The following is a 72,089-nucleotide window of genomic DNA, read 5'->3' on the forward strand; positions in this document are numbered from 1 at the left end:
GTGTAATTGTGTGACTTTGGCATTTGAAATGGTTAGCTTGGATTTACCACAGTCAGTACGGCAGTGACGGACCGTACAGACACACACACGCACACGCTTCCCCCCCGCTCAAAGCCAGAGGCCTTTACAGTAAAAGAGCAGTCACAAGTTTGAATTCAAGCCTGATTTACTGCCCCATTTTATTGAAATTCTGTACATGAGCAGGGAGGAAAGCAATATATTTGCCAATCCTCCAGCTAAATGGGTCTCACCACTAAACATTGTTGAATATCCCGGGGTTATGGGGCCATGTTTTGTCATATTATACCTCTTTGCCTCAAAAGCCATCACAGTAAATCTGGCCGGGAAGTCGTATTAAACGGCGCAGTACATGTCTTCTGAGACAGAGGCTGAGTGCAATCCTGGCACTCTGAGTGTACTCTGCAGTCTTAACGTGAAGAAGTGCAGCTGCTCTTTTGGCCCTGTAAAAATACTTAAATGAGCAGATTATTATGGAGAGAGCGGATACTGCTCCTCTTACCTTACACTGTAGAACACAGCTTCCTTTTTTTGTCTCTCTATGTTGCAACTCTTTTAACACAATCAATTTAACTGTTACAATCCATTTGAATTTAGGAGTAGCGTCCTGTTTTGATAAAGACAGTTAACATGAGTTTTGGATAGATGCCTTCTCGCTGTGAAAACACCACTTCTCCTTTTCAATTTCACTTATTGGTTTTAGATATACTGAGTCTTAAGACTGTACCACTGTTTGCCTATTTCTAACGCTCAACTACAAATTATGTTTCTGTACCTTTATAATATTTTTGCTATTGTTCCAGCCAACCATTGGTCTCCATTTATTTATGTCTAATATGAAACATCAAGTCTGTATACGATTTTAATTACCTAACAAAGAAAGAAGGAAGTTTGACAAAAATGATTGCAGACTTGATGGTCTTTGTGATGGATTAAACAACTCAAGCAAAATTCAAAACTCTGTATTTATGTCATAGTTTAAGGAAATGAATGAAAACCAATGGCTACCTGGATTTAAATAAAGGACATTGCCTTTCGTAAAACAAAGCAGCATGGTTTGCAAAAGGGGTTACATGATTTACAGCGTTAAACTACATGTAATTAAACTAGTAGTCTAAGTAATATTTTGATTTCATATTCACATTCATATTTGCTTAGCAATTAAAATAGTAAAATTACTGTTTTTGTGTAGTTAAAGATTGAAACTACAAACAACTTTGGGACATAAAAGGACAGATTTTTAAAAAATGTTTTACCATGGCTTCTCTATTGTTATTAATTCTTGATTACTGCGATTATTAACTGTTAAGAGAAGTTGTTGCGTACTATTTTAGAAGTTATCGGGTTAACTGAATAATCCTGCTTGTTGCAAAACCCCCACCTGCCGTAGTTTCTGAAGGTTTACGATGATGATGGACATTATATACAAAACCAAAGCTGACAGTTAGTTATTTTTTAAAAAATCACACCCTCTACAGTCATCATGAATGGTAAAATTAAAGACCAAAACGGTTTTTGTACTAGGTTATAAACATGTTTATTTCTGCTGTAAAGTTGGGTATTTTTACACATCTGTGGGGATTGATTTTCCTCAAGTGGCCATTCGAGGAACTGCAGTTTTTGCCTCTTCCACATTGACCTCATTTTTCAGCCTCAGAGGTTGCTGCTGGACTAAAACCATGGTCCTTTAAAGGTGTCCTGCAGTTTGTTTTTTTTAAACAAACAGAGAATATATTAACATTATAAAAGCATCCAAAGTTGAAAATATCACCTGCTGGAGCTCACACAATGTAAAAAGAAACTAGTTGTTTTAAATAAAAAGCTAGCGTCCTGGCTGACTTAAAAATTTCATTTGACTGAATTTTAGGAGAAAAGCTGAGGTAATTTTTTAATGATTTAACTTGTCTTCTCAAATTCTCAATTTTTATTTTTGTTTGTTTTTTTCTCAGTGCACTTTTTCATGTATCACTACAGGGATCTGCACCTATGTTCACTGTGCAGATGCTAAATAATTCCCAACATGTAAAACAACAAGCTAAAGTAACTAAACTATATGATAACAATAGTGCCATTCTTGTTTTTCCCCTTTCATCATTTCACTCAGCTACATGGAATAACTGTCTAATTTCATACCTCCCAATCCAAATCTGTGAAAATCTCCCATCAACATGTGAGTTTATACACACAATAAATCAGTTAACAATCCCCTTTAACAATTGAACACATCTGTAGAATTAAAAGAAAAGAAAACAACAGACATCCAAACTAAAACCGCTCAGGGTTTTACTGTTTTCTTCACATAGCGTTTCTTATTCTCAGCTTTGAAATATAGTTGTGCCGTTTGTCTTCTGCGGTCTCTATCTCTGCGCATTTTTACTGCGGTGAAACCTCACGACGCTGGTAAATAACAGGCTTCACCTTTTCTTAGCGGGGCTCAGCATGACTGACTGCACTCCTAGTCTCTCTGAGAGTGTGTCCTCTGCTGTGAATCACTTGTGTTCAACACACAACTGCTCTCAGAAGCACACACACACACAGTCTGCTCGTCTTTCACCCGCGAGGAGAGAGCAGAGCAGAGACGATAATCTCTGAAACGTTGCCCTGCTGTCAAAGGTCAGCAGAGTTGAAAGGTCACCCTCCACATCATTTATAGGCTCTTAAATAAGCCAAGGCCTCATTCTGAGGCCAACTCTCCCTTTTCACGCAGTTATCAGATTCTGCAAGTTATCAATTATCTTCATGTCCATTTATTGAGGAATTACAGAGACAGTGACGGAGAAGAGAGCATTATGGCTTAAAGAAGAGATATAGGAGAGAGTCAGAGAGAAAAAAACAGCAAAAGAAAATTTACACCTGGTAATAACATGCGTCTTGGGTGATCTGATCACAAGTGGACAGATCTCATTTTTAATGCCACTCTGGATGGAATTTAAGACAAATTTTACAATAGCAACAAATTGAAGAAAAAAACAAACTGGCATTAATGACTTTGGGTTGGGGGCAATTTTGCCCGAATGTTTACTTCAACATAAAACATTACTTTTTGGTACTTTTTTTACCTGAATGCGTGGAAAACATGGTACATATTTTATCATCATCTTCATTCCTTGAAAAAAGCTTGTTCATTTTTCATTTGATTGGATGTTATAAATGTATATGAGTGCTGGTTCATCTATCGTGATCCTCTAAATTTGGTAAATTATTTTGAAAAAATAGATATTACCAATTATTTTGCGATTTTATGATGCAACGTCAGAAAAAAAGTGATTCTAATTATCCAGCTTTCAATGTCGTAGCATTTTTTTGACTTTTGTCAGATTTATTTAAGACATTTTAATACCTATTAAGGCTGTAGACATTGATGAATAAATTTAATGCCTCTGAAGCATTTTTAAGGCTCTGTGGGAACCCTGGTCTCACACTGACCTGGCATCAACATGCATCTCGGGTAATCTGATTACAGTTGGATAGCTCTAAATACAGGTGTAAACGGCTACTAAGACGCATTTCTGATCAAATCACTCAAACCAATTGCTGAGGTGATCTGGTACACAGATTTTAGTTGGACTTGGAGTTCTCCATTACTGTTAGAATTTGGCTGCATTTTTACAGCAATTTCACTGTAATAAATATTTGCACAAAATTATGGTAAACTACTGGCAGCTATAGTTGCCAGCATTCAAACATTATGTTGTAGTAGTTGTAGTTTCAAAAAGCTTTACATAACTGTTAAAATCTGGCAGTATTTTTACAGCAATTTCAATGTACCAAATTTTGTCCTAAAATTACAGTTTTTTACAGTACAATGTGAGGTTTATAGTGTAATATTGGCTCAAAAAAGCATAAAGATTTACAGTGTTTTACTGAATTTTTCAAAAAACGGTGCATTACTGTTGAAATTTTGCCGTATATTTACAGAAATTTATTAAGGTGCAGATCCTATTTATTTTGAAATGTTTGTTCGTGAAATTATTTGAAAGTTCTCGTTATGTTTAGTCAGACACTGTTGATAAATCACCCACTTTAGATTCATGTCCTGTATCTGTCATGTGGGTTGCACCACTGCCTGGTTGAGTCTATTCATTCCAAAGGGACAAGTGAACGAAAGTACAAATTAAGATTGTCCCTTAGTCCCAGAGTCACTCAAGTAAATATTGAACCCTTTTGTCACAAGACACAACGATTTCAAACATCCTGACACTGAAAGAGCATTTTTTCAGACAGACATATCAGGAGAAGATTAACTTTGTTTCAGACATGTCTGTTTTTGGAACAGAGTCTCCCAAGATTTGGCAACAGGTGGTGTCGGCTGATATCAGAAACTAAGCTAGCAGGTAAAAACGAGCAGCAAAATAGTTTTATAGTTTTATATTGTTTTTAATCCATCCACACAAAGTTTACTTCATTTCCAAACAAGGTGTGGTTATGTGGGGAGAGACAACCACGCTCACTTAGGAGACTGGAAGTGAATACCATTTCGTATTATTGGTGCAGCTTGTAATGAGGTGTCTTATTTTATACAGTATCTTTGGTTTAGTGCTACTTTTACCTCCCAAGTTTTCCCGCCTTTGCTGATGACATCTTGTGTTTTACCTTTTTTACTCACCTGTGTGTAGTAAGAAATCAGCTCTTGTGTATTTAAAGCCCAGAGTTTCCTCCGTTCAGTTGCCAGATTGTCATAGTCCCCATAGTGCGTTTGTGCTCTCCAGACTTTTCGATGTGTTTGATTACCTGGTTTTTGACTCTGCTTAATTTTTTGTGGGATTTCCCTGAATGGATTTTTTCTGCCTTCACATGTAAGATCACGTTGGTAAGGATTGGGATCTGAAAAACTGTTTATGATGTTTGGTGTTTTCATACTAAATTGTTATTTTTTACAACATAAGAAATACAATTACAATTCTAAGCTTAAAATGTATCATCCACAATTTTTCACAATCTCACATTTCCTGCAGATTACTTCCAATTATCTCATCATGATTAACTGGGACTCCAACAATACATCCTTCTTGAACAGTTGCACCACTTGCCAGACTGTTATTGGTCTGTGCCACTGATTCTCAACCTGAAGTGTAGAAAATTGAGACAAAAAAAAAAGATGTAATCTGACTCCGCGAGGCTGGTCCACGAGGAAAAATGTTACCTAAAAGGGCTCTGTGACCTAACGTGATTAAAGTCAGGGTCTACGCTATAAAAAAACTTTGTGAAGATGTGTCAGAGACACAGGCAGAAAAAGGATAAGCCAAAGAGAGGTAAAGATAGGATGAAGTGAGAGATAGAGGAGCCGCTCGGCTGTGCGATACTCTGCGGACCGTGTCTGTGACTGAATTATCCTCCACGGAGGACCACCGTGGCGGCAGACATACGTTTCTGATTTCCTGGGAAGGCTTTAACTTCTTATGGGTACATGGTCCTCCCACAGACCAACACTGTCACTGATGCCTATATATCTACAGGAATGTGAGTGTGAGTGTGTGTGTGTGTGTGTGTGTGTTTCTGCACATGCACACCGCTCCACAAGATGAAGCCATTTTGTTATTGATGGAGTTGGGGCCTAAAGCTCGGGTCACACAGACACCGACACAGAAATGCGCACACACAGACTACAGGAGGTGTTGGTGTGTGAGCCCCTCCCTCAGCGGGGAGCTTGCGGTCGGTATGATGGAGAACTCTTTTTCACTCCAGGAGTTCCTATAAACCTGTCAGGACTGTGATCGCTGTCTCTTTCTCTGCTTTTCTCTGTCTTGTCTCGAGACGCCAGCTTTGCATCTGTGAGTACATGTTACTTTTCAGATGTTTGAACAGTAAGAAGCCTCACATGAGATCTGAAGTCTCTCGTTCGGTCTCACACACACATGCACTCGTACGCTCTAAATCACAGGCCCAGAATGACCTGCCAAGCTCCATTATGCTACAAATGTATTTAGTTACCGGCCTTGAGCTGTCAGAGATTGGAAGCCTTTCAGTCCGTAACAACACTGTTGTGTTCTCCGTGTTTTGATGTTGAACCATAGCTTGAACCCAGATAACGGCTGCTAAGTTTGACCTTGTTTTCTTAGATTTTGTTTCAAATAGATGACACCTGTGAGGCTGGAACAATAAACAGAGGGCGTCCTGTAACATGTGATTTGTGTATGCTTGTGACTTTGAGAAATGTTTGTGAATTGAAGTAATCATTAATATGTTTAATTAGAGGAGAGCGTGAATACGAAAGGTGAACTCATTCAAACCTGATGTCCTGAGCAGGAGAGAAGGACCAGATTTAGTCAGCTATCTGAAATCCATCACGACAAAGCTGCTGCCTCTCCTCTCCTTTTCACACGTATAAAATGCTGCTTAGATTTACTGCACCAGTAATGGTTAGGTGCACAACTGCTGTATGTAACCAGACTATATTCTGTGTATAATCGGCTCCAGTATGAGAGTGTTGTTATTCAAAAACCTTAAGAGTTGAAATTCAAACCCTGCTGAGTTTGTCACCTCAGCATACTGGGTTAAATTACTTTGTGAAATTAGCATGTTTGTCATCAGTGGCGGACAGTAACAAAATACATTTACTTAAGTGCAGTTTTTGAGTATCTGTACTTTACTTGAGGTTTTTTTTAACTTATGACTTTTACTTTTACTCTTTTACTTATTACTTTTACTACATTTGAAAGGCAAATATTGTACTTTTGTCTCCACTACATTCCTATGAAGGCTCTCATTACTCGTTACATTTGCTGTGAAGTCAGTGGGTTGTTTTTTTCTACAATGCAAAACTGTGATTATTGAGTTCTGCGTGTGGTTTGTTTGTCAAAGTGGTGTTTTTGTACCTCTAGCTTATGCATGTGCTACTCAGGTTGGGCAGCTCAATGGTAACGGCAGGTTGAGAGACGAGGTATCGCTGTCAGTGCTTTCAGTGGGTTGTTTTAGTCATTAGGTTCTGTATATGTATTATGACAATATACAACAATGCATTGAGATAAATAAAAAAGAAAAAGCATTTTTTAAAGCAAGTACCCCTATACTTTAACTCAAGTAAAAATTTGACTCAGCAACTTTCACTTGTGTTGGAGCTATTTTTGACCAGGAGCATCCATACTTTGACTCAAATAAGAGAGTTGTATAATTTGCTCACCACTGCTTGTCACACCTCTCCCATTGTATCCATTACAGTTTATTTGTGTGAACAACCCACTAAATGTGTATTTCAGGTTGCGCTTCTTTGTTCTTAATCTTGTCATGCGTCTCTGACGGTGTCTGGGGCTGGTTTTGGTGCCATTAAACCTGACTTATGTGTTTTTACACTGATTACAATATGATCACTCGTGTGGTGCTAATGCCAAGTACACACGGGGTCACTGACGCTGTACATTCACAGAAAAAAAGAGAGCTCAAAGTGACGGCAGCCGTGATTAAAAATGGACAAGTAATCCCGCTGACTGGCCCATTAACCGCTCTGAAACGTCTCAGGTCTGTTTGTTTTGATAGTAAAGCATGCGGACACAGATGAATGTCTGTCTCTGTTATGATTCCATTAGAAGAGCCAGTGTCATTTTCCCACTCTCTTCAGCCTGTGGCCTCTGTGGTTTTTCATGAACTAGTCTGTCCACAGACCCACTGTCTACTAACCACAACAGGCTATTCCAACTGGGGGACATGTCTGGATGACCCCCTGGTATGCTCAAGGGGCGAGACCCAGGAGATACAGAGCAAATAAAAGGACAAAACAAGTACAACCAGAATGGAAATTCTACGATCTCACTAGAGGGTCATATTTTTTTGCCTTTACTTGCCACAGTTTCAGCCGAACAAGGTTAAAGACATAAATATAGAAATAACAGTGATGTAGGCCTGTTGAGACAATGCTGAAATTCCCTCTGTGTGTGAGACTCTCCAGTGCTGACCATATATTGGTCTGGTGACTGAGGTCTTGTGTTTTGAATCGTGGAATCAGTGAGGACAGTGTTAACTTCCTGTAACAATAACATTATTATTATTGCCCTGTTTGCTTATCTTATTTTAACAAATCCCATGGATTTGATTGTTTAAAAGTTGGTTTTTTGTTTGTTTATTCTGGGTCAGTGGTAGAGTGTTGTTTGCCCCACAGGACCGCCCACACATGGGGCCGAACAAAACTTCACCACTGACCCAAGATGCACCACGTGAGGCAATGCAGGAGAGAAAAGGGACAAGGTCGCAGAACCGTTACACCTGCCCGAAAATATCAATATCATTCTAAGTGGACGCTAAATTTAGAGAGTTTTCACCGCTTTACCTCACGTCACAGCCCTTTCCTTTGCCGCTATGTTTTCTCAACTGTTTAACATCCATATTCCAGAAGCCCAACTGTGCCATTCACTGAATTACACCGCTGGTCAGCTGCTATTTTTAAACATGAAATCATACAATCTGTGGTCCAAATTAGATGTTAGGATCTATGTTGGATGTGACGTCTAAATAAAACAGATTCTGATTGGCTGTTAGTATTTCTATCATTCATGAAATCGCTCTAGGAGTGATCCAAACAATGTTGTTTGCCACTTTCGTTGTTATAGTTGTAGTCTGAATTCTGTCATCCACTAAAGTTGGAACAATTTTTTGAAACTATCTTCAGTTAGTGTTTGATGTTACTTTGCAGCATGACATGTTACCTTCAGTTGAAAAAATGTAAAAGTGCATGTTTGTAGACTACATTCGATAAGAAAATAGAAAAAGTTACTATGTGCATGCTTACTGAAGGTGCAAAAGTAATTGCCCTGTTGGGTTTTTTGATCAATTCAAGACAATCTGATTATATTTAAGAATATTTGGCTTATTTCAAGAAGGGCTGCTTTTGCAGTGCATACAATGAATCCACAGTACTATGAAAATCCAGTTTACAGATGTGTATGAAGCCTCACATAAATGATAATTGTAAATTATATCTGCAGCATTGTGTGGAAAATATTGCTTCTTTTCAGGTATTGTGTTTGTGTTTTAAAGCCAAATTTAAACTCTATTTTGAGACTTAACATTCACATTCTGTCGACCAGCAATTTTTAGAAACGGCTCCAGTGGCTGATTTACTGATACACAAAGGTCAGCGCTTTGATTTACTCACTTCCTGTAATGGCTGTCTGTTATTTGTTCTCGTATTTTTTCCTCTATTAATGTTTTTTTCACAACTGGTAAATATTTTCCATTGTAGATAACTCATTTTCCCCTTTTAGTTGATTGATAACTATTCCTTTATGTAACTGTGTAGCTCTAAAATAATTTTAGAATTGCATGCAGGCTACGATTCTGTAAAACAAACAGATGGGTAGATAAAGGTCACAAGGTTGCTGTCATGTAGCTGCAGGTCCATTTTTTTCTGAGAATAGCCTTTTGATAACTAATTGATAAAATGATGGATAAAGTGTTTTTGCTTTCAAATAAGTATTTGGAGGGAGGTAATAATGCAAGTTGATGGTAATCTGTTAGTTGTTGATTGATGGCGTTCAGTCTAGGCCTTAATGGCCTGTCAGATGGAGGGAAAAATGGGGTCAAAGGTCATCGGATTCAGATCAGTGGAGCTCCTGCCCGTTGCCACTGTGGTCATCTCTCTCTCCGTGTCTCTGATAAAGACGAACAGTGTTTGTTTTTTTGTGTGGTTCTTCATGTCGGAAGTGAAGTCGGGCCGTCCTGCCAAGAGCAACATGTAGACTCGAAATAGAAGGTCCAGATTTGCAAGGGAGTCCTGATGGAAAGAAAACAGAAGATAGAGATGTTGAAAAAGGGTAGAAAAAGTAGAACAAGCTCTCACTGGGCTGCGTAGTCTCTCATTATTTTTCCTTTGGCTCAATTAAAATCTTCAATGCAATTTACTGCTCACTGAATGTAGCAAATACATTAAACTTTTCATCATCAAAGCTTTGTCACAGCACGAGATACAAGAGACTATAGCACCAAAGCACAGTGTTAAAATAATCTATTATTACACTTGATGACTGAGGCCATACCCCACCATCATCATTCCCTGTCAGCCCATTTGTTATTAAAGTGCTGGAATGTGTCTGGTACTTCATCATGGTGGGCAGTGTTGAGCGGTCACTCTGCAGCAGGAGGCCGCAAGACTGTGCTATGTCCTTACCCCCACTTTAACACACACATGCTGTAGCAAAAACACAGGTACACACATGCTTTCATCCACAGACTTTAGGAGATGCAGACACATGTATTGTTCTGTGAAGCGGCACACAAGTACACAGAGCAGGATGGCTAAGTCTGAGTGCAGAGCGGCGTTTGTGTGGAGGGGCACCATGGGTCTCAAATCCAGCTCATTCCACTTAATTTTACAAATACTCAAGAAATAGTATACAAGCAATATCAGTCCATTTTACTTTGAATTTGTTTTTGCTGCTCAGCTGCTTATCTTGCACCTACTTTAAATGAACTACAGTAGAACATAAAGAAACTAGATATACCATCAAGTGGTTGTATGCCTCCGTGCACCAGTCAAGTTGCACTTACAGTTTATATCTGTGTGTGAAAAGATGGATGCTTCACACATAGAAGATCTGTACTAACAGCCCAGTTTTAAGGTGGTTCTTGAGGGTTCTTGAGTTATGGCCAAAAACATGTTGTATGAGGTCACCTTCACCTTTGACCAACAGATTATAATCTGTTCATTCTTGAGTCCTAGTGGACGTTTGTGCCAAATTTTAGGAAACTCCCTTAAGGACATCTTCAGATATTGCACTCACGAAAATGAGACAGATGCAAGGTCACAGAGACCTTAACCTTTTAACACCAAATGCTTATTAGCTCATTGTTGGGTCCAAGTGAATGTTTGTGTCAAAATTTCCTTCAACATTTTTTTGAAACATTGTCTTTACAGGAATGGGACAAATGTAAAGGACTTGACCAGCAAAATCTAATCAGCTCATCCTTGAGTCTACTCAAACGAACGTGCAAAATTTAAAGAAATCCCCTCAAGTTGTTCTCCAGATATCACATTCACAAGAATGAGACAGACAAGGCCACACTTACCTTGAACTTTCACCTAAGACCACCAAAATTGAATCAGCTCATTCTTGGGTCAAAGTAGGCGTTCTTAAGACATTGCATTCACAAGGGGCTCGCCTTTCCATTATTGCTGCCATAACAAGCATACGTTACCTTTGATTGGAAATAATGACGGCAGGTTTGGTGGATGCGACAGAAATAAACCAGCTAATATTTTTAACATCTATCACTGTGCTTCTTGAATTGTTATTATGAGTGGAGAAGTCGCATAAAGTCACTCAGTGGAAGCATTTCGAAAATATTGCTTGAGTTTTGTGGAAATCTGTAATGGAAACCTGCCTAGTGACTGATGATGATGATGAAAAGAGAACAAGAATAATCAGATGACATCATGCACACCGTGAAAGACGACCAGCGATGTTTGTATAGATAACTAAATTTTGGTATGGGAATTTAGAGTGGGGGAATAACCTGCAGGACCAGGACTGGATTTTGCATTTTCTATTTCGCCCTAAAAGCATGTCTTTCACATGTAATGGTGAGTCCTGGTATCCTAAAACATTTTCCGAAGAAAGCAATGGCTCAACCTGAAAATTTGACTGAGCTGCTTGTAAGTGGAAATAAACTTGGATAGAAGTGACTATAACAGGATGTGTAAGCTGTAAACTTTACCAGACAATAATAAGTTAGAGCCTTTAAACACAGCAGTTGTTTAAACTAACCAGAATAATGAAACAACATAAATTTTGGTCAGAAGAGGTAAGGAGCAAAGCAAAGGACAAGGTATCAAAAGTTTACGAGATTAAACCTTTTTCAGAGGAAACCTTTTTTATGTGAGACAAGCCAAGAATGTAACTTTTTTTTCTCCTTTTTGTGAAACACTTTCAATTGACCAGACGATGAACCCGACACACGCACATACGCAGTCCTTCCCCTGTCTGATATCTGTTTCAGTGTTCCTCTCAGTTTTCTTGCCAGGAGGGTCATCCGCCTTGCTCTGACTCCCTGTTAGCTACTTTATTGTGCTGGTTGGCTGACTGACTCCGGCTTATTATGAGCAGGTGACACGGACAAGATGAAGATGGAGGGTAGCGTTAGATCACTGGAGCCTGAGAGTCAAGTAGTTAGTCCACGATGAAAGGGTGAGAGGAAAGTGCCTTTATGCTTATAATTTTCATTTATTCCCTATGGATGTGTGCATATTTCTTTATATATTGCAGGATTGTTTTGTGCATTTATTGGGTATGTTTTTTGATTGATACCTTCTCACATGTGTTTTATAAGTTAAAGTGGGAGTTCGTTAGCTTTGCATAAAGACTGTGAGGACGGGGAAACCAAAATGTTCTTATCCCAAGTCGTCACATATTGCCGCTTTGCAGAGGACTTCTGCGTCTACATATTATGCTCTAGTTATCCTCCAGCATCTGCTGTTGATGTTCTGGGAATGCCACTACAGTGATGTCAACAGAAGCATAAAGTGGGATTATGGGGCATGTGGTGATGTTTAGACAACACAAGTACATAGCAACCAAAGCTAGGACGTCAACAAAAGCTCATGCTGGCAAAAATGGATAGGATTAGGCAAAAGGTCACATGGTTAGGTGTTGAAAAAAACATCACATCCAGATGGGAAGTGAACACCAGACTCTTCCATGAAAGTCCGGGTTTGTTGGACCCATCCACATTTCAAAGCAGCAGTATTTTTTGAGTTTGGAATAATAATGGGCTGGCGAAACAAGTATGTTGGCATGACTATGCATCAGTGTGGAATTAAAACAATGCTAGATTAAGGCAGATATAGTTGATAAGGTGGATATCAGAGAGTAAATGAACATATTTCCCAAAATGTCAAGCCTTTTTTTTAATCACACTTATGTATCTCTTAATTTGCATTTATCTAAAGCTAGATCTTAATCTGTTATTCAAGTGTAATTCTGTTTTGTAACGTTTGAGATCTTTTTTTTTTTTTTTTTTAAATTTGCCATCATTTCTGTCTGTAATACATTTTTTCATCCCAAATTCATACAGCACAGTCTTGTAAAAGGTGAGATTAATGCAAGTTATAGAGAAGCATTACTGTCGTTCCATTTCATTAAGATTATCATTATAATTTTTGGGTTACTATGACAGCCTCAGCAGCACTCTTCATCACCACCCAGGCATCGGATCCTGCTGGAGCCTCGATTTGGTTACTTTCACTGTTCACACTTAGTTGCAGTTCACCTTCGTCTGGTCCTTTAACTTTTATCGCTTGTCAACTTCTCATGACTTAGAGCTGGTCGAATTAGATTTCTGTACTTTTGTTGCTTTTTATGTGGTTTAGGGCACAGACATCAGTCATCAGTACCTGTTTTACCACCTGAGCAAACTTGGGAATGGTCAAGCGTTGGCTGAATGCAGACAGAGCATGGTCTCACTCTGTTTATTCCTCCTATTTATAACTGTTGTTTTACCAGTACACTATCCTTATCAGACAAGAGTCAATGCTGGTTTTGTGTGTTTATACTAAGTACTTTTTTTCCATCCCAGTGCCTGCACTTCCTCTGAACATGACATTTTAAATACCAAACAGCATCTACATGTTTCCAAACAGTTTAGGGTTGGATTAAATGTTCTTGTGTCATATTCATGGTAAACATGGTACAAAACCTACAAATACAGTCAACACAGACTACTCTTGTTTTAATCAATGGATGGTTTAATGAAGCCCAACATAAGACTGCAATCAACAAAACATTTTACAAGAGACTGATGAATCACAAGTTCTTTTCAAGCTGTTTTAGCATCAGACAATTTCAAGTGTCTGCTGAGTTAAATCAAAGGCACCTCAAGTGGGTCAAATCTTTTGATCTAATTTCAGATGTATATTCACTCGTCTGCAGCTTCAGATTGTGTTGGTGGATTTGGCTGGATCTTAAGGAAAGAACGTGATTTGTAGCTCCAGTATTCAACTCTGAAAATATAATATATTTTATATACATTCTGATTTAAAAGTTCTTTTTCCTTCAGCCGCCCGCTCAGAGGCAGAGATAGTATCTTTGAAGAATTATCTGCAACAGCCAGAACATGATTTACTTCACACAGCCTGCTAAAGCTGATAGCAAGCCAACATCTGTGTGTGTTTGACTGTCTCTGTATATTTCTCCCTCTGTCCTCTCTTTCACATCTGCCTTGGCAAAAACATCTGTAAAGCCCGCTCGTTTGCTCTTGGAAATTAACACTACCACAAGAACACAGGAAGTTTCTCTCATGTTCATTAATAGTGATTTAGTGTTGGCTTTTGTGGGAGGATACATTTGCTGAAATAATTTTCACAAGCAAATGAGATATCTGCAACCTGTTGGAAAAAAAGACATTAAACTATCATTTAGAAATTAATAATAACACTCGAAAAATGATGTTACTTGCACTAGGAATAGTTCAGCATTTTTTGAATATGCCTATTTGTTATCTTACCAAAAGTGAGATGAGATTATTCTCATGTCTGTGCTGCAAAACTGCAAAAATCAATATCTTCATTTGGGCTGTCAAGTTAACATGACAATAATGCAAATTTGTTTTGACGCCACTACTTTTGTTGATGCATAAACGTAGGTTCTGATAATACTTTACTCAAAGCTGCGCGGCAACTGACAAGACTTGGACTTCAGATACTTGGAGTTAACACTAAACTTGGGAAGTCCACTTTTAGCTTCTCTGCCCCGAACACATGGGGCATCTTTCAAACCACTCTGAGACTCTATTCACTTTGGATTAGCATTTTTCTTAATGTCATTGTAGACGAGAGCTTTCTCTCAATGATCCATTGAGACTAAATAAAGATTGAATGAATTTCGGCCGTTGCCATCTTGGTCTTTTGGAGCCAGAAGTGACTGTTAGTGGTTTGTGTCATCTTGTAGTAATTTTGCATCTCTTTGAGATTGTATTGTTAATGATTTGCTCATTTTGTGCCTCTTTGTGGTTGTTTTGCTACTTTTTGTAGTTATTTTGTGTCTCTTTGCAGTTGTGTCTTTGCATCTCCTTGTAGTCTTTTTTTTTTTGCATCTTCGTGGTCATTTCCTTTGACGTGTTAATTTAAGTGACATGTTGCAGGTGAAAGCCAGGGAAACCCTTGACACGATCCTGTTAAGTAATCTGTCCATGGTCAGTAATGGCATCGATTAATTCACTGAGTCTGCGGCATATTTAATTTAAAAAACAAAAAAAACCCAAAAACAGCAGTATCTGAACTGAAAAAAACAATTACATTACTCCATAATCAGAAACCAGAACCGTAAACAGTCTTGACAAATGGACAATAATAAAGCCTCAGACTACGTATATTTCCATAGAATATTTGAGTTTGTGTAATTGTGTGTGTGTTTGCAGTTGAGTTAAGGTTGTCTGAATAGCCTACTGCTGTGTATTAATATGTGAGACTGCAGCTGGTAGTACCACTCACTCAATCTCTTCCTTTTTGGATGTAGTCCCATCTCCGCTGACTAAGACCAAGCCCTAAGTGCTCTGTTTTATTTTATTTGCGAGGTGGCTGTTGTTTACTCAAATATCTTCAGAGAGATAGAGTGCAGTGGAAGCCAGTTCACCACCTGCGTTTGCAGGGAGCGTCTCTCCTCTGCGGGTTGTGAATTTGAGACCAACACTGACCAAAGCAAACATTATTCGGAGGTTGAAGGTCATAGCAGCTGCACTGAGTTCACTCCCAATCATTAATTATCATTGTCAGTTAAAAGAAATGTCCAAAAGCTTTAAAAAGGTTACAAACTTTGGATTCTGATTCAGTATGTTTAATGAAAACTGCTTTTTTGTACTTTAAATTTCAGTTTTCTGCCTGTCATTGAAATGGCCACGATGCATCAGTGGTTAACCTGTGTTTTCTGTGACCAGTCCATAACCTCTCCTCATCCTCACTCTGTGCACCTCTTATCTGTGAGTCATCAAACCGAGGGAGTGTTTCAACGGAAATGTGCGCTCTTTGAGCCAACTTTAATATGCAAAATGTCGAACCATCTCCAAAAATTGTTGCTGATTCAGTGTCGTAATACCAGTAGCTCATCTTTCTTCATAATCCTGCCTCCCTCCTGACGCCCTGTTTTTGGACAGTTTATAGAATTTTCCTGTTACCTCTGAGAATAAAAGCATAAAACAACGTGAGCGTTTTCTCATCTGCTGGAGTCTCTTTGGTGTTGTAACCTGCGGTTTTTCTCTGTTGCAATATCTTCTGATATCCAAATGCTGATTTTGTAATGGCACAAGGGGGGTTTTTGTGGAAGTTACTTTGGGTGTGTCTGTAAAAGCAACTTGACCACATATTTTAAACTTGGCAAAAATGTTTGTGTTGGTTTGACATAATATATAGGTTTATATATTCAAGTTTTTACAACAGTTTCTGTGTATTTTGAACTGTGTATAGTTGTAGGCTATGCTAAAGTTATGATAATATTTGCGCTGCTATTTTAAAATGTATAAGTTATTTACTACAGCTATGGTGTCATAACGCAGTTTAGTGTGCATGACAAAGAGAATATGATGACATTGTGATTGAGGACAATAAGAAGTCTGCGTACGTGTGGATCGACATACGTTTTTGCCAATGTTTAATCGTGTAGGAATGTGTTTCACCGTACCGTTTTATGTGAGAATAGCTATAAGGATTAATGTGATTATAGACAGACTTTGCCTACTTTTTTTTTTTGTATCCTAAAACAAACCTTGTTTAAGTTTTTTCGTGCCTTGCGTGAGAACTTGGATTTTACAACGTGGAGCTAGAACACGGGTCAAAACCATGATACCTTGCAGACTAAGTGGCTGAGGAACTGATATGTTGAAACGGCCACTATAGTGTCTTTGAGAGATTTGGATGCTCTAGGTTTAGAGTCAGACCATATCACTGCCCCAGAGCGTTAGTATTTGACGAACTGGGTATAAGAGTCAAACAACCAATCAACTATCTTTTTTCCAGATTCACGGGAACCCTTTTAACCCCCTGGGCCCTAAGCTGTTTTTACCTAGTTTTGGTTTGCCTGGACTTTTTGTGTAATAATGCACTTAAAACCTCAGTCTCTCAATGCACAATGAAGTTATATACATCTTTGTTTCAGGACAACCTTGGCTATCAAAATATTTAGGCTGTAGTGGTGTCACTTGAATATACAAATAGTTATGAGATCATAAAGACAAAAGAAAAAACAAGACGGAAATTGAATTGTACAGATCTTGAGTGATAAATCACCCAAAAGTATTAAGTACAAGCTTTTTTGCTGTAGAAAAGAAAAGTTCTCCCAAGTGTTGAGAATCAGAAAGTGAAAAAATAAACATTAAAACTATTATAGTTCAAAAAAATGGATGCACTTCCAAAAAAAAGTCCCACCTTTTTTTGTTTGCAGTTGTTTGTGTGTCCCATTATCTGTGCTTTTCTGCAAAGCAGCTCCTTTCTGTGCTGCTGCAGAGGGCCACATCACAGTCCTGACACTTCAGAGAGGACCCCGATCCTCCTGCCTGCTCTGCCTGCAGTCAACACAGAGTTTACATCCATATGAGGCCCTGCTGCTGTTACACTGTCTCCTGATTAACCCTTGTCTCATTATTATTATTATTATTAGTATTAGTATTATTATTATAGGGACTACCAGTGTTTATCCTAATGCAGGAGGCGCTGCTAATAACAGCGATAGCTACAGCAGGATTAGACCAATCACAGTGCAGTTTGCTCCAGATGACGTATGGCACTGAAGGCGGATACAAAGCGTCTGTCTGTCTTCCGATTGGACGACAAGACCAAAACAAACCTCTGACCTCTCTCCAAAGGAACTATGGGAAGCCAATATGGCGTTTAGCATCGATGCTAATATACTCTTATCACCGAAATATGAGTAAAATATGGACGGAAGACACCCAATATCGGATCTACCATCACGGATTTACAACGTCCCGGAAAAACACCCGATTTCCGGGGCTGAACAGAGAGGCTGCTTAAAGCGCACAGCCGGGAGCTAAACACCGCCGAAAAAAGTAAGACATCCGACCTACGGTCGCAGTTAGACACTTTTCATAAAGTGGGACACATTATAGTCGCTACGCCGGGCTCAGAGGGTTTTTAAATAAACCAAATTTTAGGTATTTGGAGCAAGAAAGACTGAAGTTTTCCATGCAAGAAAGTATAGATAAGCATTTTGGACGTTTCATCTAATCGGAAAATTGGACAAAATGTTAATACCAACTCTGGATTTTGACTCAATATGTTGCCAGTGACTTGCTTTTTCTACTTATCTTTTTTTAATGTTAAAATACATTATCTGATACGTTATCTGCATGTCCCTTGAAATGGCAGTGATGTGTCTGTTGTTAACCTGCGTGTTTCAAAGTTGCATTGACCGAGACCAAGAGGAACTGCTGTTTATTCCTCATATTACTTTCTTTTTGTGTCTTTGAGTCTTTTTTTAAATTTCAGTTTTTTTGGCATGAATGTCCAAAAAATAGCACATTTCAAATGAGGTTGGTGGGAGTAAAATAATTAAGTAATAAAGTAATCCTCTAACTGTCGTCCAGCTGTATGTAGAATAGCTCATCCCTCCCTCCTTCATATCAGTAAATAGTTAAAATGGGAGGATTCAGAATGGACATGCACACGCATGCACACACACACCTACACGCGCACACACACCTACGTACACACGCGCACACACACACAGACACAGACACACACACACACACACACACACACACACACACACACTGCTTGTTTGTAAGTAGAGCAGGGAGGAACCATCCGGGCCTCACTGAGCCTCACTGATCCAGATGCAACCTGCTGAAACAAAAGAGACCTTCACACATAGAAATGTTGGACAAAGAGGCATAAAATACACCTGGGTCACATGAACACACATGCGCACTGGCACATATAATAATAATAATAATAACTTTATTTATATAGCACCTTTAAAATCAGTTGTTTACAAAGTGCTTTGACAAACATAGAAGGCACATGTTTGATTTTTTCACACATTACACATTCACTTTACCCTGCTTCATTGACTTTTTACTGAATGTTGTCGTATATATATATATATATATATATATATATATATATATATATATATATATATATATGTGTGTGTATATTATGCACTGTATAATGTGGTTATTGTTGTCATTTGGTGTATTCTAAATTGTGAAAAAAAACCCAAACAAACAACATGATCTCCAACCCGTGTTTAGACCCACACAGCTAAATTGGTCAGATCATTAGTAAATGCATGTTTTTACCTTACAGCTCCAGAACTATTACTGTTTAAAAAGCTTGTTTAAGCCAGGTAATTATTTGGAATGACTATGGTTATATATTGCAAACTATTTTAAGAAATTCATTATAAGACAGTGTTTCAAAGGTATTGGACATGCAAAAAACATCTTTTTGCATGTACATTATTTATGAAACTTTTATGATAGAAGGATTTTCAAAGCAGCTGGTGTTAAAGAAATATTTGTTTCTGTCTGAGGGCGTTGAATCAGAGAGAGAAAGGGAAAGAAGAGACAGTCCTTAATTTAAAGACGCTCCACCCTTACATGAGTCCGCTGCGTATGGAAAAACAAAATATTTCCCGGGTCACTGAGATCTCTGTGTTTCTAGAGAAAGCACTGGGGGTAAGGTAGAGGAGTTTTCATTTGAAGATAATTTGTTGTTCATTCGGCAGGAATGTGTTCCATTGGCCGTGGGGGCCATCAATCTTCAAACCAGATTGGTTGACTGGTCGGATGCCTTAGTGCTCCTCTGGGACCAGAGGCAGCCATGTTAATTTGGAGAGTGGAAAGCTTGTGTGATCGTCTTTCTTTATGTACGTATCTGTGTTTATATGTTCCCCAAGAAAAAGTAAGAAAAGACAGAACAAAGACGAGGAGCAGCGGACTGACTGTCTTGGCGCTGCTGGCTTATTTCTCAGCCTGAGTCCTATCAGAGATCACAAGGCTTATCATGATGGATCAGTGTACATTTATCAGCAAAACACAGGACAGAAGACACAAACACGTCTTTGTGTTCAAAAGTCAACCCCACTGAAGCTAGAAGGAGATTTTAAGAACATTTTTTGATGCACCAAGGATACAAGATGTGCTTTTTGGGATAGACCAGCCTTTGTTAGTTAAGTGCACAAACAATAGTAGCATCTTGGGTTTTGGATTTTGTTGAACACTTAATTTTATTTAAAAACAGACTTAATAAAACAATGGACATAGATTCTAGGACATCGCCCATTGGTTTGTGGGCTGGAGTCCTGTTTTGGAGCCTGGGTTCTGTATATGGCCATTTCCGTCTTGTTTTTGGGGTGCAGAAGTGACCATATTTGAATATAAGGTCTGGTATGTGTAACATAGAGAAACCCAGTAATGAGACCTAAGACCTGAAATATCTGTTTGCATTTCAGCAGATCTGATTCCCTCCTCTCAACGTTATTTTTTGAGTGATTTTTTGTTTAGAAGCCTGAAATAAGGTCTTCGGTTAAAACTCGAGACTTTCACTTTTTGCTCTACAATATGAAATACATCAGTAAATACCCCACTCACAAACTCTGGAGCTCTTATGTGTTTTAACAAAGGCAGCTGCTAACAAGTGGCTAAATAATACTACAGAACATCATCATGCCAAACCGCGCAGAACACGGCTTTACAGTCTGGTAGCGATGGCAATGCGACCGTAGTGTAGTTTGTCTAAGCCTAACATCAGCTTTTTACTTCTGGTGATTGCATTTAGGCTTCAAAAAATTCTAAAAGTGGTTCATTTGTGGAGATTATCATGCTGAACAAAATATGTAAGTATCACGAACATTTACTTGCCACAGAGCTTATTTTCTGCAATGATCCAATGGAAAAATCCCATAGGCTTTTGATATATTGGCATATATTTATCTGCAAAAAAACAATATTATGCATCCCTAGTTTAAGGTTAACAAACAAACAAACAAGACAATGACTTTTACAGTGTTTGTAAAAAGAAGTGATGCTGTAAGTCAGAATTTGCTGACAAAGATTCAGACTGGAGCGATTTTATTAACTTGTGAGTCAGCATAAACACTGAGTTGCAGATTGCACTTCTACAAGTGCCCATTTTACATCTATTTGTATGTTTTTTGTACCGTATATTGTACAGACAGAATAGTTTGTCAGTCATACAAGCTCACACTTCATTAAAACAACATCTTTTTTATTCCCCACGTCAGCCACTGTCTGGCCCTGAAGGAAACAACATAAGTCATGTACGCGAGTAAAAAAGCAAGCAGACTCGGTGTGTGTGTGTGTGTGTGTGTGTGTGTGTGTGTGTGTGTGCGCACATGTACTTTTATTTCCAGGGCCCTCGTTGATGGCTGAACAAAGTAGTCTGACACACTGATTCCTCTCCTCATGACAAGCACTTTTAACACCGCGCTCCTCCTGCCTCCCTCGTCCGCTCCTCCTTACCCTCGCTCTCTCTCAGTTCCTTGCGGAGTTGAAGAGTTGAATCATGGGTCAGCAGTTCTTTGCGCAGAGACAGACTAGATTTCCAGATGGTGAAGTCACCATCTATCTCTGCTAGATACACCCAAACTCACAGTTACGCGCACACGTATATCAAGTGCCCACACATTTACTGTAATTGCACAAACGGTAAACAAAAACACATCTGACTGTACCTGCTCTGCTTCCTCTGAGTGTAAAACAAATTGAGACGTCAGTGCTCTAATTGGTTGCAGGGGAAGAGCATGATGGGAAGAAAAGCGCTGAATGGACATTTTGGTTAAGAGGGAAAAACCCACTTTAACTGTGATGCTTCAAGGCAGTCTGTGTGTATGTGTGCGTGTGTGTTTGCATCGGCCAGTGGCAGTTAGCCAGCGTCTTTGGCCTGTTGAACTTCCATTTGTCTTGGATGGGAAGAACACAGGCTCAGGAAAATACAAACGTGTCCCGAAGTCATGTTCAAGTTAGAGGACTCGTTAGAGAACGTTTTCGTTAATTATACAGAGGACTGGATGTGTTCAGCTGTTTTAAACTCAGTACGTTTACATGATGTTAGGAAGAGTCGAATCACTGTTTTAGTCCGACTAAAACTGGACTTTTAAATTTCATGTAAACATGATGGTCCCACTGAAATCGGACTAAATTGGATTTCTCAAAGTTGGACTAACACACCAAGATTATAATATTTTTTACACCTCAGTCAGACTTTAACTGGTGTAGGTGTTCTCTGCCTTCTCTCGGTCACTGTGTCGGCCTCCCTCAGTGGTTAGAAATAGTGATTATTCATTATTTAAGAGGGGGAAAGGGGTTCTCCAAAATGCTCCAAAGTGCTTTTATATTATATTAAGAACTGAGGAGGAACTTGCGTGGACATACAACTTTAAATGGTAGAATTTTGTATTATAGTAATATTTTAAATAAAAAAAGTCACACCCCAGCCCCCCCTGAGTGAGTTTGCTCAGTGCCTTTGATTACATGTAGCCTACGTGATGCGGCAGTTTTCTACCCTAAAGTTGTTGTAAATAAGCAGTCGTGATTGTGATTTGGTCTGTAACAACTAGTGGCTCTATGGCAGAGTTGGACATACTTCTATCACTAAGTCATTTCCCCCCGATGCTCGTATTCGGGGACAAGCACAGTAGTCCAGTTAAATGGCCTAATTGAGCAAAAACCGTAGTTCGACTTAACTGTGCACGTGAACGTACTGATGTGTCGCAGTGGCTTCATAGATTATGTTTCCATCTCAGTTCTTTTGAATTCTGTTTGTTTTCCAGATCTGATGGGAATCATTGAGGTTCTGAAGATTTGTTTATTAAAAATAGCTTTCCAGTTCCAGTTACTGGTGTCTGGTACTACGTGTGATGGTGTCTGTGTGCGCATGTTTGGTTGCCATGGCCACAAGACAGCTGACGAAGGCAGAAGCATCAGTTAGAGAGAGATAAGCTTGAATAGGCCTGCAGTCTCAGACCAGCAGTGGTGGCAGTCCTCAAGGACAACACACACACACACACACACACACACACACACACACACACACACACACACACACACAAAAAGTATGTGTGAAAGGAAGATACTGACACAGGAAGTGAGACAAGGCAAAGGTCAGAAAACAATAATGTGATTCTTTTCAGTTTGGTTACAGACTTTCTCAGTTACATGGACTCCTCTAAAGCAACAATGTGCTCTCTTCTCATCAGACTTAAACCTGAGGGTTAGCCGGCTGATTGTTAAAAGGTTTGGACTGAGCTAGCTGGTTGACAAGTTACCCAGGAAAGCTTGTAGTTCAACCCCATATCTCAACATTCAGAGATGGACAGTATCTCAGTACGTGATTTATGTCCACTAGCGGTGGACATAAATCGGTAGCGGTGCAAGGAGACGTGCTGTATTTTCTGTAGTGACTGTAAAAATGGACGTCGACACCTTGACATCACCCACCGGTTTGTGGACTCCCTTTTTAAAATGTTGAGTTTAAAACAAAACAAAAACTAAATAAACTAACTAAACTACTAAACTAAAGAAAATAATGACGGTATGTGGTGCAGTATGATACATACCAATTTGATTGCAATAAAAACTTTAAAAATATAATAAAAATTCGAGTTTGCCATTTTGACTGTTGCCATCTTGAAAAATCTGGATTCAGAAGCGAGAGAGTGGAGCTCAGTCTAATGTTAGTTGCCAGCATGGTTAACACAGTGCATTTACAACTATGGAGAACTGTAATAATGACAATATACACTGGCAGGAGTTTACCAGTCAAATTAAAAACAAGCCTGGACTGATGGTCCATAGTGGAGTTTTGGTTTTCTTCGTCAACCATCAGTCTAGGCTTGTTTTTAATTTGACTGGTTTACTAAAGTAAGAAAAGTAAGCTCTTGTTGCACACTAGAGCTAAACTCCCTTAAACTCTCCCCATTCAAATGATTTACTTATATTTTCTCTTTATTTGTGTCTGTCTTAATGTTACTTCAGTATTTCCGTCCAATCAGTTTCTGCTCATCTCCCATCTGTCTAAAGCAGCTTTAAACCATTGAAGCAAAAAAAAAAAAAAAAAAGCATTACCTACCAGAAATATAAAACTCAAAGATTCTGCAAAACACTTTTTAAGGCAACCAAAGCGTTGCGTTCAACTTTCACAAACCAAAAACACACTGAAATAGCAGCTATGTGCACTTTGTTGCCTTTGGTTTTGATGTTAAAACGCTTGTTCACATAAAAAAAGCTTTTTGCATTTTTATTTATTTATTTATTTTATTTGTTTTTTCAATTTAAGCAAATTTTAGCATTTCCACTTTGGTAGCAAAATTCAATTGAGCATAAGTTGAGTTGGTACATTTTCCCACAACAGTTTTGGGCCTCAAAAGCTAATTTCATGTTTCATGCTTTATTTTTCATGAGTGTTTTTTTAAGGAGACATAAACTTGAAGTAATATATGTGGTGGAGATGATCACCTTGATTGACAGGTGTCTCAGCCTGTCACAGACAGCTGCAGCTACACTCAGACAGCTCCTCTGTTGTCCACATTTGGTAATGAAGATATGGCAATGAGCAGGAAAACAAAATCTCAGCTTCAAAATGTCCCTGGACATCAGAAACATTACCTCATCATTTTTCTATTCTGGGAGCTGGCTGCACAGACCGCTGTGTCACAGTGACCTTAATTACGAAGCAAATCTGACTCATCAGGCCTGTCAGTATACCCAAAACATTTCACCTACACCACAGCAGACCATGTTCATTTTTATGTTATTTATCTGCTTATTGATTATATTAAGGTTAAGCCAGAGGGTTCATTTTCATCACATTTCCCTCAACAGGTTGATTCATTCATGTATAATCATGTTAAATGCAAAATGTGGTAACTTATTAAATGTGTACTGAAAAAATCTCTGAAGGCATTAACAGCATAAATCGACCAATTTCATTTTAAGAAATTCATTATCAGTTACTTTTGTTTTTTTTTTTCATCAAGAGAACTCAATGTGGAGAAAGTCGGAAGTGTTAGAGTTTGTCTGTTGCAGCCTGAAGATGCTTCATCATAGTTGTCCTCCTCTCTCATATTCTCCCCCACTGTGTCTTTAGGCCATCTGAAGTTATGGCTTCAGGGTCACACACAGGTCTCCAGCTTGTTTCTTGTGGGTCAGCCTTTTCTGTAACATGATGAAGTTAAGACTGCAAGAAGTGCTGAGGGAGGGAGGAAGGCAGGAGTGGCTCAGACAAAAACAGAGAAGAGTTGCTCTCTTTAATGACTGATAGTAACAGGTTTAAAAAAAAGCTAAACACGCAGACACAAGATTATATTTATTATTTATGTATAAGAACAGAATTAATTAATGGTCAGCAATTATTTGCGAAGTTAGTTTTTGTCGTTATTTGGCGCGTTATTTGGCACGCGCGCACTTAATGTAAGGAAGAAAACGTTATTTTATTTTTGTTTTGATCGGCGGCTGTTAGTTTTAAGATGGACTGATGGTTAAAGTTAGACTGTATTTTATTTAGCGCTTCACCACTTGTGGTAAAATATGATGTTTGCATTGAATAAGCCTTTAACCTCCTTTAAACCAGCTGCTCCGACCAACACACACACACACACACACACACACACACACACACACACACACAGGGAGAGATGTGAACAGATAAAAGAGAGGGCACGGAATTAAGAGGAAAGCTGACCGTGTCAGGACATTTGATGATACTATTATTACTACTACTATATCATAACAATTTACGGTTTAATTTATATTATTGATTTATATTATTATAATATATATTATTGTTAAAGTAAATGAATACCTATACGTGTTGTAAAAAAAATATATAGATTTATTTAAATGACACTAAATAATGTCCGCCTCTCGTTTACTTCATATGTGCTCGAGGTTTTTACGGTAGGTTCTAAAATTAAATATATATGTAAACGAATGATGCTCAAGAGTCACAGGCCTTTTCTAAATGGTTTTAAATTATAAAACCACCACTCAGAAAAAAAATCAAACTTAAAAAAGATTTGGCTATTAAAAAGCGAAAGCCTCAAAGCCTAAATTCGCAAGATTTATTGCCACGCGGGCCACATGATCTGCGAGCGACGATTAAAAGGCTTACAGTTTAAATTACACCTCTTATCCTTTTTTATCAAGATGATTTGCAAATATGAGAATAATTGTCTAATCAAATGAAAGTGTTTTTATTGCCCGAACACTCTGAATCCGTTTTCAGAGAGAAGCTGATGTCTTTTATTTGGTTTTGACTTCGATGCTCCAGCGCGCGGCCAGGCCTCGTGCTCACACGTCCTTCTGTGCAGGTGAATTTTCGGGTTTCAATACGACGATCTCACATTATGGTTTCATTGCTGCCGGATTTTTTCGTTTGCACGTGTCTTAAAAGTGCTCATACGATAGTTGTTGATGTAAAATTTATAACACTGTGTGAGAATATAACCCCGAAAAAAAATGAATTAGCTGAAACACATCTCGCACCTCAGCCTCTCAGCCATGAAGATTTGTCTCTCTAATCCTCTGAAACGACAGAAAAGTTCTTTTTTTTCTTGCCAAGGGTTATTTTATTTTTTAAAATTTTTTTGCAAATGACCCAAAATCTAAAAATGACATTTTTTTTATTTTCTATTTTTATTTTAGTCACTGATATGAGTTCAGATATTTATTTTCCTGCAGTTTTGTGTGTGTGTGTATGTGTGCATGCACTGTTCTGCATACAGTAAATGAATGAAGTCAGAGGGCTCCTGTCCCTCATCACCTCCTGACTCCACCTCCTACCTCCTCACACACACACACACACACACACACACTCTCGGCTGAGAGCGTGGAGGGAAAAGAGGGTTACTCCTCCTCACTCCTCCACTCCTCTTTCTCCATTCACTGAGAAAGCTCTGAGCAGAAGCCTTTCTCCCACTTGAATGGACTCCATCTCTCTGAGCCAAACAATCTTTTTCTGCTGCTCTGGAGGGAAACACTGAAGATCACAGCTGATCAGCATGTTTATTTCTTCTCTTCGGGCTGCTGCTGCTGAGAAAAGTTGACTGCTGTGGCTTTGCTCGCCATGAACTTCTGTCAGACTTAAGGAGATCCACAGTGCGGTGTTTTAAACGACTGATGGGCAAAAACTGAACCAGAGAAGACTCAAAAGAGAAGAAGCAGTGAGAGGAAACCTGTCAGAGATTTACAGGGTGGTGGCTGATTTGGGTTTGGGTCGGCCTGACACCGAGCAGGGACGCAGACAGGTAACAAGGAGACAGATCCAGTTTAAAAATAGCCTACCTTTGTCCACGTTTTGTCCCCTGGACCACAATGGGTTCAGACGTGCGTGACCTGAACTCCCTGCTGCCCCCGCTCCCAGCGGGCCCCAGCCCCGGATGCCCTGCTCTGCCCGTCAGCACGGCCCCTCAGTGGGCTCCCGTCCTGGACTTCCACACCGCCGCCTCCCCTTACCCCTCCCTGGCGGCCCCCCACACCTCTCTGGGGCCACACTCCTTCATCAAGCAGGAGCCCAGCTGGGGGGCCACCGGCGACCCCCACCACCACGACACAGACCCTCACTGCGGCCTCAGCGCCTTCACCGTCCACTTCTCTGGGCAGTTTACAGGGACCGGGGCCTGCAGGTATGGGGCGTTTGGAGCACCAGCACCACCAGCACCTCCCAGTCAACCTCCATCTGTTACCGCGCCGCACCACCACCAGCCGCCCAGCAGGATGTTCAGCAACCCACCGTACCTGACCAACTGTATGGACACACAGCAGGCAGCCCGCAACCAGACAGGTAGGGCTGGCGAAGGACTGGTGTGTGTGTGTGTGTGTGTGTGTGTGCGCAGTAAGTCAATCACAAAGGTTAAATATGTCAGAAGTTTTGTATCATCTGCATAGTTTCGTCCTTCAGTTTCTTTTTCTGTGTCACAAAGTTGGTAACAAGTTCACTTTTCCATGACAGGAAAGTAAAATTAAAAGTAGAGCAGAATGAGTCACCGCTTCAGTTAATCTAGCTCTAGAGATGCTGCAGATTTATGTTACTCATCCTTTAATTTGCAGAGGTTTACCCTCCTGATGTCAGTCTGCAGCATGATTCAGAGGACACCAATCATATACAGATTTGTCCATTTTTGCATGTGTGAGATGTTTTTTAAAAAGGTTTAAACCGGCAGACGTTCACCTTATTGTCAGTGCGTCATCGAGTGTGTGATAAACCAAGAGGTAACTGTTGAAACTGTACAGATATTTGAAAAATCCCATTAAAAAACATTAGTGATCCAGTTTACACACTCACAGAAAACTGATGGTTCCTCTTTGTTTCTTTGACGAACAGAATAAATCCAAGCATCACTCATAAATAAATTTAGTTTAATATTTGGGTATTAATGTTTAAGACAAAGATAGCTGTTGTTTGTGTAAATGACCCATTAAAAACCCAGATGACAGCTGACTGAAAGAAACAACCAATAAGTCATGAACTTTTCATGAACTTAACCTGACTTTTCAGTCATCTTCAGTCACTCTTCGTCATTCATGAAGGTTTCTTGCTTTTGTAATGAATGTTCAGGGATTAATTACTCAAATAAGAGTGTAAATTTGAAATATTTGCTGTTTAGTATCTCAGAAGTGTACACTTACAAAGATCTTAATAATTTTACACTTGAATCTTTATATGAAACTTGAGGGAGGGCGGAAAAGTATTAAGGCTTCTGACTACCGTAACACTTATGTTAGTGTGAGGAAGCGATGACATCTCTGCACGTGGAATTTTAATTTGGTATTAAAACAACTTTTGTTTAACAATTTTACTATTACTGATAAAAATGAAAAATGAAAAACTTGAATGCATTCATGGCACAGTTTTTCTGTCCGCTTGTAATTAAAAGGGGAAAAAGTTGCACCTTTTGAGGCTTTGCCGAGTTTATTGTAATTTCCCATTTTGGCTATTATAGTCTGCACTTTACAGTCAGTGTTACACATTTGTATCGCAAAGTAGTAATTTAAGTCAAAACGTAAAAAAAGGGGAAAAAATAATAATCTCAATCTTTATTTTTTTTTAAAACAGCTGGAAATATAGTTATTGTTTAATGTGAAAATCCTCAAAATGTTGTTTTTTATTTATCTGCTGAAAAGATGAATTGTTTAAGACAAATAGACATAAACCTTATGTTGGAGTGAAAATGACACTGTTGAATGGAATTTAAATAATTTGTTTGATATATTATTAGTGCCTACAGTATCCTATTGTACACGTAGGTCATCTGATTTCACTTTTCTTTTTAAGACATAGTTTTAAGGGTCAAAGGGCACATAGTGAGGAAATGTGTCAAAGACCATAATAATCAGGTTTATATCATGTAACACGTATTCTGAATCTCAACCTGCCGGAGTTTTTCTTGCCGATCTCGTCGGTCTTTTCCATGCAGGGTGATGAATCTGTTGGGGGTTTCCCAACAGATTAATTAGTAATAACATGCTTATCAAGCAGATAATTTAGGAATAACATTATAATCAAAGAGCTGAGCCGACCCCTAACCTGTTTTATCTGCTCCCCGCTGTGGCTGGACGAGCACAGACAAACAAACTCACAGCAGGACTCGGGTCACACTGCAGAGGTGATAGCGACGCAGGGTCACAGAGACTATCACTGTGAACGCCCTGCAGCAGGGACTTCACTTTTATATCAGAACGGAGCGTTTATTCACATTAATACTAATAAAACCTATACTACTTCACATTTCGCTATTGTTTAAAACAGGCGTGCAGATGCAATCAAAACTTATTTTCAGTCTTATTTTGTTTTATGAGTTCAATAGCTTTTACAGTCTGCAGGGTCTGTTACTAAACACATCACAGAAGCAAACAATGAGAAAATATTTGAGTGTGTCTCAGCAACACTGTCAGGAAAGGACACAGAACAATACTAGATTTCATTAAAAAAATCCAAAACACACTCGAGGAGCCCTCCAACAAACAAGTCTGAGGTCTGCCGTACACAAGTAAACAGATGTATACAAGTGAGACTCTAGTTACATGTTTTCATATAAAGAATAAAGATAAAAAGTTTGATTTTTGCCTCAATTATGGTCCTCTGTTATAACTCAAATATTAACATTAAAACGATGAATCATTGTCGATAACCGTAACTCAGAAAGTATTAATTAAACAAATTAAATTAAGTTGACATGCATGTTAATAAGTTCTCCAAATTTTGAACTTGCAATGTTAATTTGAAAAAACAAGCATGATACAATCAAGTCAATTAAACTCAATGGAATAAGTTAAAACAATTAATAAATGTATGTTGAATTGACTCAAATATTTAAGGCAGAAATTGAACCTAAGTATTTAAGTTAACCTACTTGAATTAATTTTGGAGTGTACTGCCCATGTTTAAAGATAATGCCTGAAACTCACTTAAAAACAAAATCATCTTGTCTTTGACATCTTTGATGACAGCTAAAGTGGTTTCTGATAGGAATTCAGATACCAGCTCAGGATGCAAAAGGCTAAAATAAAAATGGGGATTGTGAATTTCTGCAAAAAAATAAACAAATAAATAAATAACAATGGCAGTTTGGTTTGTGTCTTGGGGTATTTCCAGACTTTGGGTTTTCCGGTTGAATACAAATTGACCTCATAGCCTGTCACCTCAGTGCTGGACCTCAGGGCAACAAAAGTATCACCCTACACACACACACACACACACACACACACACACACACACACACACACAGAGAGAGAGAGAGAGGAGTTAGACAGGGGTGAGTGGAAGATAGATGGGGATGTTTAATGAGTTTTTTTCCCTCTCTCCTCTCACCCACAATGATCCACTGACGAAAATGAGTGAAAGTGCTGCTTTTTAATTAATGAAGCATGCATGTGAGACTGAGAGATAATGTGTGTGTGTGTGTGTGTGTGTGTGTGTGAGAGAGAGAGAGAGAGAGAGAGAGAGAGAGAGAGTGATTTATGAGAGTGTGTTGCGCCCTTTGGGTCAGTCTAAGTCATGAGTCAGGTCTGGTCTGAGATGTCAGCCACAGATCGAGTCTCCTCCAAACAACTGTGTGTGTGTGTGTGTGTGTGTGTGTGTTTTCATGTGTGTGAGGAACATTGTTCGAGCACATATTTATGAGCCCTGGTATTATGTGGTTTAATACAACCAATTTTTTTAAAAATGATCTTTTGAAACTAAGTAGAGAATGATGTAATCGCTGTCATTTCTGTGAAGTATCCAACGCTTTGCGTTTGCACTTTTAAAGCAAAATGCATCCTAAATGTAAGAGAGAAGTTGCCTAACGTCTCTGACAAAGATGACATACATTTATTATGTTGTTGCAAATAAAATATCCTTCATTAAATATCCAAAACTTAACATAAAATCAATATGGGAAAAATTAACATGTTTAAATGCTGTCAAGTGAATTCAGTATTTTTTTTGATTTGATTAATTTGTGTTGATGAATCTTTAAAAATAGCTCTAAAATATTTGTGGGGAAAAAAATCTTCCATGCTGGTGGGTCGTGGTCTACAAGTGGGTCGTTGGTCCATTCTGTGTGGACCACAAGTGACTTGGGAATGTGTCCGATTTATAAAAGAAAAATCTAAATAACAATAACTTTATTTTGAAGTACTGTAAATTTCTTGCACAGAGCTTTTATTTTGAAGTGCTGTTTCTGTTTACTCATGTGTTATGTTTTATTTCTTTGTGTTCCACGCCAAAATGTTGTTTACATCTTGTGAAATAGGATTGAACATGTGGTAATTTACAGTGTGTGACCTTGAAGTAATGACTCCACAATCTCTTAAACAATTTTTCAGTTTTAAATTGTTGAAAATTCCTCAATGTGTCTGTGCAGAAACGCCACTTACTTTACTGTAAAATACTTTAATAGACTACTTTTTAATATCATCTTACTGTAATAACTTGACTATTTATGAATTTTTTTTCTCATGAGCAGAAAATTTTATTCAAAGCGAGTAATTACAGTAATTAAACAATATTTCACAGTTTGCAGGGTTTTATACACTGGCCTTTAAATTATAGGAAAAAAAAACAAACCACCACAATCATGTCGTTATAGCTGCAGTGTTCAGAAGATAATGTTTGATGGATTTTAACTTCCTAAATGTGTTGTGACTCTGTATATTTACTGCTCTTTATTTCTGTCTTGCAGGTTACAGCACGGTTGCATTCGACGGAGCCGGTAATTACGGTCACACTCCTACACACCACAGCTCGCAGTTCTCCAACCATTCCTTCAAACATGAAGACGCTCTAACCCAGCAAAGCACTATGGGTATGTGTATTTATGTCTTTGAGTGCAGAACTTGCTGTGAGTTCAACTTATGAGGAATTTTTTTATACTAAAGTTTTTGCTTCTCTGCACTGAGTTTTTCATTTTCAATCTGCCCAAAAAAATGCATAACAGATAGATAGGCTGTACTACAGACAGACAACATAGAACAAAAATACAAAATTAAAATATACAACTCCAAAACAACAATAATAAAACAGTGTGGAGTTGGATGGGTCAAACAGTACAGGACTTTGACCCAGGAGACAGTGTTTGTGTCTCAGTCAGCGATAACTTACCACATCATTAGTCAGTCATTAGTGACAGAAGTCAATTTACGTGACGTACCTCAACCATGATCTTTTCATCAACCTAACCAAGTAGTAATGTTGCCTAATGCCAGGTACACACCACAAGAGAATCAGGCTGATTTTGCGCTCGATTCCCCTCTCCCGACTCCTAGCCCTGATGTTTTGATTGTTTCTGATGTCAGGTTTTCCTGTGGTGAGGGGCTTATATGGGCTTTTGACATCCTTTGATCTGCTTGAAAGTCCATCCTGGCCACACCAATTTCAAATGTTCAACATGTTCAATATTCTGATTTAATATCTTGTAAGAGGGAACCCCGAGGACCGCCAGTGGTCTTGCAAGTCTCAGAAAGTTTTAATGCAATATAGAATAGGATTCAGCACAGAATTTACTCACCTCCAGCACGCTCCGTAATACATACAGTTCATCTTCACGCTGTCTCCATGACTTCATACAGATTTTTAAGTGGTTTTTTTTGTGAATTTTAGTCATTTGCTATGCTTGTTTACTCTGAACTCACATTTGAATACCCAAGATTTATGATTTTGCAGTGGTGGAAGAAGTATTCAGTTCCTTAACTTAAGCAGAGGAACTAATACCACACTGTGAAAATACTCTGCAGCATGCAAAAGTCCTGCACTGAGAATGTTAATTAAGTAAGTAATCAGAATCAGGAAAGAGTACTTAAAGTATTAAAAGTAAAAGTACCCAGTGCAGATAAATAAAAAACACCCCCCAAAAAAATACATTAAAAAACAACAACCAAACATAACTCAAAATTATTTAAAATTATTGTTATAAATAAAAAAGATGCAGTGGAGTAAAAGCACAAGTACCTAAAATCTGTACATAAATACAGAACTTTACTTCTTTACTTCTTTCAATCACTGTGATTTTGAGAATCTGGACTCTGAATCTGTTAGTATTTGGTGTGCTGTTTAGGGCGAATCATTGCTCTCCACACACTTTGGGAACTTTTCACCATATTTTGTTATCTGCAGGGCCTCTCTCATTTTCAGCACCTGAAATTTGAAAAATCTTAAACTAAAAGTCTTGCAGTTCGGCTTTAAGTTAACCACAGACTTGACTTCTACTGAAAGGTCAAATATGTCGAGTAAAAGTGACATTACATTGGACTTTGACCCATTCCTGTTTAATTAAAGTATTTATTCTGATCTATCACTATAGTGAATTTTCTTTAAAACAAAAATTTAAAAAAACAATGTCAGAGTGAACGCACAGCTGCGTCTGTATGGCATCTCCATGGCCCTCACCCAGGGAGTGTCTTGTCCCTTATTCTGACATCTCCGCAGTGACCTCGCCTGTCAGAGGTATAAATCAGCCACATCCTGACTCACTAACTCCCTCGTCTCCCAGTCTGATCCCCTCTTTCATCCGCCCACCGCTGCCTTTAACCCCTCCTCTGCACATCTGATTGGTAAACATGTAAATGTGTTTGTTCTATGAAGCCGCTGCTGTAAATTTCTGCCGATTTTTACGGCAAAGATAACTGGGAGAATCGAAGCTGAGAGGGTTTTTGGAATGTAGAGGAGTGTCGAGGGAGCCATTCACTTCACTGCTGGGGAAGCTCGGAGAGAGAAACACGAAGCGAAAGGTCTTTATTTGGAGTAGAAACTGCCAAAAAATGAAGAAAAATCACAGAGGGCAGGAGAGGGCAGAGTTTAGAAAGGGACGAGGTATGAAAGAAGTCCAAACACAAGCATTTGCACGTATTATATACAGTGGTGGACAAAGTACACGACTCTCTTACTTGAGCCAAAGTAAAGATACTCCTGGTTAAATATTACTCCAATACAAGTGAAAGTTACTGCATCATATTATTACTTGAGTTAAAGTACAGGGGTACTTTCTTTTAAAAATACTTAACTATCCAAAGTACTTTTTAAAAAAAATGTTGTATATTGTCACAATGCATTTACAGAACCTAATGACTCCAAAACAACCCACTGAATACACTCATCTGCTTGTAAAACCTTCAAAATAAAAAGCTTGTTGGACATGCTGCAAAGTCTGTAATAATTCCCATAGAAACACAGATTGACAAAAGGACGATTGCTGTGATTTTCATTTTTTGAAAAATGGGAAAAATTAAAACCTTCACCAGCTTTCTCAGCCTGGATGGAAAATTCTTGCAGACCATTAAATTTTTGCAAATAAGAGCAAACATTTAAAACAATACAAATTCTTCTTAATCTCAAATTGCAAATTACAAATACCTGTTGATGACGTCTCCTGTCTACCTGTCTCCACCACTGAGCTGCTCAATTTGAGAAGCACATGCAGGAGGTAGAGGAACGGGAACACACTACAGATCACACGCATTTTATGGTATTTTCAATTTGAGAACAAAAAAAAAAATCAGCTGACTTCACTGCAAATTTATCGAGTAACGAGAGCCTTTATAGAAATGGAGTGGAGTCAAAAGTACAATATTTGTCTTTTAAATGTTGTGGAGTAACAAGTTAAAAAAAACGACAACCCCAAACAAACAAAAAATACTCAAGTACAGATACACTAAAACTGTACTTAAGTGAATGTACTTTGTTACTGTCCAACACTGATTATATATGACGTCTCTGTGTGTCCATGCACTGCAGCGGAGCAGCAGTATCCTGTACCTCCTCCTGTCTACGGATGCCACACACCTTCAGACAGCTGTACGGGCAGCCAGGCGCTGCTGCTGAGGAACCCTTACAACAGGTAACACACACACACACACACACACACACACACACACACACACACACTTTAACACAGACAACTCATACATGCACAGAACACACGCTCTCTTCAAAATCTATTTTAATTAGAAACAAAGTTGGAAATGTTTCAGGAACCATTGTTGGTTGTTCCGTGTCAGACGGCGGTAACTCAGTGAAAGGTAGCAGGATGCAGACTTGAACAGGATGTCCACCTTCAGGACAGGTCTGCCTGCCTCGGCCGCTTCCTTTCTGTTTTTACTCCGCTTCCTCTGGGCGCTTTTCAGCTGTTTCGCTTGTGTTTATGCCTACTTCATGAGAAGTTTGAATCCCAATCAGTCCAGATTCATTCCAATAGACATAACTTTTCCAGGATGTTTAGATCTATGATAATTTCCAATCAGCTGCACCGAAATGTGCAGATTTATTTTAAGAGATGTCTGTAAGCCAATCACAGGGTTCCACATCATCTAAAGTGGACTGTAGTAGAGCCACTCCCCCCTTTTTTAACAAGCGTTGCCGACAAGGAGAGAGTGAAAGGCACGTCTCAGTCCATCAATTATATAGTTAAAATACATAACTTGTGTTTAAATAGCTTTTAAAGTAAACATCAAATGTTATATTAATTATACATGTTAAAAAAATCATACAAAAAATGTTCAGCTTTTTTTTTCAGGAGTTTTTAAAAGATATGGATCTGAATGTCACCGTAAATTAAATAGGAGATAAACTGTCTGAACAGGAATATACTGTTAAGATTTGATTTTCTAATGACACTATAAGCTTTTATTGTATCTTATTAATTATGTTCACAGAATATTAATCTCTGGAGGTTTTCCACAAACTGTTTTCATGGGAAAATACTTTAGAAGTTAATGATATTTTGAGTCACGATGACAGAAATTAAAATCTATGTAATGTGTTGTAAAGCAAAACTTTCAACTTTTTATTCATTGATATGAGTTAATTTTTCACGAGAAATAAATAATCTCATAGTTTATGTCTGTTAACACCATTTGGAGTCAGTTTGACTTTCGTGTTAGGTTTTTTGTCTATTGCAATGGACAGGAGAAAAACACAATAAAGTATCCAAATATTATTTTTAGTGGATTTAGCGAGGAAATCAATCATTATAATATTTTTTTTCATGTTTGTAACATAATTAGGTTCTGAGTGGGCTAAAATCCTTATTTCAAAGGCTCCTTAAATGCAGATTGTAGATAATTACCAGATAGCTGTGAGTGTCACGGTGCCACTGAAGGACGTAAACTAAAAGTATCAGGAAGTTCTGAAGCAGAGTGGGTTGATTTACTTTTTGGAAAATGTCATAAATCAAGTTATTTTGCTCGGTACAGACAGAACTATGCAGGCCAATCACCATTATTTTACTCTTCTCATTCAACACAGGTCTTTTCTTTGACATGACGTGCTGATATTTTCCCCATACAGATGATGGGCCAGGAAAAATGAACAAGTTTTGAGTTTATTAGTCTGGCTTTTCTCATATAGATGTTTTGGCTTTAAGGTCAGTTGCACTACCTTTATTTTGGGCAACATTTTGCAGTTTTACCCAACATTATCCTACTGTAGCTTTTAGTAAATAACAGGAATGCTTTATCGTCTAACCTATACAATTAATGACACAGTGTGACAGTCCTTGATCATCTGTGTTGATACTTTGCAGGCAGTGTATGTCACCAAATGTGTGTCACCCAAATTCCTTTATGATATTAATGAATTAAGATGTATGCATCTCTCAAAGTCAAATCTCTAAGATTTCTGTTCTGAAAAATAAACAACCTTTTAAACTACGAAAGTATTTTCGTCTTTGCCAGGTATAAGCCTGGAGAGGATTTTGGCATGTGTGTGTGCATCTGTCTGTCCACAGCTTTACTACTGGACTAATCAGCCTAATATTTTGTGTGCACGCATATGTTTGTATGCTCAAGGACCTCTTGTGATTGCGGTGATTCCCACTTGTTGAGATGCCTCTTTTACTGGCTGCTTTATACCGTCATTGACTGCTCGACTTAACTTACAACAAGTCTTTTACTGTCTGTTGCCGGCCACATTTTGGGCGTCTTTGTGGCTAAAAAACTGACCTCCATAGAAAAGTTTGGTCTCATTTAGAACTGGAGAATCTGCAGATTAACTCCTGTGTTATGATCCACTACAGTAAACTAGTATAGGAGATAAATGAATCCCTATTTTTGATATCTTTACCACTATCTTGACTGTAAGGGAGCTGGGAGATACAATACCGCTGTCCTCAGCTTCAACCTTTTTTTTGGGTCATACTGCTCCAGGAGCATTTCAGAAGAAGAGTGTTTTCCCATCTTGATTCTGAGGACTTGCAGATTTTGTAGATTTGGTCAAGATTTCTTTGATATTTGTGCTTTTACTATAGGTATGACAGAATGATTCAAAGTTGTTTCTAATTTAGATGTCTCAATACTTTTTCCTACAGACAAAGTTACTACCCATAAAAGTCAGTTTCTGAATGACATTGATCAAAGATTTGTGGCTGTTTCAGTTATTACAAATACATTCATCCTCATAATTATATAATATCTTTACTTTCCATATAGTGCTTGTTAACAGGAGAACTTGATCTTCTCTGTGCATCGCACCGCTGCCCCGTCAGAAATAGACAATGGCAGTGGCTGTGATGAGCTCAGGCGGCCACCTGGTGGATATCTGCGATCTACTGAGTGCACTTTTTTGTCTAAATATGTTTTTGATACTCATATAAAAGCCTGCATTGTAGTAATGGCATGTCCAGATTGTATTTGCTGGGGTGGCTCAAGGGCACTGACTTATGCAGGGCTAATATGAAGTACGAGCGCTGCTGCAGGCACACACGTCGGCATGGCATCATTTTTGTCTCAAAGTTTTATCCTCCCTATTCCTCCCTCTCACCAAAAACAAAAGCACACATTTAAGGGAATATTAATATATTGTCCAATCTGCCAACAAGTACTCACTGCCTCATGGAAATGACTGTAGTAAATCTGGCCAGATTATAAACTTAAAAAAATCTTGAAACCTTGAACAATTTAAGCTTATATAACTGCTCATCTTAATTTATGTTTACTTATATATCTAAATAAATCTAATTGTTAAGTTAAGTTAATTTTGGTAAAGTTCACACTTTGATATAAAGTAAACATTAACATAAGCAAATTAAGATTTGTAGTTATATTTACTTTCCTTTTTTCAAGACGGTTTCCGAGATTATTTTAAGTAAAATCAACTTGTCAGATTTTACACCTCCTGCAAAATACTGAACTGTGATGAAGTTTATGCTCAGCAGGCTTGCTAATGTGCGCACGTTGACCATAATGCAAACCACTTCACTCACAGTTTCACCAGGATACACTGTAAATCTAAAAAAATCTCCATATCTTCCACAACAGTGAGCCGTACTTGGTTTTCAGAAACATATCCAGAGATCTCGGTGGAGGTACGAATCCTCACTGCAGGTTCTCCAAACTGTTTGCTTGTTGTTATGTTTCTAAATGAAACATTCCTCACATGCCACTGACACGGTGTTTTTCAGCAACAGCAGGACAGAAGAAAACCTGTAAATAACAGGAACAAGTGCTTCAGTTTTAGTGTGTTAGTGTGTGTGTGTGTGTGTGTGTGTGTGTGTGTGTGTGTGTGTGTGTGAGAGAGAGAGAGAGAGAGAGAGAGAGAGAGAGAGTCAAACAGACAGAGAAAGAGATGTGGGGTGGACATTTACTATCCCAACAGTCGTCTCTGCCATAAACATATCTAATATCTGCTCAGCACACACACAAACACACACACACACACACACACACACACACACACGGCTGGGAAGTCTCATATGAGTTGAGTCAGTTGTCTAATCTTGCAGCCTGGTACCAACAGGACTGTATTTACTCTGCAGGCCGTCAGCTTGGCTCGCTGGAACAACATGAAATGAAAACATGCTGAGGACTTATTAATGCGCGCACATGCACACACACACACACACACACACACACACACACACACACACACAGAGGCTAACACCCTACCACACTGCAACAACTACAAACTATAAACGTGTGAAAGAGGACTTTTTAAAGCTGCTTTTTGATGGTGCCAAGGATTAAAGTCCATTCTAATCGCTCTTTTTTTTAAGGTTCATCTTTGGATTTTCAACTGATAATGTTTCCATAGTTGCACTCTATTTGTTCTGCCACGGAAACTATCATCCCTTGTGGTAAATTACCAATTTCTTCTGTATTTTAAGTTATTTCTGCAGCAGGCTTCCTGTGTACCAGAGGGGTTTCCCACAAATAGGCTTTCTCTAATTCAGATTGGGTGCCTTAAACAGAAGCATGGGACAGAGAGATTTTTACTGACTGCATGTAGGCTGAATCAATGATGGGCTCCGCCAGTCAGCAGTTGAGAAAAAAAGCAGACACTTATGTATTTGAAAATGTCGGATGATACCTTTAAATCTTGTGCTCGGCCTCCATTCCAACAATACATCAGCACAAATGCCGTGTGTGCTCTGCTGGCTGCGTGCCCCTGCTGTACTGTAAAATAATAGCTGCGTAATGAGCAAGGTACCAGGCACCACATCTACCCTGTCCAGACTGCTGCGAGCCTGCAGGTGGTGTGATAGAGGGGCTGTGGTGTTCGGGGGTGAGAGCTATAAATCCACTGTGTATGTGTGCGTGCATGTGTACGTGTGTGTGTCAGTGTATTTAATCATATGACAGGTCTGAATAATGATCGTGGAGTCTGCTGCGTTTAATGAAAGGTGGCTGTTATGGAAGAATTTAGCTTTCTTGGTGTCTGTCTGAGGCACATTTTTTAACGTCAGCTCCACCTGTGACTGTGTGTGTGTGTGTGTGTGTGTGTGTGTGGGTGCTGGTATTTTTCATTACACTGCTTCTATAGAAGACAATAAAAGGCAACACAGCCACGCAATTGGATACACACACTCAACCCTGCTAAATGGCACCACTGCACAGCTCATGAGCTTTTCTTCTACGTTTGTCTTCCCTCCACAGCGGAGAAAATGTATATCAAATGACCTCTCAGTTGGAGTGTGTGGCATGGAACCCTGTCAGTACACTGGCATCCACCATGAAGAGGTAGGACCATTGCTCTCTTTAAATAGCAGCAGTCAGAGAAGTTTCTGTTGATTAAAACAGTCGGAAGCTTGACAAGTGTTAAGCCACTTTTCCACTGCACAAAAAACTAACACCTGCTAACATCTGGCTCATTAATGGAAAATAAAAGATTATAATCTGCATTCACACGTGGACCAAATGACTCTGCAGTAGTCACAGGTATTTATTGGCTTGATTGGCATTGATGGAAACATAACATCTGGGTGAACACACTAATTTCAGCTCTTTAACCAGCAAGATGCAGTGATGCACCACGGCTAATAATGTCCATCTCGCACAAGCAGAGCTCAAAGACTTGTCGAAATTAGTCAGCACTGAGTTTAAAAGAGCAACTGATTAAGTGAAAAGAATTAACCACTGTAAAGTTTTCACAGGCCTCCATGCTGCTTTCCGCTGTTTACTAACCTTTTTTCTTGCCTGTCCGTGACGTGAAATAAAAAAAACGGGGGCTACCAGGACACTTCTGCTATTGTTTTCTCAAAATAATCCATCATGAACCATTTTGTGTTATTCTGAGGGACATGCTTTATGTATAACTCTCACTGGTTTTAGACAAAAGATAAGGTGGTACCCCGGGCACCATGAAAGCTTTTGCTTTTGGTTGGGAAAGTATCATATTTTGGCTTAAAATACGTGCTTTTGTGGCGCTATCTCAGCAGTCAGTTCAGCCATGTATGTCAAAAACAACTGCTTTTCATGTCAATCCCTGGTGGAAACATAGCGTCAGGTTACTAAAAGGTTTGTTAGGTTAAAAGCTGCTCAAAATGCAGCAACTGGTCATTAAAAAACATTCATGTGTGGTGGCTTAAAAGGCTGCTGGAAACAGTAACTGGTTGCTTAGAAACACCCACAGTTTGGTGAATGAAAAGCAGGCCAAAACACCAACATGCCTAAAAATTCACTGAAAATGCAGTGACTGGTCATTAAAAAAACACCAGTGTTTAGTAGCTGAAAAGCTGCTGGAAAAACAGTGACATGGTTGCTAAAATAATCCATGTTTGGTGGTTGTCTGGCTACAAAGCGACTGCTCATTAAAAAACACTGCTGTTTGTAGGATAAAAATCCACTGGAAACACAGTGGTTACTCGCTAAAAACAACCGGCTTTGTTGTTTGTTGGTTTCAGTAGTCTGCATCACGGTGGACGTTGTGAATAGATGTCACACCATCCACCATCCCCTTCACCTCATCACAGTAAACTAATAACTTTAGAAACATTGATATGAAACATGTCAAAGATATAAATGTAACACATATGTGGTTTACAGAAACATACAATGCCAACATTTTCTGGTGACTGGAGCTTTGTCCGATGTACAGTTTGTAATCACAGATGGCAGCCTGACTCCATCTCTCTAAATGAAGGCAGAAATACATGAAAACCAGTTAGAAATGATTACTGCAGGATGCCCAGTTCACACAGAGTTAAAAACAGCATGCACTGTACTTTATGTCATGGTGACCTGCATACTGCTGGTCAGTCTCTGTGTCGGCTCACAAATACCTTTCCACCCCGAGCCAACAGGCATTCATCATAGTTGAATATGTTTGTGTGTGTGTGTGTGTGTGTGTGTGTGTGTGTGTGTGTGATAGAGACGTGTATGTGCTTGAGGAGTATTGCTGCATTGTGAAGAAGTAGTGTGAGTGTGTGCTTGTGTACTAAGTGAGGCTCATGAAATCAGATATAGTGTTGTTGGTCTGGCTGATTATTTTTAAGCGAGTGACGGGAGAGATCGTTGTTTCTTTTTCACGAGCACGAAAAGATCTTCAGAGATCGGTTTATCATGCCGTTTGTGGCCGTCAGCTTTCAGTGCGTTGGTGTCGATCTCCTCTGTGACTCTTTTTAGTAAATCTGTCAAGGGGGGGGGGGGGCAGGAGAAGGGAGGGGAGGCGTGAGGGAGTAGTAAGGATGAGGAGGAAGAGAAAGAAGAGGGAGTCAGTAGAGGACAGAGAGATAAAAAAAAAAAGGACGAGGCGAGGGGCAGGAGATGAGGAAGAGGAAGTGTAGGGGAGTTGAGCTTAGAGAGGAAGATATTATATATTTTATCTGATTTATTTCCCTCGAATCGCTGCGCTTTGTTTACCTTAACCCTTCAGCGTCCTGCTCCAAAGTTTGGTTGAGCACATTTTGAGACACTATATCTTTAACTTAGCTCAACCTGACTGAGCCATCTCTACCGTTCGGTTCAGGTATGTTAGGCTAAAAAAATACACTAGATGTCGCCTTTTTACAGTTGACCTTTTCAGTTTTCCTCCCACAGGATGTTTGTAACGAGGAAAATCATAAGACATGAGGTCTCTAGACATATTTATTCGACATGTTATAGTTTCAGAGGTGTTACTAAAAAGATTCATGTAACAGCTTTTTTAAACACACGCTCTACCAAACGGTTGATTTGGCTTTCTATGGTAAAAGTAGTGAAGCTAAGCTGATGAAATTAAAATGACTATTTGCTACGAAATAAAAAAAATCATCTGATCATTGTTGTTAAATGATACATTTAATGTTATCTATTATATATATAGTGAAATTATTTTGAAGGATTACTTTTTACTGTCTAACACTAACACATGAGATGGCTTTTTAAAGTAAAAGTACTGATACTTGGTTAAAAAATTTATTTGATATTTTTCCTTTGTATTTTTGTTGAAAAAATTTTTATCATTAATTATTTTATTTATTTATTTTACCATTTCTGAGACATTTTAAGTACTTAAATGGTAAACATGCATTGAAATAATATTAGTATGGGTAATACTGCTACTTTTATGTTTCCAAATCAATAATATGTTGGTAACATTTTACAAGTATTGAAACTAAATAATTTGCAATTTCTCTTTGTTTTACTATTATAAACTTCCATCTCAACTGTACGGTATAGGCCTATATTCAAAAAATTATGGGGTATGTCAAAAAAAAAATCAGACTTTTGTTATTAGAATAGCCCCAAGGACATAAAAAATGGACTTAAAAAGGAGGACGGTCCATGTTAAGGTGTCCCAACTTGTACATCACCTGCAACAACCAACTAAAACACCCCAAAATATGAATGAATGAACATAAGCAAAGGAGCATTATGATTAACACCGTGTCTACTGCGGACATAGTCTCTGCTGTCCTTGGAAATAGCGAGGCAGACAAAGAGCACCTTATGACCGCCGGGCCGTTTACGGTACATTCCCACTGCAGCAGCAGCAGCACAGGATGCAAACTCCCATCCTCCTCGTTTGGTTAGACTGAAATATAACACATTTCACAGACAAGAGCTTTCTGTTTCTGCGTGTTATCATAAGAAGATATGAGCGCGGCAACGCCGGCAGCTGTGTCACACAGAGCAGGTTTTGTTCTACTTTTTAAGAGTGAAAAGCTGATTGTGTCATACATTACTGGAAGTGTTTCTGTAAGCGATGAAATGATGAGTCATTAATCAATCCTTTGATCAACAGGAAACTATTTTTGTTAAAAAGCAAATTTGAAGTGTAGATTAATATCATACCATTAATGCCAAATATCCCTTGGTTTCAGCTTTTAAAAGAGGAGTATTTTCTACTTTTTTTTACTTTTATATCAGTGTACATTGAATATTTTGCAAGCACTGATGTATCATTCTCTGAAAATTGCGCAAAAAAGTTGGACTTTTTGGGTATAAAATGACTTGGATCTTCGTCTTTGTTACTCCCAGCTGCAGAGCGGCTACTTTCTGATGAGTCTTACCATGTGCCTCCTTTGCTAAAATCCTAACCATCCGCGACTTTGCTGCCTAATCCCGATCATGCTCATGTTGTGTAAACATAAGGACGTCCTGCATCATCCCACCATGTGCATTTGTTGACATCACAGTAAGGGCACCCCGGGCTATAAACAGCTGACGCAGAAGGATACCTGAAACATCAGAAGTACACACGGAGGGTCTCTGAGAAAACGGCACCACGTGACAAGTTGGTCACTTTTACTGCATAGCCCTGCAGTAAAGTGGCTAATGTAGAGATAATATCTGCAATCATCTGCACAGCTGCATGGTTTTATGAAGTCAACATGTAGACTCATATCACTCTAAATGTGACGCTTCTTATTGCACGTGTCAGCTGATTTTGGCCAAACATGAACTTATAGGACCAAATGTTTTACACAAAAAATACCTCCTCCTCCCAACTACATGGTTGGTCTGTGTTATGCATTACAGGCTGTATGTGACAAGGGGAAAATTATACTTTTTTGACGCTGTCCTTATTCAAACAGCAGTTAATGCTCTATATATCTGCAAGTGTGCTACACTGTATGGATTTATGGCACTGAATCATGTTCTCGTGACCCACATGATTTCTCGCTGCTTTACGTCCGTCCTACCTTATGTTGCAGCTGTCTGCGTTGAACTCTCTCGTGTTTTTAATGTCAATATGTTTTTGCATTTTTGCATTTCTGAAACAACAGCTGGATTTGAGACAGCTGTTCAAAATGGTGTAAAAGTATTAAACTTCTGTGTTGATTTTTCTGACTTTTTAAGTCCATCGACTGTTAATATATTAATTTGTTTTTCATAATTCCTCTCACTTTTTGTGTTGGCAGCCATACAGCAGGCTACGACAGCGACCCCAGCACCCCCATGTTGTACAGCTGCAGCACACAGTACCGCATACACACACACGGAGTCTTCAGGGGCATCCAGGTACGACTCACACACCTCTCGTCACACAGACCTTACCCTCCTTATGCTGTTTTTTATTTACATATTGTACTTTTACACACTCTGTGAAGGTTCCTTTGCATAAAAAAGGACCCTAATTAACAGTGGAGCAAAACGCATCAGTGACACAGAAAAAAAGAACATATATTTTTAACATTTTTGAATGAGTGGAGAGGAGGAGGAGATGAGTGGTGGAGAGCCTGATGCAATGACCAGGCTGTGTGCAGAGGAAATACTGATATGTAGCAGAGGAGAGATTTACAAACACACACACACACTCACACACTCACACACTCACACACACACAAACACACACACACACACACACACACACAAACACACATGCAGAGATTTTTAAAGGCAGCTCTAAAGGCCAAGAGGAATCTTTTTCCACAAATCCATTAGCAGTGGAGAAACAGACACACGCACACGCACGCACACACACACACACATAGGGTTACACTGGGTAAAGATACAGTTTCCATACGAGGATCAGCATGTTAATAAATCATTAGATTTTAATTATTGTCTGTCAGCAGCTCTAAAGGACGGGGAGCAGAGATTCTCCAGACCTGCTCTTAGTCCGCAGCAGGACTTTTAAAGATATTTCTTTCTTTCTTTCTTTCCTTTTGGGGCCTGTTTCATCATTCACCATACGCCTTTTCCTCCTCTGCTCCTTCTTTTTTTGTTCTGTTGATAGAAATGGATAGCACCAAACACACAAAAGAGGTCTGGCTCGCAGCAAAAGAATAAACAAACTCTCACTCTCTTGCCTTTTAAAGTATAATTTAAGAGCTGCTAAAACACAAGATAACAGATCGAGTAGCGAAGTGATGCTTTGTGCTGTAATTTTTATTACAGGGATTAAACTAATTCTCAGTCACTGCCAAAGGAAATACACATGATGGCCATGAAGTTTCATTCTTCATTAATATTGGTTTGTGAACGGGAAAAAATCTTACGCAGCTTGTTGAAAACTGTGATCAAGAACCTTGTAGCAGCTGATTCTATCAGTCTGCAGTCAGGAGATCAATCAGGGAGCTTGTCTGGTCTCGAATTACACAGAAAAGCCACACCTGACGTTGCTCTTGATTACTGCAGTTCGGCATGCTGGATAAATCATCGGTTACTGTAGTGTGGAGCCTCAGAGTGTCCAGTAATAAACAAATGAGTAAATAATTGAAAAATACTTAATCCCATAAATGACTTAAATGAATCAGCCATAATAGTAAAACTCAACACATTATTGTGATGTATTTCAGATTTATATAGAACGATGTTTTTATTTTGTATTAGACATTTTTATTGCAAAAACCCTCCGTTTTTATATCAAAAATGGCAATTTTCACAACTATACTAAAATTTCATGTGTTTTTAGCCCTTTGAAACCTGAGCAAATTGGCATGATGTCTGTCATAATCATTAAAAACAGGCAATGAGCAAAAACAAAATTACCCAAAAATTAGCAAGAAATTAGTAAAAAAGTTACAAGAAAATTAGGCCTATATGAGTTTATCTGATGCTGATGATTTAACTGACGCTGATCTTGTGGACTTTGTTTTGGGGATTTCCCGCTTGTGTTTTTCCTTGTTTCATGTATTTTTTCATGTTTAGTCTGTTTCCTGTTGTATTTTGTTGGTTCATACCTCATGTGTCCCGTCTGGTTTTACTTTTGTGTTTTTCTGCCTTTTTGATTGTCTGTCCCTCCCTGATTAGTTTCTCCTGTCCCTCACTGGTGCTGCAGTTTACTCACCTGTTCTCACTTCCCCAGTTAGTCTCCTCTACTTACCACTGCCCACTTTGTGTCCTAAAGTTTCCTGAATCCACCTGCCACCTGTCCTGCATTTGTCCTCCCTGCTTCAATCAGCGCAAACAGCCAGTTAATTAGCTGTGCATGGTTTTGAGTGTAGATTAACTCAAGTCAGTTTTATTTATAAAGCCTATTATTGCAAAGCACAGTTTGCCTCAGAGGGCTTTACAGCATACGACATCCCTCCGCGCTTAGACTCTTACATCGTCTAAAGAAAAACTCCCCCAAAAACCCTGTAACGGGGAAAAAATGGTAGAAACCTCAGGAAGAGCAACTGAGGAGGGATCCCTCTTCCAGGACGGACAGATGTCGTTGATAAAAATTAAAATACAATAAGATTATTAGTCTGCATCAATGTAAAGAGCCAGGGCCTTTCCCAAACCACCTCCCACACCCTCCCTACACCTTTTCCCCTTTGTGAGTATCTGTCACATTAAGTGCCGTCCCAAACCAACTCGTGAAAGTGACTTATAAAACCCTCCAACAGTGAATCTGCACTGATGTCGACTTATTGACCTCATGTGCTGCCTTATTGTGTTTGTCATGAAGACGCTCTGTGCAAGTAAAGTTCCCGCTAACCTCAGGAATATAAACCGCTCAAACTCTTAATATTGTACTTTTAGGAAGCACAAAGTACATTTCAGTCTATAAAACATATCCTTAATGGACAGAATTTGTGTTTAAACAGTAGTTTAAGTAAAAATGAGATGTTATATCACTCATAAATTTCAAAAAATCATAATCTAAAGATTTCACACAGGATTTTTCGTCCAGTGGAATGGATGGTGTTACTGGACAATTTGAGAAATACAGTTTAAACAGGAATGTACTTTTCAGATTTTATTTTCTAATGATTAAAAAACCTTAATCATTAGAATCTTAAATTATTATTTTTGCAGAATATTTAAGAATTTAAGAAGAATTTTTAAGAGATCCTTAAGAGAAAATTAAGGATATTTTGAGCCTTGATGACAAAAATGATTTAAAAAAATATGTGTAATTTGTTTTAAAGCATTTATTTATTCATTGATATGAATTAATTTAAAAGGTCTGTAAAGTCCATTTATTGAATTTTTTACAATTAGGCGATTTCTGTGTTAAGATTCTTCATCCATTGGAATGGACAGAAAAAATATCACATAATAAAGTATGCTAATTATTATTATTATTATTATTGTTATTATCATAGCAGTAATAGTTTGGTAATGAGTGCATTTAGAGTAGAAATCCATCATTACATTTTTGTGTTCTGAGTGGTTAAATTTAGGGTAACTTTGCCAGCGTAATTTCTAAAAATGTACCGTAGACAGAGACAAAACTCTGTGGTTGCTTTCACCAACAGAGATGTGCTGAAACATCACATCATGTTCTGGGTTCACAGGTCTGCAGGTGAGAGGGCAGGACAAATTCAAAAAGAATATATTTAGATTTACTATGTAGATTAACTAATGTAGAAATTTTTCCGACGTGTGTGTTATTTGTTGTAATTCTTCTCCAACAGTGTCGGCAGTGAGCAGCAGAGCTGTAACGTGGCGCTCTGGGTGCGGGTCTGTTTAAAAGGCGTGACTAACTGCTCCCTTTAGGCTGCAGTCAGTCTGGGGTCATTTTACTGCTAATTCCCATCTAATGAATATATGAGCATTTCATTATAACGATCCCCACGAGGCAGACACATCACATGCACTTATTTACACACAGGACAGATTTAATTGCCTGTTTTCTAAATTACATTTTACTGTTTCAATTATTGATGTCCAGGGAGAGACTTTGTTAATTCTGCTGTGAGTGGTTTGGATTTAAAATATGTGTTTGTGTGTGTGTGCGCAGGATGTGCGGCGGGTGCCCAGCATCGCTCCAGCCATAGTGCGGTCAGAGAGCAGCGAGAAGCGTCCGTTCATGTGTGCCTACCCAGGATGCAACAAACGTTACTTCAAGCTGTCTCATCTGCAGATGCACGGTCGCAAACACACAGGTGAAACCAACAGAACCTGGAAAATGTGCTGTAATATTACAGTTAACCTCTTATGTAACTACTGACAGCTGTATTGATTGTACCAGTGTCTCTATGCTTTCTTGTTTTTTTTTACTTCACTCAAAAGTTTTCTGTTTGACTTGTTTCCACTGTCTCCAATGTCCTAAATGAAGGCCAAAATGATTTTATCAATCCGCCACTAGGGAAATTCACACGTTACAGCAGCTCAAGAGTCAGAATCAGGAGAAAATTTTTTAAAAAAAGATGATTTGAGTCCAAAAAAGGATAAAATATTACAAAATATACAAAAATTACCTCAGTAGTGATGATTTTTGATTGATTCTAATGTTCCTCAATGTCAGAGAGGCACAATATTTGGTCAAACACTTGATCATACCAAAACTGAAAGGTGGTCAGTGCACATGAAATTCTAAGAAAACTGCAAATAGTCACATTAAAGAAGGCTGAACTTGACGATTTTTGTCATTCACGAAAGAAAATTAAAACGAATTGCTTTAAAAATGTTGCCAGTTAAAGCTATGGTTGGTTCCTTTTAAGAAAAATAACTTTTTGTCATATTTGTTGTCAATATATCCTTACAGTAGTACATGAAGCAGATAATGTTTAAAAACAATAATGTTCCTTTGCCTCCTCTTAGTGCTCACAGTGGCATCTGCAGGAATCCACTGCACCATGAAAACAACCAATCAGAGCAGAGTCTCGCTGCATAGATCCCTCCCCAGTGCACGCGCTCACTTCGTCCGGCGTACATAGATTGTCTTCGTTTACCAGCTACGTGTGTGCAATCGACAGCTGTGTTCGAGATTCCTCCCGTCTCCGATTGGCTGTTTTTATTCAGGCATGGTGGATTATTGCAAATACAATTAGGAGCATCAAGAGGAGCCAAAAAAAGAGATTTTTTCACAGATTATCTGTCTAATGAGTTACTGTCAAGATACACAAAATCAGCTAATATGACAAAAAGTTATTTTTATGCCTCCATGCTGGCGATTATGTTTTTGGGTTGGACATACATCCATACGTACGTCCGGCACGTTCTTTTGAACACGATATCTCAAGAACGCCTCGAGGGAACTTTTTCATGTTTGACACAAACATTCGCGTGGACTCTACAATGAGCTGATTCGATTTTGGCAGTCAGAAGTCAAGGTCCCTGTGACCTCATCTGTCTCATTCTTGTGAACACAATAGGTAGACTCAAGAATGAGGTGATTAAATTTTGGTCATTAAAGGTCAAGGTCACTATGACCTTGCATCTCATTTTTGTGAACGCAATAACTGAAGATGGCTTTGAGGTAGTTTTCTCAAATTTAGCACAAACATCTACTTGGAATCCAGAACTGGTTAACTGATTTAAATCCAATGGTCGAAGGTCAAAGGTCAAGGTCACGGTGATCTTATTCAACATGTTTTAGGCCATAACTCGGTGCCAACCTTGAAATTGTGATTGCTAGATCCTCTGTGCTGCCGGGAGGAAGATGCGTGTGAAGCGTCGGTTACCTGCTGTAGCTTTAATTTTCGGTCACTTGGCTAATTATTTATTGAAACTATGATTCAGCTCTGCATTTATCGCTGTTGTCTATCAATACAAAGAGAACAGAAGCCAAATATCAAACTATGAGACATTAAAAACTGACTTTCCAGTTGGTGTTTGTGTTATCTATGATGAATCTGGGATTAAAAAAAGTGATCAATTTTTAAAAAATAATTAAATTGCATTTAACTGTGTGTGTTTTTTCTCTTGTCCAGGGGAGAAACCCTATCAGTGTGAGTTCACAGACTGTGGCCGCAGGTTTTCTCGCTCTGACCAGCTCAAAAGACACCAGAGGAGACACACAGGTTTGATCAGTTCTACTCAGTCTGTCTCTCTGACTTTATTTATTTATTTATTTATTTTCCGTTTCAGTTCTTTGTATTTGCTCTCTCCTCTTCCTCTCCTCTGTCGTTTGCATGACAGCCATTTTTTGGACAACGCGGTCTTTTGAAATGCACAGTTTGCATTTTGTGTTCACTGAACTCTCCTCAGATAAAGTTGCTAAAGGCTGGTCAAACTTTGGAATGGCTTCCCTGCAAACCTCTACTGTATTTTTCTATCTCCCTCTGTGCGTGTGTGTGTGCGTGTGTGTGATGTTGAACATGTGTTTTCTGTATGTGTGTGTCTGTGTGTGAACTTGGGATTGTGTGTGTGCTGAACGTGTGTGTGCATGCATACTGTCCATGTGTTTAGGAGTTAAACCCTTCGAATGCGAGACGTGTCAGAGAAAGTTCTCTCGGTCTGACCACCTTAAGACACACACCCGGACTCATACAGGTAAAACAAGTGCGTAAACTTTTATTTTTCCATTTCTTCTTCATCCATTTGATGTTCACAGAAAGTAATGTTACAAAATATGTCAACATGTTTTTAATCTCACATGATTTCTGTAATTAACATACAGTTCTATAAAAAGTCCATTTAATCTTCCCATTCATGTTATGATCAACATAGTATTCTAATATTTCTCTCGTTTTTCTCTTTCTTTCCACTTGATTTCATTGTCGTTCCATCCGGCTTGCATCCTTTCTAAATCCCTCCTCTCCTCCACCTCTCATCGTTACCGTCCTCTCCACTTCTTCTTCAATCCACGTTCTGTCACTCCGAACCCGCCCATCAATCCCACCTCTCTCAGGCGAGAAGCCGTTTAACTGCCGGTGGCCCAACTGTCAGAAGAAGTTTGCCCGCAGCGACGAGTTGGTGCGACATCACAACATGCACCAGAGGAACCTCACCAAGCTCCAGCTGACCATCTGAGGTGTTAGTCAGCGCGTATCACACTTTGAAATGTAAACATCTGGGTTACATCTGCTTATATTTTCTGTCACCGCTTAATCCAGACCTGGTGACCCCCTTTGCACCCCAGAAACTCGCCTGTGTGGGAACCAGTGGAGCCCTAATTGGTCCCTTAAAAATGTTAATAGTGGCTGTGCATCAATTTCATTTTAAGATAACATGACCTACACTCTGAGCCAAAGGTATCAGAGGCTATGTAGGCCAAAATTAGTATTTTTGCCTCTCACATACACTATTATACCTTACGCATATATAATAAAACCTCTTACATTCATTAATCTACCCATAGATATAGAAATGTAGATTTGACGCGTTTCTGTGTGGGCGACATATTAGGGAGGTCAAGATCCGCTAGTAAACAAATACATGTGTATTGAGCAGATTTCACTACAAGAACGACTGTAACTTGCTTCAATCTGAACCGATTTTCATGAAATTGGTTTTGTTACATTGGAAAGTGAACACAATAGCGGTTACTTGTTTGAATTAATGTCAGTTACTGGAGGCGACCCAATCAGCTCTGTGATAAAAGTAATCTTCTGAAGAGCCACGACACTGGGACACTGGGACACTGGGACATGCAGGACATGCAGGTCAGACTTATGAATAAGCAGCATCCAGTGATGGAGTTTAACAGAGAACATTTATTCAAGTACAGTACTTTCGTACAATTTTGAGGTACTGGCACTTGAATATTTGCATTTTCTGCTTCTTTAAAATCCATGCAACTTTGTTTAATTCAACTTCATTCTTTCACTACATTAGGAAATATTACACCTCTCACACAGACTTTATTAAAGCACTCATATTAACTTTTGAAACAATATGTCGACAGTGTAATGCGAGGCCAGTTTTGTTTATGCATAAAGTAAAAAATGGTGTTTATGGGAGGTATTTGTTGTGAATGCGTAAGACAAAATAGTGCGTGTGAATGTGTTTTGTGCATGTACAAAGTAAAATAGTGTTTGCAAGAAAAAAAAAGTGTGTGCAAGGTAATTTATTGGGTGTAAGAGGCGTTTGTGTGAATGTGTGAGGTAAAATAATACATGAGAGGTTTTGTTGTTTATGCGTACGGTAAGATAGGATATTTGAGAGGTAAAAATACTAATTTTGGCCTAAATTGCCCCCGATACAAAGGAGTCTTGACACATTCATAAATATGTGGATCTCTATTCGTCCAGGTTGTGGAATTTAAGCGATAAGGCTGGAAATATTCTATAATTTTGCTTTTGCCAGCAAATCCCATTAAAAGACCAAAACCAAGAACATGTTAGGTTGTTTTCAAACTCAAATCAGCTGAATGGAACCACTGTGTTGATACAGCACACACACACACACACACACACACACACACACAACACACACACACACACACACAGACACACACACACACACACACACACACACACACACACAACACACAGAAGGCTACAGCAAAAAATGCAGATCTGCTGAGTTGATAACCTGCTGTGTTTGGTAGATGTAAATAAGAAAATGTACACATACAAAGTACATTTACTTCACAGAAGGTTCCCATTGCCTCGAGTGAATGTTGGTATCTTTGCATGTCAAGACGCTCTGGCCGAATCTCAGACAAAAAAATGCTTCCATCTTAACAATAATGCAATATTTCATTCATCCCCAGCTGTTTTCTGGCCACCATGTGTACAGTGAGGTCAAAGGTCATTCACAAACATGCCTCAACAGCTTTGTGCCGTCGCAGCTGTAAATATCACTTATGTTGAATACTTTGGGAAGGCTTATTTATTTTCTTTTTGTGGATAAAAATTGCTTTCACTGGAATGATTCAAAGGGCGTGAGGTGTCATTCAGGCTCTTTGCTGTGCTCGTGCACGTGACGCCCTCGCTGCCTCTTCTTATGGTTTTTAGTTATGAAACATGATGCTGGGTTTGATTTAAAGAGATTAAATGAAGTGAATAATAACACCTTATGCAGCGTTTGCAATAAGCTTTTGGTGTTTTGTCCGGTCAGCATTAAATATACAAACACAAATATTTCTTTATGGTTATATTTTAAAAAGCTGATTTTTTTTTAGTAATGTGAGTGGATTTTTTATTTTATTTTTTTTAAAACTGTACTCAGTGCTCTTGGAGCTAAATCGTGTGAGTCTTTTGTCTCTGCGGTGTGTAAATATTGCTGGACTTTGGCAGTGTTTTAGACACTGCGAGCTCTAAAATATGTCTGTTGGGTCACACTGGCTCTGTGGCCGGGACATAATGGTCAAGATGTAAATAATACTTCTTCGCCATGGGAACTCTTTCCGTGGGGGAAAATATGTAACTTAACTGATATATTTTAGACTTGTCTTTGGATGGATCCAAGAAGTGTTTATACTTTCATTTTTCTTTCTTTCATGTGTATTAATATTTGAGTCATAAAACAGCAAATGTCGGTGAAACATTTTGTACTGAGATAATTGAAAATGATGGTTTCTCTCTGTTTAAATGTATTGTGACTGTTTTGATACAGCACCAGAATGCCTCTGTGGTCTTTATTTATTCATTTAAATGTTTCTTAATATTAATTTAGCATTAATTTATTAGTCTCTAATATAGCATCATCATCATAAAACCCATAAGCAGGTCACATAATAGTTTTACTCTGTCCACAGTATTAAAATGTCAACTCCTCCTCACATACAGAAAATGAAATACTGTTGGCTTTATTATACATAATTCTACTATTATGAGGATCCAATAAATTTGCGGGGGAATACTAAACTGAAGTTAAAATATCTAATGAAGAAGAATAAGGTAAAAAAAGAAATGTGTGCAAATACACGTCTATTGACCGTTACTCAGGACTACTTTAACAGTAATAAAAAACTTTTTAAAAAAGATCCCAGAACAACATACAGGTTTCTACTCTCAATTTATCAAGTTTTTTAAGAGCCAAACCCAAATATGAAAATTGTTTGTTTTTTTTAAAAAAAGACATGTAAATCTGAACAGCGTAATGTCAGTTTTTTAACTCATTACTTTGGGGAAAAGAAAACACATATTTTCATGAACTACATATGAAAGTTGGCTATCCTCCGAGTCTTCATGTGGTTGTCAGAGGCTGGACGTAGCTTTTAGGTTTATGTCGCCTATTAAGATTATTTAATCTTAAATTCCTAACACAAAGAACAAGGTAATTTCTCCCTGTTGTTTTTAAGTTGCAACATCAAAATTAAGGAAATGAAGCTAAATTTAAACTATGAAGTAAACACAAATTAAGATTTATAGTTATATTTGTAGCTATATTCCTTTTTTTAAGGCAATCAGTTTGCAAGATTATTTTAAATCAGATTAACTTGTCAGACTTTGCAGTGTGTGTACACCCTAATAGACACAAACAGTTGCACAATAAGCGCACACACGTAAACACATATAGTACCATCCACTTTCCTCTCTTTATCTCACCAGATTCCTCATTGCATTCCTTGGCTCGCGTCCTTGTGAAAGCCCCCCTCAAAAAACGTTTTCTTTCAGCCATCCTCAACTCTCATTTACTCTTCTCGCTCTCTTTCGCTCTGTTTTTCTTTGCTCTTTTCTTGTTAAAATCCACTTCTTTGTTGTTTCTTTCGCCCTCATGACCTTCAGCTTCTCAATAACATATGACATTACGTTTTTAGGAGGGAGGAAATTTTGTCAGCGAGATGACAGTCAACAAGAATCGCATATATGAAAACAATAACTCACAACTTTTAGTTGTTGTCGACCAACAGCCGCCGCAGTATTTATGACGGGAGAAAGAGCGAGAGAAAGCAGCAGAGCAGAAAACAGAGACAGATGGAGGTAGAGATGGATAAAGACAGATACAGCAATGTTTCTTTTGTGAACTTTTATCATAAGTTTAGCCAAAGTGTTAGTGTAAATCAGACAACGTGTCCGATTCCCTCTGTGGAAATCCCCTGAAACTCCCCAGGGCTCTTGTGCTATATCTCAGCTGTCGGACAAGGCCTATATCTCTCATCTCTTTCTACTGTGTGTGTGTGTGTGTGTGTGTGTGTGTGTGTGTGTGCGCGCGCGCGCGCGCGTGTGCGTTCATCTCTGTCCCCGCTTCATGCTGCAGAGCGCCTTTGAAGTGAGGGAGCTGGTCAGTGTAACTGTAGTTTTGTCCACTTTCAGTAGTCACATTAGACGCTGTGTCTAAATGTTCTACTTAGAGCAGATATATAGAAAGCATGGATTAGGCCTCTTGAAAAATACGAAGGGGAAAAAAAATCACATATGAGTAAATCCTGAGGGTGCCGAGCACAGTATATCAACCTTTCTGGTGCTCAGCCAATCAGAACATTTCTGTAATCATTTTAACCTGCAAGTAAGCTGGAGCTGGTCTCGGTCACAGCTCTGTAGCTGCTTCAGAGCGTCTTAATCATGTTTGCTAAAGAAAACATCCAAAAGAAATGTTAAAGCAGCTATAATAGAAACCCCCAGTACTGAGTCCAAAAACCCAGAAACAAATTGGCATTTCAGCACACTTCAAGTGTTGATGTACTCGAGATCGGTCTTTGTCTCGATACCACTTTTAGAGAGTCTCGGTCTCTTTGTCTTTTGACTCAGTCTTGTCTCTGAATCGGACATCGCGGACCTGGATTTCTTATGGAGACCGACTGAGACCACAACAGATTTATTTGTTGACATAATTATTGTGATTGAATGTAAAGCCTCCTTGTTTAAATTCAGCCAAATGCTTCTTTTAAATGGGTTTTTGGTTAGAAGCCTTAAAATAAGATCTGCAGTTAACACAAGCTGAAGAGACTTTCATGATTTCTTATCCAAAATTAAATACATAAATAAATAAATAATAAGTAAATACCCCACTCGCAAACACTGAAGCTTTTATGAGTCTTAATAAAGGTGGTTGACTAAATGAGACTACAGAGCATCATCGTCGAGCTGAACATCGAGTACGGCCTCGTAGCGATGGCGACACGACTAGTGTAGTTTGTTATAGCAAAGCATTAGCTTTCTACTTCTGGTGATTACATTTAGGTTTCAAAAATCCTGAAAGAGGTGTTAATTGCAAAGATTATCTTGCTGAACAAAATGTGAAAGTAAATGTTTGTTTATCACAGAGCTTATTTTCTAGTCATCCAAAATCCAATGGAAAAATCTCACAGTCACTTTAATTGTTAAACTTCTCCTCAGGACTGTGTGTGCATGTACAGACTGTTCGTGATTAACATCTTCTTTACTCTCCTGTTATCCCTCGTATGACACGCCTACGTCGCCTTCGATTGGAAATAATGAAGGGTAGTGCGGTGGCTGCAATAGAAATAAGTCTGCTGATGTTTTGAGCATCCATCGCCGTGCTTCTTCGTTATCGTCACATAATGTCACTGAATGGAAACGCAGTCATCTCACAATTGTGTTTAATTGACATTTTAAAAAAATATTGCCTCGTTTTTGTGCAAATCTACAATGGAAACCTCTGATTTCCACTTGATGTAGTGTCTGAGTAAGAATGCTAAGATTTAATGTATGTAATGACAAAATGAGAAAAACAAAACAACAACAGATAAACAACAACACTGTAAAAAAAAGAAAAAACAGCAGAGAGAGAGAATAAACTGGGAATAAAAAGGCAGAGACGTCCTCTGCGGTCATGTTGCTCATGATCTGTGGAAGTGGAGAAGGGGAGATGATACTGTGGATGTTTAGGTCCTGGTACGGCTCAGCACTCATTCCCCTGAAGCTGCACGCGCGCACACACACACACACACACACACACACACACACACACAGACACACACGCACACACACACACACACACAGACAGTGCTGCGTGTGTGCATTTTGTTTCTCGAGAGGCTGCATTCCTTCACTTACTGTCAAAGACTCGAGTTGCTTCAAGAGGATAAAACTTCTGACATGAGTACAGCAAAGCCACAACAGGACAGATTGATTTTAAAGTGCAGAGGAAGTGCTTAGTAAACAGAAAAACGGGAGCATTAAAATATGATCATTTATCATCTTGTTGGCACTTGTCCTTTGTTTTTTATTTTAAATTTTAATAGCTTTGTTTTAATACCATTATATTTATTAATTACATTATCGAGCAATGATTGGCAGGCTCTGCTAACAGCTCCTCTGTGTTTTTCATTTTGTGCCTCTGGGTCGGATTTGGGTGGAAATGTGTGTTATTGATCGATGGCACAAGACAGGAAGAAGGCGATGTTCCTCCAGCTCAGACTAAGTGAAAGCTTTGACAGTTTTTGGCGGAGGTGGATGAAAGGAGTGAAAGACTGATGGAAAAATCGACTCCAACATGGTTATCGTCTTCAGTGAGGCCAAGAGAACAACAAGGGACCTCCAGGCAGCGGAGTGTTTGTGAGTTAGACTTATTATTACTGTTACATGTGGTCTAGGTTTTAAGATAAACTGGCGATGAATGTGTTAAAACGCAGCCGTAATCACCTGTTTGACATTGAGGGGGCCATTTTCAATAGACAGCAACTGTGACCCGACCCTTGAAAGAGGTCTGCGGGGAAATCATTAGTGACGTAAAAGCTAAACAGACTGTTTTGAGGCATTTTGAAATAAAAATCTATGATCTGAGGTGCTTAAAGTTTTAATGACGAAGTGCCTTTTTAGGGAGCCAGAATATGATTGGAGGCCGCAAAGTTAAAGTCCACACAATATGACTTTTTTAAATGACTTTACAAAAACTATAACGATCAGCACTAATGTAGCTTTATTACAATTTCTTTTTCCAGTTTGACACTGATTGTATTGACCCACAGCGGTCGAGTAACAGCGTCTGCTGAGGTACAATAAACAGCATTTGGGCAAACCTAAAGCTGTTAGCATTTTGAGCATATTTGAATATTTGGACTGATGTGCCTAAAAGTCCAAACCCCCAAAATGTGTCGGTCCATTTGAAGTTTTTTATATTTATTGTTAGGACTGTCAGAATTAACACGTTAATCGCGATACCATTAAGATCCTTAATTAATGCGTTTTTTAGGGGTTTTTTAATAGCATTAACTACTGGCCGACATTTCTGCCTTCAAAAGACTGACTTTTAAAGCTAGAGCGATGGTAATGGTATCATACGAAACTAGAAGAGTTGAAGAATCCAGAGATGCAAATATCATACCAAATACCACATCATGCTAGCTTCTCAGGAAGGGGGAGCTAAGGGTCCTTTGACCTCTGACCTAAAGATATCTGAATGAAAATGGGTTATTTGATTACCCATGAGTCTCCTCTTTATAGACGTTATTCTAGTGCCATAAAGTTTTTTGCTCTCATTTTGATTCCTAATCAAGATAATCTGGTAAGAATTGCTTTAAATTGTAAATACTGACTTCACAACTGTTTTGAAATGCAAAATAATGGACTTTAAACATGATAAAAAATGCTATTAATCATAATTTTAAAAAAAAGTTTGACAGCCCTGCTTATTATAAATGTTATTTTTAATCCAGCACAATATTTCTTTATATTTCTTATTGATTTATTATTGTTTTTTTATTACAAATTGGCCCTGAGTACCTGAAAAAAGACAGACTTGCTGATGCACTTGAAATGTATGCAGGAAACCCAGCAAATTTATTTGATTTTTTTGGAAAAACATGGGGAGGAGGCAACAAGCAAGGGATATGGCGCTAAAATTAACAAGAAATTTGTAAACAGAAATTTTTAAAAAATTAAAAAAGGAAAAGAAAAAATAAGCGAAAAAACAAAAACTATAAAATAAAAGCAATCAAGAAAGTGAGCCCAATTCAATAAGAAAAGAGTCATTAATATGTCCCGTGTGGTTTTACAATGAAACAATTATCGAATTCTGTCCAGTAAAAACCCATAAATACAGTACACAGGTGCTGTAATCAAACTCCCCGTGACCTCGTCTTTTTATAAGAGCTCTGACAGAAGAAAGCAAACAGAGAGAGAGAAGAAGAGAGACCGTCTGTGCCGCTGGGTGATGCACTGCAGGGGTCAAAGAGGTCAGGACACATTCAGACACTTTCAAGACCTTTAAAATCCTACCATCGACATTATTCACACCAGCGGCTTTTGCTAAATCTTCTCTCACTTGTGATTTGTTTCTTTGCTGTGTGTGAGGAAGAAGAGGAAGAAGAAGGTGATCGACAGACACAGAGAAGAGGAAGAAGACAATGATGAGCATTCAGGAAGTCTTTTACGTGTTAGTGTGATGCTGCCTACAACTTTTCTGACCCCTGCACGCCTCCTCTCCCTCGTATCTCTCTATTTAGTCCGCCATGCAGGTTTATCTCCTCATTTTTACACTGATGGTGAATTTCATTCTATTTTATGTAAAACTAAAGAAAATTAAGTGTCTATCTCCATCTTGTGATTGATCTCTGAGGTTTTCTCTCAATAATACTTAAAAAAAATAATAATTCTACTTTTATTTCAACTTTAAGGTTTTGAATGGCTGTTTTTTGTTGTTGAAGTTTTTTTTTTTTTTTTTTTTTTTTTTTTTTTTTTTTTGTGGGGGGGGGGGGTTAACTTTTATTTTATTCTATTTTTATTTTATTTTATTTCATTAAAAATGTCCCCAGGTTTCAGTTAATTATTTGGCAGTAAATATTTGCTTGTGAATTCACTTTACCTTCATTAACAGGTCTATCTGGACACACTGGAGCATCGACATAAAACTGGAGAAAGACTGAGCGTCTGTCTCCACCCTGTGGTTAATCTCTTTTCTGTAGACGTAAACATGCAGAAACTCAAGCTCAAGCTTAACCCTTGAAGACAATTTGACAGGTCAACACAGAGCTTTCCCTACTCATTAAGCAATATAAGCAGTTACCTGGGGTCCCCTCGTCTTCTAGAAAATATTATTTTTTAATGAACACAGAACAATAATGTTATAAAATTGAACTTCTAACATTTTTGCCAACAAAACAATAGTTTAGAGATGGGTGTTTTTGTCTACAACAGATGTGTTTGTGTGTAACTGTTATGGGTAATTCTGGAGTATTGTGACTGACATGGACTCACTGCATCATTTATATATTTTTCAAGTGACATCAATACTGAAATCCTGTAATATTCAGTGGTGTGGCTTTTTTTAACTGCAGTGACCCAAGTGAGGCATCAACTTCTGCAGGGGTGGCATGAAGTACGAGCTGCAGGTACGTGTGGCGGCATAGCTTTGATTCACCCTTTTTGTCTCCACTACCCTTAACTACTTTAAATACTAACGTTGCAGTGTCTTACATTACTGTTTATAGTTTAGTTTAAAAGATAAATAGGCCTAACAAACACAACAGACGGACACCACACAAATGTAAAAAGCTTCCATACTTAAAGTTGTGCCTCCAAAAGTTAATGGTACAATATAAAGTATAAAATGCAAAATTAAAAGACAAAAAATTTAAATAAACCTGTGTGAACAAACTTTAACAGTTGTATCAATTCATATATCAAATTAGTCACGCTACTTTGGCACATTACTGCCTCTCAGGTTTCAGACTGAATTGCATCTATAAATGAAAATTCAGTTTACTGGTCAAACAGCTCAGTCTGACCGGGCAGATCAGACATCAATCATTACGTGGTGGCCCAGGCTGCTCCTGAGCTACGCCCCTGGTGATATTAGGATGGCACACGATCACATAAATCATGTCTTTGTGGCACCTTTGTGGTCTTTCTATCACAAATGGTGTCATTTTGGCGAATTTAACAAAAAAAACACGACTTATATAAAATATATTTATGGAAAAAAATAGCCAAAAATATGTAAGTTTTCTATAATAATTGCCAATAATTTTTAAAAACGCCACAATTTAAAAAAAAAACAAAACATGCCTTCCAAACCCGTTCTCTTAAAAAAAAAAAAAAGGGGGTTTTTTCTTTTTTTTTTAAATAAAAATTGAAAGACACGTTTTTCTTTTTTTGTTAAAGAATATTTTTCGGTTTACGGAAAAACACGCTTTACAAACGCATGTTCGGTAGTAAACTTGATGTGTGCTATGCCCCGCCCCTCAGTCCAAAAAAATGCATTTGACATGCGCAGTGGGCATATATGAAGGAAAAGCCGGAAAGCTGGGAGGAAATGAAACATAACCAAAACGCTGTCACACATGTCGATGTATATTAGAGCCATTACGTCGCCGGCAAGAAAGTAAATTCACTGTTATATGAAAGTATTTAATGTTTCTAATTCTGTGACTCTTCCAGGTTTTCCATGACCGTGGGAACCCCGAAAAACACTTGTTGTGGCCACAAAAAAAGAGACCATGTTTCGTGTTTACCGTTGCAGCAGCCGGCCGTATCTCGCGAAAAACAACAGTTTTGTTGTTTGCATTTGCATAGTCACGCGCGCATTTTTATCCTGCGCAGCACTCAACGAAAATATGATCTCGCGCACTTCCTGTCACCAGTACATCACCAGACCGATCTCCTCGCATGCTCTCATAACGTGCACACAACTTGCACTTAATAATAATAATAATAATGATGCAATTAATAAAAACAACCCATTCAGCCAGTCGTAGCTTTACTTTCATTTTCTATTAAAGGTAACAAAACATGACTCCGGCTGTTTCGTTTCATCACGCTGGTCATGTCTGTGTTTAGGTTTCGTTTTCCATTCCTCACAGCAAACTTTAAGTTTCGTTTTTGCATCCTTAAAAATCAGCTGTGTCCCGCAGAGGTTTAGTGTCGACATGTTTTCATGGGGAGAGGACAGCCTGCGCGGCTTCAGACTGAGAGACGGCTCCACCGTCGACAGTCCTGCAGGTGATGGAGTCCAAAGTTTAAACCTGAATTATCTCATCACGGATCTGTCAGCAGGTCACAATGTGCTCGCTTTCGTTAAAAGTAACGGAAACTCCTTTATTATTCGGACAATTGAGAGCAAAGACGGAAGAAGAGTCAGAGGAAAACAGAGTGAGTATCAGTCTCGTGCTCTGTTTCTGTGTATATTTATTATATACTCTTGATATGATTATTATATGGTGTTACACGTTTAAGTTATCATCATCACATTTTACACTTGTCTTGCTCCAGTTTCCCAATGTGACCATTTTATGCACTTCCATATACTTTGCAATTTTTAAAATTCAAGATTTTATTTTATTGGTATTTTGCATGTTTTGTGTGAGATCATCTCCTTGTTTAGCGCCTTGTCTGCTTATACATATGGTTATTTCTTTTACTCTTAATATTTATCTGCTTATATGACTTTAACTCTATTAAATAAATTTTACTTACTCATTTATGAAACATATGCATCCTTGTATGTTCTTGTCTGCAGTGCTGTTTCATCATTTGTGCTTTATCTTTCTTCATTTTCTTAATTCTGGTAATGTCATAAAGGGGCAGGGAAGGGGCCTCCTGGGTCTCTGATATTGGTATTATTGATGTCATTGTTATTATTATTATGTAGGACACCTTGCCTCAACGTTCTACTTATAAAACTCTCTTTTAAAGTTATTTATTTATTCTCAATAACTTTATTCAATAATACAGTGTACCAAATACATCAGGTATAAAACCATGCAAAAATACGTGAAAGCTGATATTATCAACTACAAATACATAGTTAGAAATGTTCTAAGTTTCATTTGCCGTAATTATGACATATAATCGATTGCACCACTTCCTGTGACCTTGTTGTTTCAGAGTTTGTGACGTGTAAGGAGAAGATTCAGGCTGTGAGCTGTGCTGATGATGTGGTCACGCTGCTGTCTGAGACAGGAAAAGTCCTCTGTGTGGACGCAACTCACACCTACATTCCTAAGTAAGGACAAACTAAAGTTACGTTTCTTGGACTTGCAAAAAAAATAATTTAAAAAATGTAAAATCATATAAACTAATGAAAATATACTTAATTAAAGCATAGTTAATACAGTCCCATGAGCAAATTATTAATATACTAAAAGTGTCGTATTTTAGAATGTACTTATTATGTACCTGATATACTGAATTTGTTATCGTGCTGCTATAGACACACTGAAATACAATTAAGTGTACTTGAATATATTATTTTGAGAAACCATTAAGTTGCACTCAAATATACTTTACTGTCCAGTTCCCTCAGTAACATTAGTTCAAGACTGCCTCTTGTGGACAAAAAAGTCACCATCCCAAAACTGCCTTACAAATAATAACTTTTTATTTTTTTGGTTTCAGTCTTTTAACCAACTTTAGTCCTAATCGTGGATACAAAATTCATTCATCTTCAGATTTTTTATTGCTTCAGATGCCACTTTCTTTATAAAATGCCACTGTTTTTCACTGACAAAAGACAGAAATTGTGTATTAAAGACTTATATAAGAGCTGAGGTTGAAATTCTAAAATAAATGTCCCTCAGGGACTAGAGGGTTAAGTACATCTTTTATTACTAATTACGTACTTTTTAAAAATATAGTTTAGTCCAACTTAAGTACACTTGAAATGCTGAACAGATTCAAATTGTGCTTAAAATGTGTTTTTAAGACATTTTACTTTAATTATAAACATATTTATTGTATATTATAAGCGTATAGAAAAAAATGTATTGAAATGTAATTAAAGTAGAAAAGTACATTTTTAAAAGGTAGGAGTATTATATCACAAAGGACGTGAAAGTAAGCATACATTCCATAAGTATAAATTACCACTATTAATATTTTTTAAAGGTCCATTATATCATAAAATTTGAAATACACTTAAAATAAAATACACTTTTTATATATACACTAAAAAGCATTTCTAAGTATTGCAGAATTAGTTTACTTATTTTTCTTACATTTGAGTTAAACTTAATGACGGCGATTTTGAAGTTTATTTTTAAAAGTACACAAGTAAATGCAAAAAAGCACTTGAAATAACTTTGGCATACTTAAATTTTTATTTCCAATAAACTAAAGTATACTAATTTTTTACCTAGAAATTGTCAGAGATTTTGAATGCCGTGACTTAAAAAATATTACCATTATTTTATGTTAATTCGCTCTGATAACTAACTATTTGAGCTGTGTTTTTTTCTGTCTCTTGTGTCTCAGGCCCCTGGAGGCTTTGCGTAACATCACAGTATCTCAGGTTGCGTGTGGGAGCCAGCATTCAGTTGCCCTGACCAAAGGTAGAGTAAAGTAAAAAACTGCAAATATCCAAGCTAAATAACAACTGGATTACAGGTGTGCAGACAGGTTTGGTTTTATGTGGCAAGTTTTGGAGATATGTTTACTGAGCTCTCTGTTTACACCCAAAAACAATGTGCACTGTTTAGAGTTTTTAGTAAGAATATGATCAGAACCAGGATAAGCCTCATAAACGGGCTGTTGATGTCCATGTGACCACACTCATGTTAGACGGCACTATTCAGCTGACAGAGTCATGGTGGTTTCTCCGCAGATGGTCAGGTGTACACGTGGGGCCAAGACTCCAGGGGCCAGCTGGGTCTGGGGAAGAAGACACCCGGCGCCAATTCACCACAACACCTCAGATCTCTGTCAGCGATCCCCGTGGTCCAGATCGCTGCAGGGGGGGAGCAGAGCTTCGCCCTCTCTGTCTCCGGAGGTGTCTTCAGCTGGGGCAGAAACGACTGCGGACAGCTCGGACTGGGAGACACAAAAGGTACCACAGCGACAAGTTAGATATTGATTTGTTACGCTTTTATTTTGATTCAGTTAGTCTCTTTTTACACACCTTTTAGAAATGAATTCTGCAGGAAATAAGAAACGTATTTACACTACAGTGTTTCCATGACATGCAAACCTGAATGTTCATTTATTTTCTAAAGGCAGACACACACCGACAGCTGTTCTTTGTCTGAACATGAAGAAAATAATTCACGTTTCTTGTGGAAAGGACCACACCGCCACACTGACAAAGGTCAGTTTTGTACTCTTTGGTCACTCATTCCTCAGTGACTTCTCATATTTTCTTACACCATTTTGGTCACTGGAAAGTTTTTAAACACTCTGATTTACACTCTTTTTAACACTCTCTGTGCTTTCTGTATGAATTTACTCCCCAAATAACACCCATACACACAAAGAATGAAGGAATAGATTTCTTTTAATGGTTCTGTGAAGCCAAGGACTCATTTTAAGGCCCCTGTGGTGGAAAATACTAGTGTAAAAAATTAAATCAATAAAAAAAAAAAGCTCCATAGAGCAGAGGGGAACTTCAGACTCGTACGATAATGCTCTGTGGGTTTATCACTGCAAACAACACGTTTCACATACAAGTAGTTTTTGGATCCATGGTTTGTTTAAAAATATTTATCAGTGTAACTTTAATTTAGGGGATTAGATTTGCATTGGGTTTTATGGTAAATAAAAGTATTTGATTTCTTAACAGATTGATTTTTTATAAGAAAAAAGCATATACCGACATCTAAGATAAATTTAAAAAACAATAATTGGGACTTGACACTTTTGCTGTGTGGTTGCTCTCTCAGGATGGTGCAGTGTTCACATTTGGCTCTGGTCAGTATGGACAGCTTGGGCACAACTCATTCAGCAATGAACTACGACCTCGGCTTGTCGCAGAGCTCTGGGGGGCAAAGGTCACCAAGATTGCATGTGGACGGTACGGTGTATTATTTTTATAATGCAATAATTCTGTGAGAAGAGTTTAAATGTATCGAGTATTAAAAAGTCCTGGAACCTGCTCCGATTTAAAAAACAAAAAAAACAACATTTTAAAAAGTATCTAATTGAAGTGCATTTAGTCTCTGATGACATTAAAAATGTTTTTTTTGTAATTTATCACCTGCTCAGACATCACACTTTGGTGTTGACGGACTCAAAGCAGCTCTACTCCTTTGGCTGTGGGGAGCAGGGGCAGCTGGGACGTGGAGAGGAGAGTCATCCGTCTGTGCCGCTGCCTGTTCAGCTGCCACTGGGTAACTACATTTCTGCAAAAACTAAACTGACCATTTAAAAAATCTGATTCAACATCAGTTCAGACACCTCTCACAAGCTATTTAACCCTTTAAAATGGAGAAAATTGGTTTGAATTCTTTCAAAAACATGGCGAAAAGAAGCAATGACCAATCTGAAATGTCCGACAACTTGCAAAAAAATGACCTGAAAATTAATTTCAAAAACAGGCTGAAGATTATCAGAAAATTATCAAACACTAGTGAAAAATGTCCAGAAAACTTTATAATCATAATAATTATATAGTGAAAATTGTGTGACTTTTTCGGGCCATCCTCCTGTTTGTTATTGTTTTTTTGTGTTGTTTTTTTTCCACTTTTTTAGGGTTATTTTCAGGTAATCTTCTTGTAACTTATTATTAATTTGTTGCTATTTTTTGGGCCATTGGTTGTTGAGTTGCTCATTGACTTCTCCCCATGTTTTTGAAGAAAAAAAAGAATTTGCTTAGGTTTCAAAGGTTTAAATATTGTGAAAGCAATGAATGTTTTCACAAAATAATTACACTTTCTTTTTCCACTTTTATTCCAGACACCACTGATGACACTCAAATTAGAAACATCTTCGCAGGAGAACACTTTTCATTTGCAACATGCTCGTCTAACAAGGTACTAACACAAATACACACAAATACAGACCGTGATGTTCGGGGGAGTACTAACGTGTACTTTAACTTAATTTCTTTATTTCCAGGATGTTCACGAGGAGTCTAACACTAACAGTGGATACAGTGTACCACATCATTGTCTTGACAACATGATTGACAAATGGACCTCTGAATGTGACCCAAAGTCATGGAAAAGGATCAAACAGTAAGTATATTGCATTTGCAGTTTTAAATATAGCCGTGTGTAGTGGAATAACCCAAATGTTTTATGACTGAAATTATTCATTTGGATCCAACTTTTAATGCTGTTTTCTCAGTGCAATGGACTAAAACTTTTCAATATTCACAGGGAAATTCACAGGATATTTTCTTCTGCATCCTGTGTGAATACAAGCTTCCTTGAGCAAAGGTAAACACAACATCTTTGTGTATGATTGTCACTTTTTTTTTGACTAGTGATTTAAAACATTTATTTCTAGCTGTGCACGTGGCACGGCTCTATAGATGGCGACGATGGTCAGACTGTTTCCATTACTGTAGGATGGATTCAGATATTCATGGTTCTCAAATTAAACACTGTTAAGACTTTGGTGATCCCTTGACCTCTTATTAGCACCTCAGCTATACTTTGAATGTAGTGCTAATTACCAACAAATTAAACGAAGAAGTTGATCCTGATAAAGGTTAAACCTGACAAACATCAGCATGTTAGCAATGTCAAAATGCGAGTGTTAGCATGCTGTTCTTAGCGTTAAGCAGCTTATACTTGTTTTTTTCTTTGTGTTTTTAGCAAAGATAAACATTTCCAGACTTCACCAAAGTACTCTGGCTTGAACTTGTCACTTGCACGACTTGCTTTCAAGAAACTGGTAAAGAAGGACAATGTTTTCGCAGAGGTATGTCACTGAAATATCTGTAATGTGTATGAAAGATTTTTATTCACTTTGAATACTGTATGAAGTATGAATCGCTGTTTAAAAATGGAATGATGGGATGTCTGAAGTGTTTAAAAAATGACCAAATATTCCTGATATTTCTTTTTTGCTGTCCTTTTCAAACGAACAGGTCGAGGCTGCTGTGCTGCAGCTGCTTCCCTCTCTTGAACGGAGGCCGGTGGGCGTGGAGGGTTTGAGGATCTTCCTGCTTCTCAGTGAGCTCCTGCATGTGATCCAGAGAAAAAAACGCAACCAGACAAGCACAAGGCTCGCTGAGGCGGTCGCTGCTGCTGTACTAAACCTGTCTGCTGACAGCCTCCAGGTCATAGGTACTGTCACCACCACACATGTAACACCAGCAAAATATCTTTATTTTTATCTTGTTGCTTTTGATAAGACAATATATATTAAACTTGCAATCCTTGAGTTGTCATACAATCAGACCCCATTTTCCGCAATAGTCATTTAGTGTATAAGGCTATTCTGACAAACAGTTTGTACATTTTCCTATGAAAAATGAATGCACAAATTTGTGCATATCCAGCGTAATTTTAAAGGCTGCAATCATGTGACCAATGCGCTGTAGGGAGTAAATAAAGAACAAGTCCCGAGCAAGGTTGGGGTAGATTGGGCTGGTGGATGGATCACAAAATACCAGACACTCCATTCCCAGAGATGCATGTTCAACTTTGTACATAATTTTTTATATATACATTTATGTACAAAGTTCAACATCCGGAAGGGTTATTTAACACGACTCACAGTGTAAGGAGTGACTATCAATGATTTTAAAAAAATAATAGGCAGGATTACAAGCATGCATCATCTCCTAAAGTATGTAATCTGGATCCAGTGCATGGCAGACTCTGCCACTACCAATGAAAAGTTATTGCTGAATGTCAATACATTAATTGACTGCAGGCTGCACACCATCTCTAACCCACCAGAACTGAAACTTTGAGGATCATAACTTTAATAGTTTTAAGATATGTCACTGACATGGTCTCAGTTGTAAAATGTCAACTGCCTTTAATTTCTACAAAGTTACATGTTGTCTTGTTTAGGGGACTGGTGGTCGTCACTGTCGCCCTCCACCATGGTTAAACATGTAAAGGTGTGGAAGCAGGCCCTGTCGGTGATCCTGTCCTTTGAGCCTGTTCCTCGCAACTCTGGAGTCAGAAACCTGCTTCTCGTCCTGCAGTATATGTACAACGTTAGTATCAGTTAAAAGCTGTGTAAACAGTAATCCTACTTTCCTGCCTTTTACTTTGATGAACTTTTCACATAATAAATATAATACCTGTTTTAAAGGCCAACAGCAGGATTGCAGAACCTCGGAGGATGCCGGAAAGCGATTTCTGTTTGTCGATGGACAAAAATTTTCTTCGTGAGGATCTGCAGCTTTGGCGTTTACAGTCGAAACGTAAGGTAAAAAAAACCCCAGACAACCCAGAATTATTTTTTTAGTTAAAGCCATGGTGCAGTCCTTTGTCTGTCTCCATTTGTTTCAGTCACGCATAAATGGTCTATTCATAAAAAAAAACCAAACAAAACGTATTACATAAATACGTGTTGTTCTTTTTCCCTTTCAGAATGGACGTGCTGAACCACTTATTCTGTGTAGCTTTCCAACCTTGATGGATCTGGAGGCAAAGCAGTTTGTTTTTTATGTGAATTCTTCTTACTCCCAGGTATGAAGCCCTTAACTCTGCCTAATGACAACTAGCCTTTACATACAATACTGTCAGGGACAAGAAGTCTTCAAAAGATTTTTTTTTTGTGATTGTTTTGGGTTTTTTTAAAGTTAATTGCAGTATGATGAAGTACATGTTCGCAGTGTGAGAAACACTCTGAAGTAAGCTGTCAGTTACACAAAAATGGTAAAATAAGCTGTGAGGACTTAAATCTTGAATTGTATTCCAGAAAGAGGCAATGGAGAGGGCTCTCTTTGAGGCCATTCGGGACTATGGGTTTTTTTCCCTTCTGCCTGATGACCCGCTCTTCAAACTGGACGTGAGGCGAGCAGCAGTTCTGGAAGACACAATGGACCAACTTGCTGTCGCTCATCAACGTGACTACAAGCTTCCACTTGTGGTAAACATGTTGTGTTTATCTGATAGTCAAAGTCACACTAAAAGCTCGCATTATCGTACTTTCTTTTGTATAAACTACTGTAACTAAAGAAAAACTGTCTTATTGTCTTCAAGGTTGATTTTGATGAAAACTTCACAGCTGACGATATACAACTCTTCAGAAAAGACTTTTTTTATGAAGTGTTTCACGAGATGGTGTCAGCTGAATCTGGGATGTTCATGTTCAACGACTCCAAAACGCTGGCATGGTTCTCCTCCAAAGTAAGAACTCACTTACTCACTGCATTTAATGGATTCCTCTTCAATGGCAATACGTAATAATAAACATCTTAAGGTCCTAGCTCATAAAAAATATTATATTTTTCATTCTTAAGATATAAATTGTGTCTTCCATCAACACCAGGCAACACAGGACGACCAGAGATACTTCCAGTTTGGAGTTCTTTGTGGACTGGCTTTTTACAACAGGTGCATCATTCACTTACCCTTCCCACTGGTTCTGTTCAAGAAGCTGCTGGGTATAAAGCCGTCGCTGAGGGATATGACAGAATTCGAACCATGTCTTGGAGAGTAAGACGAAATTAATGTATATTTAATTCACGCTTTTTTTGGTTACCGGTGGTGATTTAGAATACTGTCAACACTGTAGAGCATCTTGTGCTAATGTTAAATGTTTTCATTTTATTATTTCAAGGAGTCTGCGGAAAATCCTCGAATACTACGAAGAGGATTTCATAGAATGCCTCTACATGGATTTCTCTGTATGTGTTTTTCAGATGGTCAATAGCTTATCTCATTTGTCCTCTTTCTGATGTTCATAATTTCTCACAGCTGTGATATGACCGTCTTCCTCTTTTTTATAACCAATCAACAGATCAACTGGGACGAGACAGATGTTGCCCTTGATCCTGAAAATCCAGAGAAGCCAGTGACAGGTCAAAACAAGTAAGGACCATAGAAGCATTTTGTTTAATACATTATGTAAATCTGGGGTGTAACATGTAAGTGTCACCATTTTTCCGAGGTTAGATGACACCCAGGAGAGTAAATAGTTACCATAATAGAGTTGACAGGACTGGAAGAGATAATTGCACATCATCCGCATAGAAATTATGATTATGTCCACTAATTATGCGCCCAAGGGATGTGCATAAAAGTGATAACAAATTAGGCTCAGAATTTCACTGTGCGGACATTTTGGTTGACATGAAGCTTCAATCTGCTGAACAGGAAGGAGTTTGTGGATGCCTACGTGAATCATGCCTTCAACGCATCAGTGGAGGGTGTGTTTAGGGAGTTCAAGCGTGGCTTCTTCCAGGTGTGCGACCAGGATTTGGTGAAGCTGTTTCGACCAGAGGAGCTGCAGGAAGTGATGGTGGGCAAAGACTTCCATGACTGGGCAAAGCTTAAAGAGGTACAGTCCAAAACAAAAGCTTCTTTTTTTTGTTTTCTCTGTGACTGCAATGTATTTATTGGAACGGCATGTGCAATTTGAATCCTAAAAATGATTATGACAGTCTATAACAGAGGTAAAGGTAACCGTTTTCTTCGTTGTGATTAGAACACAGGTTATGAGGGGGAGTTCAATACCACACCACCACACCCCACCATACAGATGTTCTGGGAGGTTTTTGATGAACTAACTGAGAATCAGAAGAAAGCTTTCCTGTGTAAGTATTGTTCCTGATTTTGACATAAACAATTATATTTTTTTAGATTGCAAATCTGCTGGCTAGACTTGCAGTATGTGCAACATCAAGGGAAGGCAACTAATCAACCCAGTCGCCAGAAAAAAGAAATGTTGGCATTTAATGTTTTGGCAAACCACAGATATTAACATTTTACATTA

The 72,089-nt window shown here is 38.4% G+C and overlaps 2 protein-coding genes across 5 annotated transcripts in view; both read left to right on the plus strand.

Annotated features, from left to right (window-relative positions):
- The first annotated feature begins 26,860 nt into the window (after nt 1-26,860).
- On the plus strand, nt 26,861-54,251 carry wt1a (WT1 transcription factor a). Of its 4 annotated transcripts, none has more exons than XM_042496081.1 (9): nt 26,861-27,754; nt 32,136-32,258; nt 35,183-35,285; nt 40,315-40,398; nt 45,003-45,102; nt 48,758-48,902; nt 50,673-50,762; nt 51,151-51,243; nt 51,593-54,251. In XM_042496081.1, exons 1-9 carry the CDS (start codon nt 27,286-27,288, stop codon nt 51,712-51,714), a joined length of 1,329 nt encoding a protein of 442 aa, XP_042352015.1. In that variant the 5' UTR covers nt 26,861-27,285; the 3' UTR covers nt 51,715-54,251. The 4 variants fall into 4 exon arrangements, with proteins under 4 accessions (XP_042352015.1, XP_042352016.1, XP_042352017.1 ...); XM_042496082.1 differs by having other exon boundaries at nt 51,151-51,234; XM_042496083.1 differs by lacking the exon at nt 40,315-40,398.
- An 8,125-nt stretch (nt 54,252-62,376) lies between these two features.
- Nucleotides 62,377-72,089, plus strand: part of LOC121949911 (probable E3 ubiquitin-protein ligase HERC3) — a 12,091-nt gene continuing 2,378 nt past the window's right edge. Inside the window, exons 1-22 of the mRNA XM_042495748.1 lie at nt 62,377-62,624; nt 63,360-63,477; nt 64,725-64,801; nt 65,074-65,295; nt 65,462-65,553; nt 66,125-66,255; nt 66,447-66,571; nt 67,137-67,213; nt 67,299-67,417; nt 67,562-67,621; nt 68,003-68,108; nt 68,278-68,476; nt 69,212-69,360; nt 69,459-69,575; nt 69,740-69,838; nt 70,071-70,241; nt 70,355-70,501; nt 70,644-70,810; nt 70,935-71,001; nt 71,115-71,185; nt 71,471-71,654; nt 71,802-71,910. Coding sequence (XP_042351682.1) covers nt 62,402-62,624; nt 63,360-63,477; nt 64,725-64,801; nt 65,074-65,295; nt 65,462-65,553; nt 66,125-66,255; nt 66,447-66,571; nt 67,137-67,213; nt 67,299-67,417; nt 67,562-67,621; nt 68,003-68,108; nt 68,278-68,476; nt 69,212-69,360; nt 69,459-69,575; nt 69,740-69,838; nt 70,071-70,241; nt 70,355-70,501; nt 70,644-70,810; nt 70,935-71,001; nt 71,115-71,185; nt 71,471-71,654; nt 71,802-71,910 — 2,830 coding nt within the window. The 5' untranslated portion in view covers nt 62,377-62,401. The remainder of the gene's footprint in view (nt 62,625-63,359; nt 63,478-64,724; nt 64,802-65,073; nt 65,296-65,461; nt 65,554-66,124; nt 66,256-66,446; nt 66,572-67,136; nt 67,214-67,298; nt 67,418-67,561; nt 67,622-68,002; nt 68,109-68,277; nt 68,477-69,211; nt 69,361-69,458; nt 69,576-69,739; nt 69,839-70,070; nt 70,242-70,354; nt 70,502-70,643; nt 70,811-70,934; nt 71,002-71,114; nt 71,186-71,470; nt 71,655-71,801; nt 71,911-72,089) is intronic.

The sequence above is a fragment of the Plectropomus leopardus genome, chromosome 11 (assembly GCF_008729295.1).
Source record: "Plectropomus leopardus isolate mb chromosome 11, YSFRI_Pleo_2.0, whole genome shotgun sequence".
Taxonomy (NCBI): domain Eukaryota; kingdom Metazoa; phylum Chordata; class Actinopteri; order Perciformes; family Serranidae; genus Plectropomus; species Plectropomus leopardus.

Excerpts from the sequence above, each read along its gene's own strand:
- wt1a (XM_042496081.1), top strand. The coding sequence starts at position 27,286 with ATGGGTTCAGACGTGCGTGACCTGAACTCCCTGCTGCCCCCGCTCCCA. Across the intron at positions 27,755-32,135 it reads GGCAGCCCGCAACCAGACAG|GTTACAGCACGGTTGCATTC; the intron begins GTAGGGCTGGCG and ends TCTGTCTTGCAG. Across the intron at positions 35,286-40,314 it reads CTGAGGAACCCTTACAACAG|CGGAGAAAATGTATATCAAA; the intron begins GTAACACACACA and ends TTCCCTCCACAG.